The 71,574-nt window shown below is 43.5% G+C and overlaps 6 non-coding genes and 2 pseudogenes across 6 annotated transcripts; all 8 read left to right on the top strand.

Annotated features, from left to right (window-relative positions):
• Window positions 1-4,764: 4,764 nt before the first annotated feature.
• LOC146006055 (U2 spliceosomal RNA) lies at window positions 4,765-4,955 on the top strand. The gene has a single exon (XR_014444098.1). It is a non-coding gene; the product is annotated as a U2 spliceosomal RNA (small nuclear RNA).
• Window positions 4,956-20,705: 15,750 nt separating this feature from the next.
• LOC146006053 (U2 spliceosomal RNA) lies at window positions 20,706-20,896 on the top strand. The gene has a single exon (XR_014444096.1). It is a non-coding gene; the product is annotated as a U2 spliceosomal RNA (small nuclear RNA).
• A 2,552-nt stretch (window positions 20,897-23,448) lies between these two features.
• On the top strand, window positions 23,449-23,637 carry LOC146006061 (U2 spliceosomal RNA). The gene has a single exon (XR_014444103.1). It is a non-coding gene; the product is annotated as a U2 spliceosomal RNA (small nuclear RNA).
• Window positions 23,638-32,991: 9,354 nt separating this feature from the next.
• On the top strand, window positions 32,992-33,180 carry LOC146006047 (U2 spliceosomal RNA). Its single transcript, XR_014444092.1, has one exon. It is a non-coding gene; the product is annotated as a U2 spliceosomal RNA (small nuclear RNA).
• A 2,464-nt stretch (window positions 33,181-35,644) lies between these two features.
• Window positions 35,645-35,787, top strand: LOC146006124 (U2 spliceosomal RNA; annotated as a pseudogene).
• Window positions 35,788-42,677: 6,890 nt separating this feature from the next.
• Window positions 42,678-42,849, top strand: LOC146006052 (U2 spliceosomal RNA; annotated as a pseudogene).
• Window positions 42,850-49,126: 6,277 nt separating this feature from the next.
• Window positions 49,127-49,315, top strand: LOC146006046 (U2 spliceosomal RNA). The gene has a single exon (XR_014444091.1). It is a non-coding gene; the product is annotated as a U2 spliceosomal RNA (small nuclear RNA).
• Window positions 49,316-55,704: 6,389 nt separating this feature from the next.
• LOC146006058 (U2 spliceosomal RNA) lies at window positions 55,705-55,888 on the top strand. Its single transcript, XR_014444100.1, has one exon. It is a non-coding gene; the product is annotated as a U2 spliceosomal RNA (small nuclear RNA).
• Window positions 55,889-71,574: the final 15,686 nt, after the last annotated feature.

Here is a 71,574-nt window from a genome sequence, read left to right as displayed (position 1 = left end):
CTGGGTCAATTTCTTCTTGAGGTTCGTTTTGAAGTCGTGCCACCTGCAATCAAAGTTTACATATTAATACATGTCACTCCTCATGTTTGGTGTAGCACCCATTGCAATCTGCAACATAATACAACATGTGCCTCATGACACCAAACTTAGAATATATTAAATTTGAAAACCAACCCTTAGAAGATACACTCACACTCACCCTACAATAACTATCAATTAAATGACATGGCAAACATGTCTGTGCCTCCAAGCAACGTGACCGCCCATTGACCAACTCCATCTAATATCTAATGTAAACATTACTGGTCTTGTACTGCTCAAATGTAACACACATGAACTTGCCTCTTCTTAACGTGCTCCGTCTCACGAACTTGTGGAGCCACCGCATTAATCTCCGCCGTTATGTCCTCCCAGATCTTTCATCTCCTTGTGTGTGTCAACCGGTCCTGTGGACACTCGATCCAATCCCGTGCCCGGGGCACCAGGATGGCAAGCTCCTGCGCTTCGAATGCCATGTTTCTGGTGGTTGGTTCCTCTGTTGCCCTATTTCGGCCACGGCCACGACCACTGGCACCACCACTGCCACGGCCACCTGTCGCTGTACTTGAAGTGCTGGCCAGGCTACTCTGTTGGGAAGCCACCTGCTGTGTTCCCAATGATTCTGCTGAGGCTGAAGATGGGCCAGCTGCCGATTGGCCTGATGTCGATGGCCCATCTGGCTGCTCTTCCCCCAATGGCTGGTCTGGATTGATGGGCACATAGGTGGTGCTGGAGTCCATGCGTGCAAATAGGTCCTGCCACTCCTGCTCTTCCTCAGATAGAGATGCAGACATGTGTGCAACAACATTGCATTTGTCAAACACACCTTTATATACTATTTCTGTAATTGGCGTACATCAGCGACACCCTGCGTTCCGTACGGCAGCGTCAACCGTGCGGCGCATAGGCTACGCCCCTAGCTGCGGAATTTTTTTTGAAAAAACCTGGGAAACTTAGTAAGTCTGATTTAGTAGGTAAATGCAGATTTGATTTGTACACCAATGACCCAATAAAACTGAGGTCAGACATGAAATGTATATGTGAATGTACATCTGTACTGAGCACTTGTTTGGTATGTAATACAAATGACAATACCCATTCCATATGTAAATCCACTCCACCACTTATGCACAAGTAATCAGTGCTAGCATCCAAATCACATGTGAAAGCTCTCCAAATTCAGCCTTGATGCTAGCTACTTTTCATTCCACCTCTCTAGTATGGCCCAGTAAAAGGTAAGTGTACACATGGCAGCATGGCCTAATTTTGGGAAAAGGTCTGGCACTATTTGCTATGTTTCAGCTGCAAAGCTTTCACTATAAAAAAGCAGTTTAGTACCTTGTGGAGTTAGGTGCAAGTGGCTAGTGATGCAGACTATTTCACCTGTTGCTTATACCCATGTTTGGTTAATGTAATAGATTATATATAATGGGTTACCATCTTATTGTACACTGTCTGTTTAGGAGATAGTAAGTAATGGCATGGTCTGCTAAACTATGCACAGGTACAGCAAGTGTGGGTTTGCGATGCAATGGGTTAGCCGTCTGTCCTGGCGCATACATGCTGTTACTGACAAAATGAACAATAAAGTTAATACCAAATATCACTCTGATCAACCAATGACAGGACATGATTGTTTGAATTGTGCCATTGCTAAGATGGCGGCCTATGGGAGAGCAGCACCCTTCTCTGCCGCGGAGCTGAGGGCACTGGTCTCCGTTATGGAGACCAGGCTGGGGCGTGCGGGGCCCTTCATTAGCAACCGCCAGAAGCGCCAAGCATATGCGGCTGCCCGCAGGCGCATATTCGCGCGCACCCAGGTGCGCAGGACCATCGCCCAGCTGGAGCGGCGATGGTCTGATCTGAGGCGCCGGGAGCCTGAAAAGCTCCAGCAAATAGGGGCCAGCATAGCACAATGTAAGTGTTTACACATTAAATGGCCAATTGTACATTAATGCTTACATGACCTTTTTTGTCCCAATAAGGTAACCTGGTTCATCATGAGTTAACCATGACATACTCTATCTGTGTGGTACCTCATGTTAGACATGCTGTAATTGTGTAATATGTCATTTTTTGGGATGCAGGATGAATGAACAATTCATGTGACTTATTTAACACTCTGCATTTTGATTTCCCTTACAGCACGTGACCGTGCAAGACGGGCCCGTGAAGAGGGCCAGGAGGAGGAGGCCCCCCTGAAGAAGTGGCCGAGGAGGAGGCCACAGAAGTGGCCGAGGAGGAGGCCACAGAAGTGGCAGAGGCGGAGGCCACAGAAGTGGCAGAGGCGGAGGCCACAGAAGTGGCAGAGGAGGAGGCCACAGAAGTGGCAGAGGAGGAGGTGGCCACTGAGTATATGGCCCAGGAGGAGGTGGCCGAGGAGGTTGTGGAAGAGGAGGAGGCATGCGAGGTGGTGGAGGAAGAAGGAATTGGTAGGTAAACATAAGGCATCATTAATAATTGGTGGTAGTACTATTTGTTAGGTACCACTGGTGAATCTAGTGTGTTTTACTCTATTATTAATAAATAAACTAAAGTGGGTTACAACAGACACACTTAGGGGTTATAGGCCCAAGCTGCAAACGTGGAATCTAAAACCACAGGAAGGTGATGCGTTTTTGTTTATGGAGATCCTTTCTATTTGTTTGGTGTAAGGAAGCGGCATAGTGCAGCAGCTTCACCTATCTGGCAATGTGACTATGAATCCGGAAGTAAGGGGTAGAGGGACTAGGCTAGCCTTTAAATGTGGTATCCATCCATCCATCCATCCATCCATGTTTCTATCTATCATGCAGTTTAGCTATTAAGCAGTGACATGCAGGTATATATGTATGGCAAAATGTGGCATGTTGTATTGGATGTAGCTTTTTAGTAGATTGGTGAGTGTTAAGGCAGGAGATTTTTCAGTCACATATTCATTAGTGTAAGCCAGTGTGTGTGTGTGTGTGTGGGCCCATTTTTATTTTTACCATTACAAACAGTATTGGCTATGTAATTGTTTTTATGTATAAATTCTCATGCTGTAGGTACTTAAGATTGACTGTACAAGGTCAACCTGAATAGCATAATTAATGTTGTTCCCCCTTTAACATGCCTACAGATCCACAGAGGCAAGGCGACAGCTTAAGAGGGGCCCTACTCAGGCTGCGGCAGCACCTTCTTGTGATGGCCGCAGAGGTGGAGGCTGTCTGTGACCTGCTGGTTTAATTTTTTATTGTAAATAAATATTTTGTACATTTGTAATACATTTTTGTGTTGACAGTTCGAAGTGGTATGTGTGTTATTATTTTATTTTACAGTATAAATATAACTATAAATATATATCTTTAAATAATGGTGTTTAGTTATGTAAGGTGCAAAAGGTATATACATATTCATAGATAACACATGGGCGTAAAGGGGCAAGAAAAAACGTTGTGCACTTAGCATGATGAAAGGGTTAATGTAAAGTGGTAGTAAAGTGTTTAATGATCAATTAGAGAAATAATAGATGACCATTAAAAACAATCCCTTTTGAATGAGGTTGGCTAATTGCATAAGCGGGTAATGGCACAGATTTGGGTCTTATGAGAATAGTGTTGATTTGTGCGTAAATACTCCGCATCAGTGCGTACGGCCAGCTTCCCGTACGTTCTGACGCGGTAAGACCGTGCTTACGCGGTAAGGCCGTGCAGAATCTGTACGTGTCCACCGCACACGCAAGGTTTATATGTCGTCCGTACACACGCCCTCTTCTTAAACAGTGAGTCCGTCCGAATGCGGAGGACCCGTGGGCGTTTCTACGGACGATGTCCGCACGCCACCGCACAGCGTGGCGTGCGGACCGCACCGTAGGAAATCGGGAAAGTACGCACCGATCAGAATAAGGCCCATGGAGAGGATTAGGATGGATAAAAAAAGATTTGAGAAGCCCAATGGCATTTAGAAGCCCATGGTGGTATACAGTGATAGAAGACTTTATTAGGAAAAATAAGATAGAAGGTATGCCGATGAATGCATTTAAAGGGAAAAAAGAGGTTATAAAAGTAATAAAAGACAGAGAGGTGATGTGTAATATTGAATACTTAAAAAATAAGGAGGCAGAGATGGTATGGAAAAATATTGATACATATGATATGACAAATAAACAGAAAGAGATAGTTTGGTTGCGAATGCATAATGTTTTACCGGTAAGAGATTTCATGAAAAAAAGAGATCTAACGGTAACAGATGTATGTCCTAGATCAGGATGTGGCAGTAGAGAAACAATATTACATATGATGTGGAATTGTCCTTTTGCGAGAGAAGTATGGAAGTGTTTGGGAGAGTTCTGTAAAGAGTTGACAGGAGTAACATTTATGAGCTGGAAAATAGCTTTATTTGGGATTGGTATATGTGGTAGAGGTAAAGACAGAGTATTGTGGCTAATAATGGGATGTACAATGGAGGTGTTGTGGAATATTAGAAACTTATATGTTTATAAAAATGAAGTTTTTACAGTAAATGAGTGTATTAGGATGATCTTGGGGAGATTATATGTCTACTATCTGTATGATAAAAAGAAAGGAGAGAAATTTGATGCAGAAGGGATTTGGAAAATAAAGAAATGGAGACAGATCATTAGATTTTGATTGTTCAAGTATGATATGTGATTGTATATATATTATCTATGTTTTTTTTTGGAATCGTAAAGCCATATATGATGATTGTTTAAACAGTCGAGAATAAGAATGATAGATGACTGTGATAACAATCTGAATGGTAAAAACAAAAGAAAAAAAAAATCTGTTCTTATCAGTTTAATATCTGATATGCCCCCTATCTGGGGGCCATATATTAAATGGATTTTTAGAACCGGGAGATGGAAGAAGAGCTTGCTCTGTCCACTCCATTCATTGACCTGGTATTGCAGTACTTCCAGGACCGGTGCACCTTTCCTAATCTGTCATCCAAAAATAGAATATTACTATCCTTCAAATGTGCCTTTTTGCATCTGTAACGCTCTCTTTTTTTGCAATTGTCATATGTGTCCCTTCTTCAATTGCTTTGGCGCTTTGCAGCACCTCTTTTATTTGCAAATGCATGCATTTTCTATTTTGAACCGTTGTGTATAAATATTTGGAAAGCTGGCCTACAGTGTATCATTTGCGGTCTACTTCTTGTCTCCCTTATTTTTACTTCCAAGTATCAAGCTGATTTCATGGTATGGGGCACTCCACGGCCAAATTCTGCATGTGTGGCCTACCTAAATAAGCTGAAGCCTGCCTAAATTAAATAGCTTAGTGGCCGCAGCGACCTTCCAAAAATAACTGGGAACACTTTCTCACTAACCTGCTAACTTACTAAAGCAAAATCCTACTTAACCCCTTCCCGACATTTGACGTATATATACATCATGGCCGGGATGTACTTCCCGACACATGACGTATATATACGTCATGGCTTCAAACTGTCACTGCGTCTAGAGACGCAGTGACAGAGGGACGATGTCTGCTGTCCCTGTCAGCAGACATGTCCCTGCATGCCCAGGGGGGGCTGCGATGCCGCCCCCCCCGTCGGCAATCGCTGTGATTGGCTGTTCAGTGTGAACAGCCAATTACAGCGTTTTCTGTGTCACCGGCGAATAACGTTCGCCGGTGACACAGGGATCGGAGGTGATTGGTGCTGTAAAGTACAGCACCAATCACCGCGGGGTGTAAGGGTGACACTGGTGTCACCCCACCTCACCCCGCCCGCCCCCAAAGGCCGTGATTGGTTCGTCGGACCGACGAACCAATCACAGCCATGGAGGGGGGTTTAAACTAACGGTGACTGCACTGCAGACGCCATTCCGGTCTGGAATTGCGTGCAGTGCGGTCACCGTGCCTAGCTGCCGCAGTATACTGACCTGAACCTTACAAAATACTTACCTGATCACTGCCTGGATCTTGCTACTTCTTGCTTCTTCCTGTGACTTCCTGTGCTGTGTTGTGCTGCTGCAGTGTCATCGAGTATAGATAGAGAGATAGAGAGAGAGAGAGAGATAGAGAGAGATAGAGAGGGCTAGTGACAGAGAGTGCTATATTTTGTGCTGCTGCAGTGTGATAAAGTTATAGATAGAGAGATAGAGAGAGATAGAGAGAGATAGAGAGATAGTGACAGATTGTGCTATATATTTTTTATATAACTGACTGCTGCCCCCCCTTTTGTGCTGATCAGTATAAATTAACTGATCAGCAACTTTTTGGGGGCGCAGGGTTTTATTTTTATATAAATACCTGTCAGTGCTGCTGCCATAGAGTGATAGATAGTCAGAGATAGAGAGATAGAGAGAGATAGAGAGAGATAGTGACAGAGAGTGCTATATTTTGTGTCTGCTGTCCCCCTTTTGTGCACCCCCAGCAACTTTTTGGGGGTGCAGGGGTTATTTTTTATATATATTACTGTCAGTGCTGCTGCTGCAGTGTCATAGAGTGATAGATAGTGAGAGATAGAGAGAGATAGAGAGAGATAGTGACAGAGAGTGATAGAGAGTGCTATATTTTGTGTCTGCTGCCCCCGCCTTTTGTGCTGATCACTATATCTGAGGTGATCAGCAACTTTTTGGGGGTGCAGAGTTTTTTTTTTATATATATACCTGTCAGTTGCTGCCAGTTGCACTGTCAGTTGCACCAAAGGTTGTGCACCTGCTGCCCCTCACTGGTAATCAGTGTCGCATCAGTGATCACCTTTTTTTTTTTTGAGGGTGCTGTGGGGTCTTTTTTTTACACACACTGTGATTTTGTGGGTGTCCTGTGGCCACTGTGCGCTGATTAGTGACGTACATCACTGATCAGCTTTTTCGGCACAGGGTTGATCTATTTTTTTTTTTTTTTTTTGATCAAATTCCTGTTGCCTTTGAGCGCTGTTCAGTGACGGACGTTACTGACCAACATCTGTGCTCAATTTTTGGCGCAGGACCTTTTTTTTTTTTTTTTTAACCCCTTCAATTTTTTTTTTTTATTGGGATCAAATTCCTGTATAAAGTATTTTTTTTTTCTGCACTACATACACACTACACACTACATACCCCCCTGGGTTGAAATAAAGTTTGTACCCCCCCCCTACACTATACACGTGTTGAAACATTTCACTACCAGAAACACAAAAATAAAAATGGCATCCCAAATGTCATCCCAAATGTCATCCCAGTCATCCAGAAGAATGTATTCAGCGGAGGAGGCATATGCCATGCTTGCCTCTGACTCTGACACAGCCAGTGAGGCAAGCGGGGATTTTGAAGGATTCGTCTTAAGCTCCTCTTCCTCCTCTGGTGATGAGGGACCCCCTCAAAGACGCCCCCGTAGAGCAGCTGAGACCCCCCCCCAATAATTGATCTCGTATGGACCCCACCACCAGACAATTTTGAGCCCCAGGTTCCTGAGTTTTTGGCCATGCCAGGAATCCAATTTGATTCCACAGGTCTCAGAGAAATTGACTTTTTCAAATTATTTTTCTCTGATGATTTTATAAATTTAATGGTGGACCAAACTAATTTATATGCCCAGCAGTTCATTGCTCAAAACCCCACGTCATCATTTGCTAGGTGGACCCCTGTAGATGCAGTAGAGATGATGACGTTTTGGGGTCTGGTGTTTCATATGGGCATAGTAAAAAAGCCAGAAATTAGGCAATATTGGAGTACAGATGTTCTGTACAGCACCCCATTTTACCGTATGGCCATGACTCGGGCACGTTTTGAGATGATCCTTAAATTTTTGCATTACAATGATAATGCACAGTGCCCACCCAGAGATGATCCCACCTTTGACCGGCTATTCAAAGTCAGGCCGGTCATTGATCATTTCAGTGCCAAATTTGAAGAGATGTACATCCCTGAAAAATGTATTTGTATCGACGAGTCCCTTATACATTTTAAAGGAAGGGTTAAATTCCGCCAGTACCTTCCCAGTAAGAGGGCAAGGTATGGCATAAAAATGTATAAGCTGTGTGAAAGCACCTCAGGGTACACCCACAGGTTTAGGGTATATGAAGGGAAGGATTCAAGAATTGAACCGCCAGAATGCCCCCCCTCCCTCGTAGGTGTTAGTGGAAAAATTGTCTGGGATTTAGTGCACCCCTTCCTGGATAAAGGTTATCACCTCTATGTGGATAACTTTTACACTAGCATCCCCCTGTTTAAGGCCCTTGGTTCAAGAGGTACAGCAGCTTGCGGTACTGTGCGTAAGAACCAAAGAGGCCTCCCAAAAATGCACATTGCCCAAGTAATGAGAAGGGGTGAAAGCAGGGGAATATGCACCGAAAATATGTTGTTGGTCAAATATAAGGACAAGAGGGATGTCCTTATACTGACAACAATTCATGGAGACAGTACCACCTCCGTCCCTGTACGAGGTACCAGTACCCACACCTCAAAACCTAATTGTATCCTGGATTACAATAGGTACATGGGCGGAGTGGATCTTTCAGATCAGGTACTGAAGCCGTACAGTGCCCTGCGGAAAACAAAAATCTGGTACAAGAAGCTGGCCGTGTATATCATCCAGATGGCACTGTATAACGCTTACGTGCTATTCCGTTCTACCAGCCAGAGGGGGACATTTATGCACTTTCAAGAGGAAGTCATAAAGGGCCTAATATTTGGGAACCAGCAGGCAGAGGGCCCCAGTACTTCTAGTACTGGCCCCCGTATTGTACCAGGGCAGCATTTTCCTAACGAAATCCCCTCCACTGCAAGAAAGGGCAGGACACAAAAAAGGTGCAAAGTTTGCTATAAAAAGGGAATAAGAAAGGAAACTATTTTCCACTGTGAAACTTGCCCCGACAAACCCGGCCTATGTATAAAGGAGTGTTTTAAAATATACCACACATCTATGGATTATTAGGTTCATCATTTCACCGTGCTTCGGGGGTCTTGCTAATGCCACATAGCACCCACCATTCATTCCACCAGAATCTGAGCTGCAAAATCCAAAAATCACTCCTTCCCTTCTGAGTCCTGCCATGCACCCAACTGGTATTTTTTGGTCACATATGAGGCATTGCCATACTCGGGAGAAATTGGGGCACAGATTTTGGGGTGCTTTTTCTCCTTCATACCTTCTGAAAATGAAAAATTTTGAGCCAGAACTGCATTTTTGTGTAAAAAAATGTAATTTTTCATTTTCACTGCCAAGTTGTATCAAAATTGGTGAAACCCCTGGGGGTTTGAAATGTACACTATACCCCTAGATGAATTCCCTGAGGGGTGTAGTTTGCAAAATGGGGTCACTTGTGGGGGGGTTCCACTGTATTGGTGTTTTGGGGGTCTTGCTAATGCTACATAGCACCCACCAACATTCCACCAGAATCTGTGCTGCAAAATCCAAATATCACTCCTTCCCTTCTGAGTCCTGGCACTTTTTGGTCACACATGAGGCATTGCCGTACTCGGGAGAAATTGGGGCACAGATTTTGGGGTGCTTTTTCTCCTTCATACCTTCTGAAAATGAAAATTTTTGAGCCAGAACTGCATTTTTGTGTAAAAAAATGTAATTTTTCATTTTCACTGCCCAGTTGTATCAAAATTGGTGAAACCCCTGGGGGTTTGAAATGTACACTATACCCCTAGATGAATTCCCTGAGGGGTGTAGTTTGCAAAATGGGGTCACTTGTGGGGGGCTTCCACTGTATTGGTGCTTTGGGGGGTCTTGCTAATGCGACATAGCACCCACCAACATTCCACCAGAATCTGTGCTGCAAAATCCAAAAATCACTCCTTCCCTTCTGAGTCCTGCCATGCACCCAAATGGTATTTTTTGGTCACATATGAGACATTGCCGTACTCGGGAGAAATTGGGGCACAGATTTTAGGGTGCTTTTTCTCCTTCATTCCTTGTGAAAATGAAAAATTTTGAGCCAGAACTGCATTTTTGTGTAAAAAAATGTAATTTTTCATTTGCACAGCCCAGTTGTATCAAAATTGGTGAAACCCCTGGGGGTTTGAAATGTACACTATACCCCTAGATGAATTCCCTGAGGGGTGTAGTTTGCAAAATGGGGTCACTTGTGGGGGGGTTCCACTGTATTGGTGCTTGGGGGGTCTTGCTAATGCGACATAGCACCCACCAACATTCCACCAGAATCTGAGCTGCAAAATCCAAAAATCACTCCTTCCCTTCTGAGTCCTGCCATGCACCCAAATGGTATTTTTTGGTCACATGTGAGACATTGCCGTACTCGGGAGAAATTGGGGCACAGATTTTGGGGTGCTTTTTCTCCTTCATTCCTTGTGAAAATGAAAAATTTTGAGCCAGAACTGCATTTTTGTGTACAAAATGTAATTTTTCATTTGCACAGCCCAGTTGTACCACAATTGGTGAAACCCCTGGGGGTTTGAAATGTACACTATACCCCTAGATGAATTCCCTGAGGGGTGTAGTTTGCAAAATGGGGTCACTTGTGGGGGGGTTCCACTGTATTGGTGCTTGGGGGGTCTTGCTAATGCGACATAGCACCCACCAACATTCCACCAGAATCTGAGCTGCAAAATCCAAAAATCACTCCTTCCCTTCTGAGTCCTGCCATGCACCCAAATGGTATTTTTTGGTCACATGTGAGACATTGCCGTACTCGGGAGAAATTGGGGCACAGATTTTGGGGTGCTTTTTCTCCTTCATTCCTTGTGAAAATGAAAAATTTTGAGCCAGAACTGCATTTTTGTGTAAAAAAATGTAATTTTTCATTTGCACAGCCCAGTTGTATCAAAATTGGTGAAACCCCTGGGGGTTTGAAATGTACAGTATACCCCTAGATGAATTCCCTGAGGGGTGTAGTTTGCAAAATGGGGTCACTTGTGGGGGGGTTCCACTGTATTGGTGCTTGGGGGGTCTTGCTAATGCGACATAGCACCCACCAACATTCCACCAGAATCTGAGCTGCAAAATCCAAAAATCACTCCTTCCCTTCTGAGTCCTGCCATGCACCCAAATGGTATTTTTTGGTCACATATGAGACATTGCCGTACTCGGAAGAAATTGGGGCACAGATTTTGGGGTGCTTTTTCTCCTTCATTCCTTGTGAAAATGAAAAATTTTGAGCCAGAACTGCATTTTTGTGTAAAAAATTTAATTTTTCATTTGCACAGCCCAGTTGTATCAAAATTGGTGAAACCCCTGGGGGTTTGAAATGTACACTATACCCCTAGATGAATTCCCTGAGGGGTGTAGTTTGCAAAATGGGGTCACTTGTGGGGGGGTTCCACTGTATTGGTGCTTGGGGGGTCTTGCTAATGCGACATAGCACCCACCAACATTCCACCAGAATCTGAGCTGCAAAATCCAAAAATCACTCCTTCCCTTCTGAGTCCTGCCATGCACCCAAATGGTATTTTTTGGTCACATGTGAGGCATTGCCGTACTCGGGAGAAATTGGGGCACAGATTTTGGGGTGCTTTGTCTCCTTCATTCCTTGTGAAAATGAAAAATTTTGAGCCAGAACTGCATTTTTGTGTAAAAAATTTAATTTTTCATTTTCACTGCCCAGTTGTACCACAATTGGTGAAACCCCTGGGGGTTTGAAATGTACACTATACCCCTAGATGAATTCCCTGAGGGGTGTAGTTTGCAAAATGGGGTCACTTGTGGGGGGGTTCCTAAATTTTAGCATCTTATAGTGCCTAGAAACCTACATGGTGCCTAAAAAATAATCTCATAAAAAGGAGGCTCCAAAATCAAGTAGGTGCTCCTTCTATTATGAAGCCTGTGGTTTGGTCAACGTGCACACTAGGGCCACATATAGGATATTTATGAAAACAAAAGAATTGGGGGAATCAATTTTTAGTCACATTTCTCTAGTAAAATCTACTGTGTTCCTTTTTTTACATTTTGGTATTTTTCACAAAAAAACACAGACTGTATCGACCAAAATTTACCACTAATTTGAAGTACAATGTGTCACGAAAAAACAATCTCAAAATCACTGGGATAAGTAAAAGCAAAAAAAAGTTATCCCAACTTAAGTGATACATGTCAGATTTGAAAAAAAGGGCTCTGTCAGGAAGGCAAAAACTGGCTCTGTCAGGAAGGGGTTAATCACACCATTTGGAATTTTGGACCCCTTCACAATTTTAAACGGAAACAATTTTTTGAATCTAAAATCAAGCCGCTTTTAAACAGGAGATTTTGAAAATGTTTTACCTTTGCACTTTGGACCACGATTATGCGCGCCACCTCCAAAAAGCAATGTTCACATCCAGGCTGCTAGGCTAGCACAGGAAGTGATGTCACAATGGTCCGCTTGCGATGTCACAATGGTCCGCTTGTGATGTCACAATGGTCCGCTTGTGATGTCACAATGGTCCGCTTGTGATGTCACAATGGGTCGATTGTGATGTCACAATGGGTCGATTGTGATGTCACAATGGGTCGATTGTGACATCACAATCAACCCATTGTGACATCACAATTGCAGCAAAAAGCTCAAAACAAAAGCTGTCTGCCAGGAGGCTAAAATTTTGAGCCAGAACTGCATTTTTGTGTAAAAAAATGTAATTTTTCATTTGCACAGCCCAGTTGTATCAAAATTGGTGAAACCCCTGGGGGTTTGAAATGTACACTATACCCCTAGATGAATTCCCTGAGGGGTGTAGTTTGCAAAATGGGGTCACTTGTGGGGGGGTTCCACTGTATTGGTGCTTGGGGGGTCTTGCTAATGCGACATAGCACCCACCAACATTCCACCAGAATCTGAGCTGCAAAATCCAAAAATCACTCCTTCCCTTCTGAGTCCTGCCATGCACCCAAATGGTATTTTTTGGTCACATGTGAGACATTGCCGTACTCGGGAGAAATTGGGGCACAGATTTTGGGGTGCTTTTTCTCCTTCATTCCTTGTGAAAATGAAAAATTTTGAGCCAGAACTGCATTTTTGTGTACAAAATGTAATTTTTCATTTGCACAGCCCAGTTGTACCACAATTGGTGAAACCCCTGGGGGTTTGAAATGTACACTATACCCCTAGATGAATTCCCTGAGGGGTGTAGTTTGCAAAATGGGGTCACTTGTGGGGGGGTTCCACTGTATTGGTGCTTGGGGGGTCTTGCTAATGCGACATAGCACCCACCAACATTCCACCAGAATCTGAGCTGCAAAATCCAAAAATCACTCCTTCCCTTCTGAGTCCTGCCATGCACCCAAATGGTATTTTTTGGTCACATGTGAGACATTGCCGTACTCGGGAGAAATTGGGGCACAGATTTTGGGGTGCTTTTTCTCCTTCATTCCTTGTGAAAATGAAAAATTTTGAGCCAGAACTGCATTTTTGTGTAAAAAAATGTAATTTTTCATTTGCACAGCCCAGTTGTATCAAAATTGGTGAAACCCCTGGGGGTTTGAAATGTACAGTATACCCCTAGATGAATTCCCTGAGGGGTGTAGTTTGCAAAATGGGGTCACTTGTGGGGGGGTTCCACTGTATTGGTGCTTGGGGGGTCTTGCTAATGCGACATAGCACCCACCAACATTCCACCAGAATCTGAGCTGCAAAATCCAAAAATCACTCCTTCCCTTCTGAGTCCTGCCATGCACCCAAATGGTATTTTTTGGTCACATATGAGACATTGCCGTACTCGGAAGAAATTGGGGCACAGAGTTTGGGGTGCTTTTTCTCCTTCATTCCTTGTGAAAATGAAAAATTTTGAGCCAGAACTGCATTTTTGTGTAAAAAATTTAATTTTTCATTTGCACAGCCCAGTTGTATCAAAATTGGTGAAACCCCTGGGGGTTTGAAATGTACACTATACCCCTAGATGAATTCCCTGAGGGGTGTAGTTTGCAAAATGGGGTCACTTGTGGGGGGGTTCCACTGTATTGGTGCTTGGGGGGTCTTGCTAATGCGACATAGCACCCACCAACATTCCACCAGAATCTGAGCTGCAAAATCCAAAAATCACTCCTTCCCTTCTGAGTCCTGCCATGCACCCAAATGGTATTTTTTGGTCACATGTGAGGCATTGCCGTACTCGGGAGAAATTGGGGCACAGATTTTGGGGTGCTTTGTCTCCTTCATTCCTTGTGAAAATGAATAATTTTGAGCCAGAACTGCATTTTTGTGTAAAAAATTTAATTTTTCATTTTCACTGCCCAGTTGTACCACAATTGGTGAAACCCCTGGGGGTTTGAAATGTACACTATACCCCTAGATGAATTCCCTGAGGGGTGTAGTTTGCAAAATGGGGTCACTTGTGGGGGGGTTCCTAAATTTTAGCATCTTATAGTGCCTAGAAACCTACATGGTGCCTAAAAAATAATCTCATAAAAAGGAGGCTCCAAAATCAAGTAGGTGCTCCTTCTATTATGAAGCCTGTGGTTTGGTCAACGTGCACACTAGGGCCACATATAGGATATTTATGAAAACAAAAGAATTGGGGGAATCAATTTTTAGTCACATTTCTCTAGTAAAATCTACTGTGTTCCTTTTTTTACATTTTGGTATTTTTCACAAAAAAACACAGACTGTATCGACCAAAATTTACCACTAATTTGAAGTACAATGTGTCACGAAAAAACAATCTCAAAATCACTGGGATAAGTAAAAGCAAAAAAAAGTTATCCCCACTTAAGTGATACATGTCAGATTTGAAAAAAAGGGCTCTGTCAGGAAGGCAAAAACTGGCTCTGTCAGGAAGGGGTTAATCACACCATTTGGAATTTTGGACCCCTTCACAATTTTAAACGGAAACAATTTTTTGAATCTAAAATCAAGCCGCTTTTAAACAGGAGATTTTGAAAATGTTTTACCTTTGCACTTTGGACCACGATTATGCGCGCCACCTCCAAAAAGCAATGTTCACATCCAGGCTGCTAGGCTAGCACAGGAAGTGATGTCACAATGGTCCGCTTGCGATGTCACAATGGTCCGCTTGTGATGTCACAATGGTCCGCTTGTGATGTCACAATGGGTCGATTGTGATGTCACAATGGGTCGATTGTGATGTCACAATGGGTCGATTGTGATGTCACAATGGGTCGATTGTGACATCACAATCAACCCATTGTGACATCACAATTGCAGCAAAAAGCTCAAAACAAAAGCTGTCTGCCAGGAGGCTAATGGGTGTGCACACATGCCAACAGCAGAGGCGGAGCTCGTGTTAACAGCAGAGGCGGGGCATATGCAAATTCGAACTAACTCTGCTACCAAGAAATAAAGGCTGCAGTGTGCCCGCTTGTCTCCTAGGCAGGCCCAGGGGTGTGCAAGAGGTCAAGTTTTGGTAGGCCTAGGCCACCTAGCTAACAATCATGCAAGCATGCATACATGCATGCATCCAACAAAGCAGGCAGGCAGGCAGCTAGCTAGATAGCTTTGGGATGCTTATTGTAGAGTTGTGTGGTGTCAATGGTGCTGATCTCCACTACTATGTGTCCCCAAAATTTGGGTGCCGTGCTTTGCTCGGTCCCTATTCGGGTTATCGCTTCTCGGCCTTTTGGCACGATCTAGGTCGTTGTCAGGAGGTAGCGGGGGTCCTTCTTTGGAGGGGCCCCGGGGATTTCGAGGACTGATCGGAGAAAGGAGAGGAGAGGTGCCAGTCGGCTGGGTTTTTTTTGGACGGAAGGAAGGATGGCGGACGCCAAGAATACGATGCGGGTGAAGATGACCAAGAGCTACGGAAATGGGCGTTAAAGGTATTTGGTGGAGTTTCTCCTTGAGGAATTATGTGGGGTGCAGAGAAGAGAAATTTTTTGTGTGCAGGAAGTCCCATCTCAGAATTTCTTTGACGTTTCCTTTGTGGAAAAAGGGGTTTATGAACAGACTTTATGGAGCCTGAAACAGTTGAGGGATGATTCTGCAATGGAGGAGGTCGAGATTATACCTGCCTTAATTGAGGAAAGGCCGTTAACAGTGGATGTTTTCAACCCCTTTACAGAGCTAGAAAGAATTGTAGCCTTTTTAAGGCAGTATTGTTCAGAAATACGTGGAGGGGTAATGCAGAAAAATATCTTGGGCATTTTTAATGGTGGTTGTACCTTTTGGGTTCGATTGAAACCAGATGAGAAGGGTTTGCAGGGCCTGAAACACCCCCCAGGTTTTTTTTCGATTGGAGATTTCAGGGGCTACCTTTCGTACCCTGGACAGCCTGACTATTGCAGGAGATGCAGGAGATTTGGGCACCGCAAAGGAGACTGTAATAATGATCAAGCCTGCAGAAACTGACCCTGGTCATGATGCAAAAGATTGCAGAGTGCCCAGAAAATGTGACATTTGTGGGTTAACGGGCCATGTTGCTCGCAACTGTCCAAAAGTCAGTGAGGAGACAAAAAAAGGAAAGACTCCAGAGGAATATGCTGAGCGCAATGCTCGGGCACATGAGGAAAGAAAGGAGAAAGAAAAAAGGGAGAAGGAAGCAGAAATGAAAGAAAGGGAGGCGTTTGCTGAGTCCCTCCGCAAAACTGCCGATGAGGTTATTCTCATAGTGCAGGAGGACGAGGCAGATAGCACCCCGAAACTCCACCAGAACCCCCCCGGAGAAGAGCCCCAACAGTCCCAAGTGGAGGAGGGAGAGGGGGAGCTTGAGGACAGCGCGCCCGATATAACGGACGAGAGTTATGAACAGCGGGCGGGAGGTGAGGAAGACTGCTCCGTCATCTTCAGCCCCGCTAATTATAGCCCCGGCAACTGCAGTGTTATCAGCGGAGCACGCAGTCCGGCTAGCAGCGTCGGCACAGAGGGTGGTCAGAGTTCGGATCCAGATTTTCTGAACACCCCTGACGCTCTGAAGGGAGAAGAGCAGCAGAGGGCTGCAAAAAAGCCACGGATAGAGGACAGTAATACTGAGCCGGGTATGATGACGCACAGACAGATGCTTGCAAACTTACTGAAGATGGAGATAAAACTTATGTCTCCGGAGGAAATACAGCAAGAAGCCAGACGGAGGCATGAGGCAAATGAACGCTTTTGTGCATATGTGGCAGATGAGATGGCCAGAGGCATGAAGGACGGTGGAGTCTCTGATGAGATGTCCTGACGTGCTTTTGGGAGAAAAGAGTGAAAAATAAAAAATAAAAAGTGCTTAAATTGAGAATCAGAAAGTGGGAATAATTTCCCTAAATGTGAGAGGATGTAAATCAAGGGGGAGGAGGGCGGCAGTTTTTGAGTTTTTGGGAACATTAAGTGCTGATGTTATATCATTAAACATTAAGTGCTATATTTTTGCAGGAGTGTGGAATTTTTGAGGCTCCAAAAAAAGAGGAATGGAGTGGGGGAGATGCTATATGGAGTGGTACAAGAATAAATAAAAATGACGGCATAGGGGTGTTGGTGAAGGGTAGCAGAGTTAGTATAGAGTCTTATGAGGTGACAGAGCCAGGTAGATGTATGCTTGTGAATATAAACTATGATGGATGGTGTTTTAGACTGATAAATGTGTATGCGAGTGCTGATAAAAATGAGAGGAAAGGATTGTTTGAGAAATTGGCTTTGTATGTGGTTGGAAGAAAACCTGTTGTGATTGTGGGTGATATGAATTGTATGATAGATAGAGGGGTGAAAAGAGGAATGGGTGTGGTTAAGAATGATGTCAGGTGTGGTATGTTGAGGAGAATGATTGCAGATTTTGCACTGGTGGATGTGGCGAAAGAATGTTGTGTGGATGGACCAAAGATTACATATAGAGCGGATAGAGGTATGATTGAGTCACGTCTGGATTATATGTTTGCGTCTAAGGACTTCACGTGTGAAAGTTTTGAGCAAATGAATGTGTGTTTTTCAGATCATGAATGTATTAAGGGTGTGCTAGTGTGTAAGGATGGGAAAAAGTATGGAAAGGGGGTGTGGAAATTGAATGTTCAAATGTTAAATGAATAGGAGGTAAGAGATGGTTTTCAGGAATGTTATGTGGAATGGAAGAGGAAAAAAGGGAAGTATGCCAGTATCTTGGAATGGTGGGAATGGGTGAAAGGGGAATGTAAGAAGTTTTTTAAGAAGATTTGATATAAATTGGCTATAGAGAGGAGAGTGAGATATGAAAGGATGAATGAAAGGTTGGATTATTTGTATAGAATGAGAAAGGATGGTGCGGATGTGGCGGATGAAATAATTGAAGCTAGAAAGGAAGTGAGGATGGGAATGGAAGAAAGGGGCCGGCGAATTGTGTATGGTGCAAAAGTTGAATGCATGGAGAAAGATGAACAATGTAGTAGTTTTTTCTTTAAGAAAGTGTGGGGTAAAAGGAAAGATGTGCTTATGAGAGAAAATAGTGAAGAGGTGTTTGGGTGTGAGATGAGAAAAGAGGTGAAAGATTTTTATGAGAGTTTGTATGAAAGGAAGGTATGTGATGAGGATATGGAAAGTGAAGTTTTGAGTGTGATTGAGAAACAGGTGTGTGATAGTGATTGGGGAATGTTGAGTAAAAATGTGATTGAGGATGAGATTAAGGATGCAATGAAAGGTATGGCTAAAAATAAAATGCCAGGAAAGGATGGTTTACCAGTAGAGTTTTATGCAAAAGTGTGGGATGTGATCGGTGTGGATGTGGTCGAATTGCTGAAGTATATGTTTGAGAATGGGAAGGTAAGTGAGTCGATGAAAGAGGGTGAGGTGGTTTTGATTTATAAGAAGGGTGAAAGGAAGTGTGTGAAAAATTGGAGACCAATAACCTTATTGAATGTGGATTATAAAATGTATGCAAAGGTGTTGGCGAATCGAATGAGAGGTGTGATTGATCAAGTAGTGGATGAAGATCAAGTTTGTGCAGTGCCTGAGAGAAGAATACATGACAATCTGATGCTTGTGAGAGATATGATTGGAGACTGTATGAGCAGAAAGAGGAGTATGTATGTGATGGCTTTAGATTTTGAAAAAGCCTTTGATAGGGTGGCCCATGATTTTATGTGGAGAGTGTTGATAAGGATGGGATTTACGAGTGTTTTTGTGAGGAATCTGAGAAGTTTGTATGAGGGTGTGTCAAGTGAAGTGTTGATAAATGGGTTTTTGAGTGAGAGTTTTAGGGTCAGCTCAGGGGTTCGACAGGGGTGCCCGCTGTCACCGATTCTGTTTGTATGTGTGTTAGAGTCTTTGTTGTGTTTGATTAGGAAGGATAAAGTGATGAGAGGTATGATGATTCCGGGGATTGGTGGAAGATGTATGAAAGTGTTAGGTTATATGGATGATGTTGTGGTTGTGGGGGAAAATAAGGCGGCTCTGAACAGGGCAAAATTACTGATTGTTTTTTTTTTGTGGAGCGTCTGCCTTCAAATTAAATTGGGAAAAGTCAAAAATCAAAGTGTTTGGAGGGAAAGGTGTGGATGATGTGGGAAGTCAGTATGTAGAGGGAGGGATAAAAATTTTGGGTGTTGTGTTTGATGAGGATATGAGAGGGAAAGAAAGTTGGAATGATTTGGAGAAGAAAGTGAATGCTAGAGTGAGTTTTTGGAGAATGAGAAAATTGACGATGACTGGGAAAGTTTTGATTGTAAAAGCGATTGTGTTGCCAATGCTGTTGTATGTAGCAAATGTTTTTCTGCCTAATGTGATGTGTTTGAAAAGAATTAATAGAATGGTGTTTATGTTTTTGTGGGGTGGGAAGATGGAAAGACTGAAGAGAGAGCATGTGATGAAAGAGAAAAAGAATGGAGGTTTGAGTTTTCCAAATATTGAATTGTATTTAAAATTGAATGGGTTGGTGAGGGTGTTGAGTATGATAGGTAAAAGTAGTAAGGTGGCATGCATGATGAGATATATGGCTGGTGGAATGTTGTGTAGATGGAAGTGGTATGAAAGGAGAATAAGTGAACCGATTGCATTTGAGAGATGTCAGTGGTATGAGAGAATTAGTGCTTTTGTGAGAAAATGGGATTTAGGGAAGATGTGTAAGAATGAGTTGATGAATAAGAATAGAGTGATGCAAGTGGTGAGAGAGAGGGAAAGTATGTGTAAGATAGAAGGTCTGACTGGGAAAGAATGCGAGGAAGCATGGAAAAAAGTGAGTATGGATGGAATGAATAATAGACAGAGAGATTTAGTATGGATGAGTTTGCATGGGATATTGCCGGTGCGAGTGGTGCAGAAAAGGTGTGACCTTGTGAGAAAGGAGGATTGTCCGAGGAGTGAATGTAGAGGAAGTGAAAGTATTATGCATGTGGTATGGGGATGTAAGTATGCTAGAGATGTGTGGAGAGGAATGGATGGTTTGTGTAAGGAGCTGGGAGGTATTCAGAGGATAACTTGGAAGACTGCGATGTTTGGAATGGGTGCATGTGGGAAGGTGAGAGAGAGAATAATGTGGTTGCTGATGGTATGCGTTTTAGAGTGCTTGTGGGATGTAAGAAATTTGTATGTTTTCAAAAAAGAAGTGATTGAGAAGAATGAATGTATGAGAATGGTTTTGGGGAAATTGTATATGTGTTATGTGTGGGATAAGAGAGATGGGAATAAATGCGATGCAGAGGGTGCATGGAAACATAAAAAGTGGAAGCATCTTGTTAGTTTTAGATAGAGGGTGTGGGTATATGGGTTTAGATAATAGTTTTTTGTGTATAATATTTTGATATATGTGTTTTTTCTGTGTTTGGGTTTTACCCTGTTGTGGGGTATGTGTAAAAATTTGATATTTTTCGAAACATGATAAAGGTGCTTTTGGAAAAACGAAAAAATACAACGGTTGGAAACCATAAATGATGAGAGGAATGGTCTGTCAGAGTGAAGCTAAGGTGATCGCTGCTCTACGGAGTGACAGATCTTTCTAACCTGAATGGTTTAAAAAAAAAAAAAATCTGTTCTTATCAGTGTAATATCTGATATGCCCCCTATCTGGGGGCCATATATTAAATGGATTTTTAGAACCGGGACATGGAAGAAGAGCTTGCTCTGTCCACTCCATGCATTGACCTGGTATTGCAGTACTTCCAGGACCGGTGCACCTTTCCTAATCTGTCATCCAAAAATAGAATATTGCTATCCTTCAAATGTGCCTTTTTGCATCTGTAATGCTCTCTTTTTGTTGCAATTGTCATATGTGTCCCTTCTTCAATTGCTTTGGCGCTTTGCAGCACCTCTTTTATTTGCAAATGCATGCATTTTGTATTTTGAACCGTTGTGTATAAATATTTGGAAAGCTGGCCTACAGTATATCATTTGCTGTCTACTTCTTGTCTCCCTTATTTTTACTTCCAGGTATCAAGCTGATTTCATGGTTTGGGGCACTCCACGGCCAAATTCTGCATGTGTGGCCTACCTAAATAAGCTGAAGCCTGCCTAAATTAAATAGCTTAGTGGCCGCAGCGACCTTCCAAAAATAACTGGGAACACTTCTTCACTAACCTACTAACTTACTAAAGCAAAATCCTACTTAATCACACCATTTGGAATTTTAGACCCCTTCACAATTTTAAATGGAAACAATTTTTTGAATCTAAAAACCAGCCGCTTTTAAACAGGAGATTTTGAAAATGTTTTACCTTTGCACTTTGGACCATGATTATGCGTGCCACCTCCAAAAAACAATGTTCATCCAGGCTGCTAGGCTAGCAAAGGAAGTGATGTCACAATGGTCCGCTTGTGATGTCACAATGGGTCGATTGTGATGTCACAATGGGTCGATTGTGACATCACAATCGACCCATTTTGACATCACGATCGCAGCAAAAAGCTCAAAACAAAAGCTGTCTGCCAGGAGGCTAATGGGTGTGCACACATGCCAACAGCAGAGGCGGAGCTCGTGTTAACAGCAGAGGCGGTGCATATGCAAATTCGGACTAACTCTGCTACCAAGAAATAAAGGCTGCAGTGTGCCCGCTTGTCTCCTAGACAGGCCCAGGGGTGTGCCTAGGCCACCTAGCTAACAATCATGCAAGCATGCATACATGCATGCATCCAACCAAGCAGGCAGAAGGGCAGCTAGCTAGCTAGCTTTGGGCCGCTTATTGTAGAGTTGTGTGGTGTCCATGGTGCTGATCTCCACTACTATGTGTCCCAAAAATTTGGGTGCCGTGCTTTGCTCGGTCCCTATTCGGGTTATCGCTTCTCGGCCTTTTGGCTGTCGATCAAGTGTAGTATCTGCTGCCTTGGTCACAGCTGGAGGCGATTGGGGGTTCTTCATGCTGGAGGTCCCCTGAAAACGGGAAGGCGAGTTGAAGGATTGGAGGTTGATCGTGTCCAAGATGGTGCGCAATACTTTTCGATTGGAAGTCAATTTGGCTCTGAGGAAGAATGTCTGTTTGAAATTTATCATGGAGGAAATTTTGGTGAAGGTAGCTGGAATTGAAAAGAATGAAATTTTTTGTCTGCAAGATTTTCAGAAAGTCGGTATGTACGATATTACCTTGTACAAGATGAATCGTTGTCTTGATGCCTGCGGGAAATTAAAAGACTACATTAAGGGGGCCTACCTAAATAAGCTGAAGCCTGCCTAAATTAAATAGCTTAGTGGCCGTCATGGAGGGAATTAAGCTCACTGAACTGTTTTTTGCTCTACAAAGGCCTATGTATGTGCATCTTTATGATCCATATACAGATGTGAATTTGGTCATATCCTTTTTGCTGCAATATTGTACTGCGATAAAAGGAGGAGAGCGTATGAAAAATTCCTTTGGGATTTTTAATGGCAAGATTAAGTTCTTTGTCAAGTTTAAGCCAGAGCCCGGTGGGATAGGAGGGGTTAAACATCCTCCAGCAAGTTTCAACATAGGAGGGAAACGTGGTTTTTTGTACTATCCAGGCCAGCCTACATATTGTAGGAAGTGTTTTTCTTATGGACATGTTCAGAGCGAGTGTTCAGCAGAAAATGTAGGAAGTGCAAAAAAACAGGGCATATGGCTAGTGAATGTCCAGAAATATGCAAATGTGATATATGTGGAGCTGCAGATCATATGGCAAGGAGCTGCCCTGTCTTTAAAAAGCAACAGGAAACGTACACAGAAGGTAATGATTCAGAGAAGGAACAGGTTGTTTCAGAAGTAGAAAAGAGTGAACCTGTTGAGAAAGAAAATAAAGTGGAAGTGGTTGAGGAGGAGATGTGTATGCCAGTGGACTTATCTTATTGTTCTAAGGAGGAGGGCATGGGAAAGTCAGCTAAGATTAAACCGGAAAAAAAGGAGAAGAAAGTTGAGAGTTGGTCTGAGAGTGAATATGCGAGTACCTCAGAGGGATCAGAAACAGAAAAGACACCGTATGATGGAAGGAAAATTGCAGTTATTCCGAGGTCTGTGCTTAAGGCAGTAAAGACAGAGATTTTGGAGAAACTGGGATTTGTACCATGGTCCCTTCGGAGAGATCATTGGGTGATCCCAGAAGGTTTTAAGCCTGCAAAAGAGTGGGTTCCAGATTTTTCAGAAAGAAGTGTCTTTTGTGGATAAACGTTGATAAATTTGGGTATATTGTTTTGGAAATATTGTTTAAAATGGCCCCCAGGCTTAGTGTTTGGGGTGTGACTGTTTGGGGAGGTGCATTGGAATGGAGGTGTGTTTAATGCAAATTATGTTAGTCTCTGTAAGTTAAAAGGTAAAAAAAAAAAAATCTGTTCTTATCCGTTTAATATCTGATATGCCCCCTATCTGGGGGCCATATATTAAATGGATTTTTAGAACCGGGAGATGGAAGAAGAGCTTGCTCTGTCCACTCCATGCATTGACCTGGTATTGCAGTACTTCCATGACCGGTGCACCTTTCCTAATCTGTCATCCAAAAATAGTATATTGCTATCCTTCAAATGTGCCTTTTTGCATCTGTAACGCTCTCTTTTTGTTGCAATTGTCATATGTGTCCCTTCTTCAATTGCTTTGGGGCTTTGCAGCACCTCTTTTATTTGCAAATGCATGCATTTTCTATTTTGAACCGTTGTGTATAAATATTTGGAAAGCTGGCCTACAGTGTATCATTTGCTGTCTACTTCTTGTCTCCCTTATTTTTACTTCCAGGTATCAAACTGATTTCATGGTTTGGGGTACTCCACGGCCAAATTCTGCATGTGTGGCCTACCTAAATAAGCTGAAGCCTGCCTAAATTAAATAGCTTAGTGGCCGCAGCGACCTTCCAAAAATAACTGGGAACACTTCCTCACTAACCTGCTAACTTACTAAAGCAAAATCCTACTTAATCACACCATTTGGAATTTTGGACCCCTTCACAATTTTAAACAGAAACAATTTTTTGAATCTAAAAACCAGCCGCTTTTAAACAGGAGATTTTGAAACTGTTTTACACTTGCACTTTGGACCACGATTATGCACGCCACCTCCAAAAAGCAATGTTCATCCAGGATGCTAGGCTAGCACAGGAAGTGATGTCACAATGGTCCGCTTGTGATGTCACAATGGACCGCTTTTGATGTCACAATGGGTCGATTGTGATGTCACAATGGTCCGCTTGTGATGTCACAATGGGCCGATTGTGATGTCACAATGGTCCGCTTGTGATGTCACAATGGGTCGATTGTGACATCACAATCGCAGCAAAAAGCTCAAAACAAAAGCTGTCTGCCAGGAGGCTAATGGGTGTGCACAAATGCCAACAGTAGAGGTGGAGCTCGTGTTAACAGCAGAGGCGGAGCATATGCAAATTCGGACTTACCCTGCTACCAAGAAATAAAGGCTGCAGTGTGCCCGCTTGTCTCCTAGGCAGGCCCAGGGGTGTGCAGGAGTGCAAGTTTTGGTAGGCCTAGGCCACCTAGCTAACAATCATGCAAGCATGCATACATGCATGCATCCAACCAAGCAGGCAGCTAGCTAGCTAGCTTTGGGCCGCTTATTGTAGAGTTGTGTGGTGTCCATGGTGCTGATCTCCACTACTATGTGTCCCCAAAATTTGGGTGCCGTGCTTTGCTCGGTCCCTATTCGGGTTATCGCTTCTCGGCCTTTTGGCTGCGATCCGAGTTTAAAGCTCGGCGTAGCCAGGTGGTTTGAGTTTGGGGGTCCTTCGGCGGGACCCCCAGGACGTCGAGGAGGGACCGTTTTTTGGACCGAGGAAGGAGCAGGCGAGAGGAGGATCTCAGGATGTCGTCCGTGCAGAATACCATCAGAGTGCAGATCGGGAGAGAAGTGCAGAACGGTCATTTAAGGTACTTGGTAGAAGAAATCTTGGAGGGTCTAATGAAGGTACAGAGAAGAGAAATTTTTTGTATACAACAGGTTACAAAGGAGGGTGTTTTGGATGTGACTTTTGCACAAAATGGAGTCTACCATGATGTGCTGACAAGGTATAAGCAGGAAGAAGCGAAAGGGAACCCTGTTTTACAGGGGGTTACTTTAATTCCTGAATTGAGTGAGGAAATTCCCCTTACAATACACTTATATGACCCCTTTGTAAAGTTGGAGAAAATCTTTACCTTCTTAAGACAGTATGCAAGCTCAGTAAAAGGTGGTGTGATGTAAAAAAATATCTGCAGCATTTTTAATGGAAAGTGTAAATTCTGGATAAGGCTTAAAACAGATGAGGGGGGCAACACTTGCCATCCACCAGCTATGTTTGCTTTTGGGGATTTCCGTGGGTTTTTTTTTTTACCCAGGGCAGAGTTTTGCCGAAGGTGTAAAAAGTATGGACATAAAAATGATGACTGCAGAGGTGAAAAAACCTGTAGAAATTGTGGCACAGCAGGGCATGAGGCTAATGAATGCCATGTGCCCAAGAAATGTGATCTCTGTGGAGGTCAGGGCCATGTGGCAAAAGACTGCATGAAGGATGTGTATGAGAAAAAGAAAGGTAAAAATCCGGAAGAGTATGCAGAAGAAAATGCAGAAAAATATGAAAAAATCAAAAAATCAAAAGAAGAGTGGGACAGAATGCAGGAGGAAGAAAGAAGAGCTGCAGAAGTGCATATGGAGGAGCAAGTGGCTGTTAAGGCTGAATTAAGTGATAATAGATCCCCTCCAAGCTGCCAAGTACCGGAAGACCGCATGGAAAGGGATGGAGAATCCCCGCCTTCTCCAGTGGTCACACCGTTTGAATCCCCAATGAGTGAAGAGCAGGATGAGGTTAATTTCAGCCCGTACAATCTGGACACAAGTCCAGTGAGCTCAGAGCAATCTATGGACACGGTAACTAGCGGGGACGTGGATGAGCAGCCTCCCGCTCGGAGAATGGATAGTCCGGACACAGACTATATGGACACACCACTAGATTTGAGAGATGTGAAGTCGGGAGGCAAAGCAAAGAAGCCAAGGACGGAGTGGGTGCCGTACAGACAGGAGGAAAGTGGGCCTGAGGAGGTGGCGCATAGACAAGCATCCAATGATGACTCCCTCTTCAGAGAGTTGGAGAGGCAGATGGGACCTTATACCTCAGAGTCGCGAGGCTCAGAGAAAGGAGACAAGACGTGATTGTTTTCCTTATTGACATGATTGCTAAAGGAGGGAAAAAATAAATCTCCTAAGCAGTGTGGGGGGGAAAATAATGTGGGGATAGTTTCCATGAATGTTAGGAGCTGCAAAGCTCTGAGTAAAAGAGCAGCAGTATTAGAGTATGTGGAAAAATTGGAAGGGGAGATAATATGTCTTCAAGAATGTGGCATAATAGAGGCCCCTAGAGCTTCTGAATGGAAATGGGGTTATAGTGTGTGGAGTGGTTCAAACGAAAATAAAAATGATGGGGTGGGGATTTTGGTGAAAGGGAATGTAATTAAAATAGAATCATATACAATCATTGAGAGAGGGAGATGTATCTTAGCTGAGATAGATTATAGAGGGTGGAAGTTCAATTTAATCAATGTATATGCACACGTAGATAAGAATAAAAGGAAAGCACTGTTTGAGAATTTAAAATATTATTTGTTAAGGAAAAAACCGGTGGTGATAGTGGGGGATTTTAATTGTGTGTTAGATAGAGGCATGAAGAGGGGTATGAATGAGGTAAAGAATGATGTTACGAGTGGAATGTTGCATGGTATGATTGGAGATTTTTCACTTACGGATATGGGGAAAGAATGTGGTGGAGGGAGTGCGAATGTGACATACAGAGCTGACAGGGATGATTGAGTCACGTCTGGATTATGTGTTTGTATCGAGTGAGTTTAAGAGTGAAAGTTTTGTACAAATGAGGGTGCCTTTCTCGGATCACGATTGCATAGTGTGTAAGGTGATATGTGAGGAGAGTGGAAGATATGGAAAAGGCATATGGAAGTTGAATGTAAAGTTGTTAGATAATGAAGAGGTTAGGAATTTGTGGTGTGTTATGAAAAGTGGAGGAATGAAAAGAAAAATGATGTATGTTTGTTAGAATGGTGGGATTGGGTGAAACGTGAGATTGGGAGATTTTTTAGAAAATATGGATATAAAATGGAAAGAATGAGGAGAGAGAAAGACGTGTGGATGGAAAAAAGAATGGATTATTTATATTGGATGCGGGAGTGTGGGATGGATGTTAAGGATGAAATAATGGAGATGAGGAATGAATGTAAAAATAGAATGAAAGAAAGGGGCCGGCAGATTGTATATAGAGCGAAAGTGGAATGTATGGAGAAGGATGAGAAGTGCAGTCGGTTTTTCTTTAAAAAGGTGAGTGGTGGTAGAAAGGATATGGATGTGGTTGTGGATGGAAATGGTGTTGAATTGAGAGGGGAGAGAATGAGAAAGGAAGTTGAAAGTTTTTATGGCAGTTTGTATGAGGAAAAAAGGTGTGATGTAAGTATGGAGAGTGATGTATTGAGTGCTATGGAGAAAAAGGTGGATGAATATGAGTATGATAGTTTGTGTAAAGGTGTGACAGAAGAAGAAGTTAAGAATGTGGTGGAAAGTATGTGTAGGAATAAAACGCCAGGAAAGGATGGTTTGCCGATAGAATTTTATAGTATGATGTGGGATGTGATAGGGGTGGATGTTGTGAGAGTGATGCAATATATGTTTGAGAAGGAAAGAATGAGTTGCACTATGAAAGAAGGAGTGGTTGTGTTAATATATAAAAAGGGTGAAAGGAAGGATGTAAGGAATTGGCGACCGATTACACTTTTGAATCTTGACTATAAGATGTATGCGAAGATTGTGGCTAATAGAATAAGAGGTGTGATTGACCAGGTGATTGAAGAGGAACAAGTGTGTGCAGTGCCTGAAAGGAGAATAAATGAGAACCTGATGTTGCTGAGAGATTTGATAGGTGATTGTATGGGGCGAAAGAAAAGTATGTATGTGATGTCATTAGATTTTGAGAAGGCGTTTGATAGAGTGGCGCATGGTTTTTTGATGAAAGTATTGATATGTATGGGTTTTCCGGCTGATTTTGTGAGAAAGATTAGAAGTATGTATGATGGTGTGAGTAGTAAAGTATTGTTGAATCGATTCCTGAGTTAAAGTTTTTATATTAGATCCGGAGTGAGGCAAGGGTGTCCTTTATCCCCAATTATTTTTATTTGTGCGATTGAGCCCCTGTTATGTATGTTGAGGAAAGATAAGGTGATGAGAGGTTATATGGTTCCGGGTAGTAATGGAAGGAGTGCAGTGGTGCAAGTAGAAAAAATGACTTAGTGGTACTGTGCTGCGCGCCGAAGGCGCGCGCCAAAAAATGGGCGTGGTCATATGACACAAGGGGGAGTGGCTACATGACAAAACTTTATGCACCCAGTGCCAGATATGCCCCCACAGTGCTAGGTATGCCCCCAGTGCCACACATATGCCCCACAGTGCCACACATATGCCCCCACAGTGCTAGTTATGCCCCCAGTGCCAGATATGCCCCCACAATGCCACACATATGCCCCCACAGTGCAAAGTATGCCCCCAATGCCAGATATGCCCCCACAGTGCCACACATATGCCCCCACAGTGCGAAGTATGCCCCCAATGCCAGATATGCCCCCACAGTGCCACACATATACCCCCAGTCTTTTTACGGTATGTTTAGCAAAGCTGCAAAGAAGGAGCGAACTGGTGCAAGAAAACTGCACAACATCCATATTAACTAAAGCAAGTGGAAATAACTGCATGTCATTAGCTGTGTAGTTTGTGGTTACTGCATCGAATGAGTTCTGCAATGCACACATGTTATCCCAGTTACTTACACCCAAGGTGCTGAGATAATGATGTCACTTGCTTAATGTGATCATGGGAACTACTCCGAAATCACAAGGACTCCCCTTTGCTAAAACTGGCACTTTTATGGCTTTTCTTCTGGAAAGTCCCTGTCCGTCCAGAGCACACCGCCGAGCCTCTTCCATGAGAATAGCAAATACTCCCACTGGCAGCTATTGGTCTTCTAACTCTCCTAATCCACCTCTTAGCAGATGCTCACCCTGACCACAGGCGAGGAAAGCATCCCCTCAAGTTAGCTGGCAACAATAGGGAATGAGAGTCTACTTTTGAAAATCAGTTTCAGGGAGATTGCAGGTGTTAGATGAATGCTGCGCACATTTGCAGGAGTATCAAGCTCTGCCCAAGGGGCCACCTTTTTATTGCCACTCAGGTGTGCATCCTGCAATGGCAGGTAAAATCTATCTGTCTTTGTCTAATGCAAAAACAAATCTATATGCATTGGTGTGGGATTCTGTGTTTGTATGTCCCCTAATACCCCATTCACACCAGCCTAAATTCCCAGGTTGAGTCCGGGAACAACCCGGTACTAGCGCTGGTGAGAAAGGTTCCCGGGACAAAATCCCAGGCAAATTTTAACCCAGCTAGGTACCAGGGTTGTTCCCGGGTTCAACCCGGGGACCTGGCTGGTGTGAAAGGTACAGGGTATACTTACACGGGTCGCCATGTCCTCTGTGTCCTGTCCGACGGGAATTAATGCAGGCGGCGGGCGCAAATGACGGGACAGCCGGTGGATGATTATGACGCAGCTCTCCGGTGGCAGTGAGGACGCCGGAGAGCTGCGTCATCTTCATCCGCAGCCTGTCCCGTCATTTGCGCCGCCGCCTGTGTGGATCCCTGGCCTAAACGGAGGACCAGCAACCGGGGTGAGTATTCTCCCCACCTCCGCCGCCATCCCGCCGCCATCCCACCGACTGCCCGCCTCCTCCCCACCTCCTGCCGGACTCCTTCCCGCCCCCTTCTCACACCAGAAAATGCAGGGACATTTCTGGTGTGAATGGGTTCAAACCCGGGAATGTCCCTGCTTGTCCCGTGAACTGAATTCCCGGGTTTGTCCCTGCATTTCTGGTGTGAATGGGGTATTATGAAGGGGAGCACATCCCCGAAACATTGAATAAATAGGAGTGTATTTTTTTGTTGCCGTTACACCTAATATACATAGCACCAAACAACATTATACACAGCCCCTGCATATTACAGCTAGTATACACAGCACAATACTACATTATACACAGCCCCAAAATTACACATAGTATACATAGCACCAAACAACATTATACACAGCCCCTGCATATTACACCTAGTATACACAGCACAATACTACATTATACACAGCCCCTGCATATTACACCTAGTATACACAGCACAATACTACATTATACACTGCCCCTGCATATTACACCTAGTATACACAGCACAATACTACATTATACACTGCCCCTGCATATTACACCTAGTATACACAGCACAATACTACATTATACACAGCCCCTGCATATTACACCTAGTATACACAGCACAATACTACATAATGCACAGCCCCTGCATATTACAGCTAGTATACACAGCACAATACTACATTATACACAGCCCCAAAATTACACATAGTATACATAGCACCAAACAACATTATACCCAGCCCCAAAATTACACATCGTATACATAGCACCAAACAACATTATACACAGCCCCTGCATATTACACCTAGTATACACAGCACCAAACAACACAACCCCCCCCCCTATAACACCTAGTAGTACACACAGCACTATAAAACAATATACACAGCAAACACCCCCCCCCCCCTAACCCTATTACATTACACACACATCTGCTCTCCCAGTACACAACACTCACCCATATTTTTGGATCCTTCCTGGGAAGAACATGGAACAGGCCCCGGGCAGTGTGGTGGAGGGAGGCTGTCCCTCAGCAGGCAGAGGAGCAGGAAGTGAAACTGCAGAGCTGGGCAGGGCTGAAGCACAGAGACCACACTGACAGTGTGGCTGCCTCAGCAGGCAGAGGGCTGGCCAGGCAAGGCTAAAGCACGGAGCAGGCAGAGGAGCAGGAACTTTGAACAGCAGACGGCAGGTAGGGCTGATAGCACGGAGACCGGTGGGCGGAGTCAGCTTCACAGAAGCTGAACTCCTGGCAGCTGAGCCGGGTCACTCTCTCATTAACTGCTATAGCTGACGAACAACCCCGCGGTGCCTATCTGCGACGTATCCCCGGCAGGCCCCGCCCCCAGCTTTACTTACCACACTGTGGCCGGGCGGCAGAGGCCACGCCCCCCGACAATTACATATGCGCGCATGCGCAGTAAGCAGTTCAGGGGGTATTTGTTATGGCGGTACGGGGTACCGGCACAATATGTTTTACTGGTACGCCGTACCACCCCGTACCGCCATACTTGCACCACTGAAGGAGTGTGAAAGTGTAAGTTATATGGATGATGTTGTGATTGTTGGGGAAAATAAGAGAGCTATTAGTAGGGCCAAATTATTAATTGAATTATTTTGTGTAGCTTCTGCATTTAAACTAAATTGGGAAAAGACAAAAATTTAAGTGTTTGGGATTAGAGGTGTGGATGATGAGGGGAGTGAGTATGTGGAGGGTGGGATAAAAATGTTAGGTGTTATTTTTGATAAAGACATGCGTGGGAAAGAAAGTTGGCGTGAGTTGGAGAAAAAGGTGAATGGAAGATTGAATTTTTGGAGATTGAGACATTTGACGATGACTGGGAGAGTGTTAGTTGTGAAAGCTATTATTTTACCTATGTTATTGTATGTTGCATGCGTGTTTATGCCGAATGTGTTGTGTATGAAAAGAATTAATAGAATGTTATTTTTGTTTCTTTGGAATAGGAAAGTGGAGTGTTTGAAGAGAGAATGGGTTATGAGAGATAAGAAAAATGGAGGTGTGTGTTTTCCGAATGTCGAAGTGTATTTGAATGTAAATGTAATTTCGTGTGTGGTTCGTATGATACATAAGGATAGTAAGGCAGCATGTATGTTGAGGTATATGGCTGGGTGGATGTTGGTTCGTTTAAAGTGGTATGAAAGAAATTTGAATGAACCAGTTGCGGATGAGACATGTATGTAGTATAAAAGGATTAGCATCTTTGTAAGGAAGTGGGAATTGTTGAGTGTAAGTAAGGAAGATTGGTTGAAAAGAAAGAATGTGATGTGTTTGTTGAAAAAAAGGGAAAGTATGTGCAATGTGGAAGGATTAAAATCATTGGAGTGTACTGTGGTATGGAGAAATGTGAGTATAGATGGAATGAATAATAAGCAGAGAGATATTGTTTGGATGAGGTTACATGGGATATTGCCGGTTTAAATGGTGCAGAAAAAAAGAGATCTGGTGAGAACGGAAGAGTGTCCGAGGAGTGAATGTATTGGGAATGAAAGTATAATGCATATGATGTGGGTAGGTACGCACAAAAAGTATGGAAGGGTATGGAGAGTATGTGTAGAGAGTTGACTGGAGTACAAAAGGTGATGTGGAAGGTAGCATGTTTTGGATTGGGTGCGAGTGATAAAGTAAAAGAGAGAGTGTTATGGCTAATAATGGTTTGTTGGAATGTTTGTGGGATGTGAGGAATGTGTATGTGTTTAAGAGAGAAAAGATTGAGGTGAATGAATGTTTAATGATGATTTTGTGTAAAATGTATGTATGTTATGAATGGGACAAAAGAAAAGGGGATGATTGTGATGCAGAGGGAATTTGGAAAAGATTGAAATGGAAATATTTAGTTAAAGTGCAGCTTAGTAGGTGGGTGAAAGGATAGTGTTTAGTTTTTAGTTTTCTTCTGGGATGGGTTATCTTGTATTAATTTGTGCTTGGAAAAAAAAAGAGACCCTGATAAGGGTTGGCTGTTTATTTTTTGGATGAGGGAAAAGGAAAACTTGTAAGAATTGGAAAAAAGAAAAGAAAAATATGATAACCATGAATGATGTTTTTTGAAATACGTCTTAAGAAGTCAAGGTGTTTATTGCTCTTCGGAGCATAGACGGTTTTTAAAACCTGAATGGTTTAAAAAAAAAAATCTGTTCTTATCAGTTTAATATCTGATATGCCCCCTATCTGGGGGCCATATATTAAATGGATTTTTAGAACCGGGAGATGGAAGAAGAGCTTGCTCTGTCCACTCCATGCATTGACCTGGTATTGCAGAACTTCCAGGAGCGGTGCACCTTTTCTAATCTGTCATCCAAAAATAGAATATTGCTATCCTTCAAATGTGCCTTTTTGCATCTGTAACGCTCTCTTTTTGTTGCAATTGTCATATGTGTCCCTTCTTCAATTGCTTTGGCGCTTTACAGCACCTCTTTTATTTGCAAATGCATGCATTTTCTATTTTGATCCGTTGTGTATAAAGATTTGGAAAGCTGTCCTACAGTGTATCATTTGCTGTCTACTTCTTGTCTCCCTTATTTTTACTTCCAGGTATCAAGCGGATTTCATGGTTTGGGGCACTCCATGTCCAAATTCTGTGTGGCCTACCTAAATAAGCTGAAGCCTGCCTAAATTAAATAGCTTAGTGGCCGCAGCAACCTTCCAAAAATAACTGGGAACACTTCCTCACTAACCTGCTAACTTACTAAAGCAAAATCCTACTTAATCACACCATTTGGAATTTTGGACCCCTTCACAATTTTAAAAGGAAATAATTTTTTGAATCTAAAAACCAGCCGATTTTGAAAATGTTTTACCTTTGCACTTTGGACCACGATTTTGCGCGCCACCACCAAAAACCAATGTTCAACCAGGCTGCTAGGCTAGCACAGGAAGTGATGTCACAATGGTCCGCTTGTGACGTCACAATGGGTCGATTGTGACGTCACAATGGGTCGATTGTGACGTCACAATGGGTCGATTGTGACGTCACAATGGGTCGATTGTGACGTCACAATGGGTGGATTGTGACGTCACAATGGGTCGATTGTGACGTCACAATGGGTCGATTGTGACGTCACAATGGGTCGATTGTGACGTCACAATGGGTGGATTGTGACGTCACAATGGGTCGATTGTGACGTCACAATCGACCCATTGTGACATCACAATCGCAGCAAAAAGCTCAAAACAAAAGCTGTCTGCCAGGAGGCTAATGGGTGTGCACACATGCCGACAGCAGAGGCGGAGCTCGTGTTAACAGCAGAGGCGGGGCATATGCAAATTCGGACTAACTCTGCTACCAAGAAATAAAGGCTGCAGTGTGCCCGCTTGTCTCCTAGGCAGGTCCAGTGGTGTGCAGGAGTGCAAGTTTTGGTAGGCCTAGGCCACCTAGCTAACAATCATGCGAGCATGCATACATGCATGCATCCAACCAAGCAGGCAGGCAGCTAGCTAGCTAGCTTTGGGCCGCTTATTGTAGAGTTGTGTGCTGTCCATGGTGCTAATCTCCACTACTATGTGTCCCCAAAATTTGGGTGCCGTGCTTTGCTCGGTCCCCATTCGGGTTATCGCTTCTCGGCCTTTTGGCTAGCGATCAAGTGTAGTATCTGCTGCCTTGGTCCTAGCCGGAGGCATTCGGGGGTCCTTCCTGTTGGGGGGCCCCTAGGATAACGAGAGGGCGAGGTAGTGCCTGTATCCTGTGCAACCATGGTTGGGATTCAAAATACTTTCCGGCTTCAGGTCGATTTACAAAAGAAAGACAGCAACAGCTTGGCGTTTGTTATGAAGGAGATTTTGTTTGGAGCAGCTAATTTGAAGATGGAGGATATATTCTGTGTTCAAGATTTTCCGACTACTGGGATTTATGATGTGACTTTGGACGATGACCATTTGTGCCTGCCTGTGTATGAGATATTGCGTGAGTACAAATCCAAACCAGTGATGGATGAAATAGAAGTGATTCCTCTCTTCCTGACTAATGAGCGACCAGTAATAGTACATGTGTACAACCCATACACACCCCTGGATCTGGTAAGATCTTTTCTTGCAAGATATTGTGTTTCTGTGAGGAGGAGGTATACCGCAGAAAAATGCATTTGAGATTTTTAATGGAAAATATAAATTTTGGGTTCAATTAAGGGCAGATTCAGGAGGAATCAGAGGGGTAACACACCCACCATCAAATTTCTCAGTGGGGGGATACAGAGGCTTTCTGTATTACCCAGGACAGCCGAGATATTGTAGATTATGCCTAATGTATGGACATGTACGAGAGGAGTGTCCGAAAGGGAAATGCTGCAGAAACTGCAGACAGGCAGGTCATGAGGCAGGGGACTGTCTTCAGCCAAGGACTTGTGATGTCTGTGGCAAGAGTGGTCATTCGGCTAGAGGGTGCCCAGGTATGGGAAAGGAGGAAGCCCCAAAAGAAAAGGGGAGCAGTCTTTTAAGTACTGTCAGAGCCCCAAAAGAAATAAAGAAGAGATCAGAAAAGAGTACTGCTGGTGCCGTTCCTGCTGGGATTGTGTCAGATTTGGAAGGCATTGATATGTCTAATTCCAGAAGAAGCTAGTATGGAAACTGTTAGTGAAACCATTCTGTCGGAAATGAGTGAGCAGGAAAGTTCTATAATGGAGGAGGAGATGGAAAAGAAAAAACCCAGAAGAGAAGACAGTGAAAATCTGGCAGGGGGGAGTGCTAAAGTTAAGAGAGCTAAAGTAAAGGAGGAGGTGAAAAAGAAGAAAAAGAGAGTTGTGTCTGCAATAAGATTTGCTGATTATACAGAAGAGAAAAAAGGTGGCTTTTGCGTGCTCACTATATTTTTAGAACCGGGAGATGGAAGAAGAGCTTGCTCTGTCCACTCCATGCATTGACCTGGTATTGCAGTACTTCCAGGACCGGTGCACCTTTCCTAATCTGTCATCCAAAAATAGAATATTGCTATCCTTCAAATGTGCCTTTTTGCATCTGTAACACTCTCTTTTTGTTGCAATTGTCATATTCTTCAATGTTCAATGAGTGCAAGTTTTGGTAGGCCTAGGCCACCTAGCTAACAATCATGCAAGCATGCATACATGCATGCATCCAACCAAGCAGGCAGGCAGGCAGCTAGATAGCTTTGGGCCGCTTATTGTAGAGTTGTGTGCTGTCCATGGTGCTAATCTCCACTACTATGTGTCCCCAAAATTTGGGTGCCGTGCTTTGCTTGGTCCCCATTCGGGTTATCGCTTCTCGGCCTTTTGGCTGCGATCCAGGTTTATAGCCTGGCGTGGCTGAAGGGTAGAGTGTGTGGGGCCCTTTGCCTGGACTCTGGCTGTAGAGGAGCGATCTGTGCGGTTATTCTTTTCAACGGAGGAGTGGAGAAGCTATCCTGCATTATGGCAGCTCAAGGATTGAAGAACACCATTCGTTTTCATGTTGATGTGGAGAGAAGATCTTCTAAAGGTTTGGTGTTCATTGTGAGAGATCTGTTGCAAGATTATGTGGGAGTAAGCATTATAGGTTGCATTTATTGCATCCAAGACTTTCCCAAGCAAGGAATTCATGACGTCACCTTTTATGACAATGGTATATGCCTGAATATATTTGAAAAACTGAAGATTATGGCTGAAACTTTTGATCCCATTTTGTTGGGGATGACTGTTATCCAATTATTTTCCATGCATGAACTACCATTGACTGTTCATTTGTATAATCCTTTCCAGGACATTGAGCAGATTAAAGCTTTCCTTTTTTGGTACTGCTCCCATGTGAGAGGGGGTACAAAGTTGAAAAACTGTGTGGGTACCTTTAATAGTAAGGTGAAGTTTTTTGTCAAACTTAAAAAACATGAGGAGGGGATTGGTGGCGTGCTCCATCCCCCTGCCAATTTCACTGTGGCTGGGAATAGGGGATACCTGTTTTACCCCGGTCAGCCTACATACTGTCGCAGGTGCTTTGAGTATGGACACAAAGCAGAGGAGTGTTCCAAAAAAGCGGGGGTGTGCAGAAATTGTAAATGTGAAGGACACATGGCTGGAGAGTGTCCTGAGCCGAGGACCTGTGACCTGTGTGGCTTACCCGGGCACTCCAGCACGAGTTGTAAGGGGACCCCTGAGTACATGGCGCATAAGGTGCAATAAAGGTCTGAAGCTATGGAGCGGATGGAGCAGCTTACCCGTGAGCTTGTACGGGGAGAGGGGGGCGCGGCTGCTCAGCGCACGGAGGAGTCTGACAATCAGGCGAATGCTGCTGCAGCTGAGCAGGGTTCGTTGGTGTCCGTGCAGCAGGAGCTGAGCCGGGTGCTGGCGGGTGTGCAGCCTGCTGTTCAGCAGGAGCGGAGCCCTGTGGTGGCGGATGTGCTGCCAGCTGGGCAGCGGGTGAGCCCAATGTGTGCCGCAGCAAATGACAGTCGGGACAGTAATGTAAGTGGAAGCGCTGTGTGCACTATGGGAGGCAGCGCTTGGAAAGAGTTAGTGCCCCGACAGTTGGTGGAGGGAGAGGTCTCTGATGGCTCGGAGGTGTTGAGCCCGGGACCCTGGTAATTGATAATGCAGAGGTGTTGCCTGAATCTGCCATCTCTGAGAGTTTTGTGTGGCAGGATGTACCAGAAGAAGTGTCATCTGTAGTGTCTGAAGACTCTGGGTCTGTACAGTTGGCCCGCAGGCATGAGTCCCAGGTGTTGGCAGGTTCTAGGAAGAAGCCTAGGATTGCGGGTCCTGAGTTTGGGGGTGATGAGGCCCAGCCTTTTGCAATGGACTTGAGTGTGAGCCCTGCAGGAGGGTCTGTGTCCCCTCATGGTGGGCGAGTCGATGGTGGTATCCCACTCGCATGGAAATGGGTGAGAGGGACTTTAAGATTTAGGGTGCGATATGGCAAGTGGCTCATGTCCTTTAGCCAACCCTACATTGGCTATCGCATCTTTAAATTCCAGACCTATTAAGAATACAGCAAGAAGAGCTGTAGTTCTGGATGAACTTGAGACTCTTGGGGTGATATTTTGTGCCTTCAGGAATGTGGTTTTGTGGGTACTCTAAGTAAAAAAGAGGGTTGTTTTTCAAATTGTTTTTGGTCCGGATCTAGTTTGAATAAAAATGATGGGGTGGGCATTCTTATTAGAAATAATGAAATTTATGGAAATTGAGGTAGGACGTTGTATTTTATTATGTTTAGAATATAGGAGGTGGAGTTCAGAGTTATGAATATCTATGCCCCGGCAGATAAAAATGAAAGGAAAGTTTTTATTGATAAAATTAAATTCTTTATTGCTGGGAGGATTCCCATTATTTTAGTTGGGGACTTTAATTGTACGATTAATAAGGGGGTGGGTTTTGGGGTGGGGATATCTAAGTTAGATGTTACGGGAAATTTGTTAAAACAGATTGTGGATGATTTTTCTTTATCTGATGCTGTTGATATGTGTAGAGTGAGACCACTGCCAGTGACTTACTGGGCAGATAGTGGTAGGTCAGCTTCAAGGCTGGATTTTTTGTTTGTGGCTAAGGGGTTAATGGCTGCTAATTATAGGCAATGTAAGGTCAGCTTTTCTGATCATGAGTGTATTGTGTGTGACGTGAGTGGAGCATCTGGTGTGAAGTATGGAAGAGGAGTGTGGAAATTAAATAGTAAATTGTTGGAAGTGGATGAAGTGAAGTGTGATTTTAAAGTGATGTATGAAAGGTGTGTATATAGGAAGAATGAGTTTGGGAATGTTTTAATTTGGTGGGATTGGGTTAAAGATAGGATCAGAGCTTTCTTCAAAAAATGGGGTTATAGATTAGCTCAAAGGAGAAGGAGGGAGTATGCAAATGAAAATAAGAGACTGCAGTTTTTGTTTCAGTTAAGAGAAATGGGTGTGGATGTGAGGGAGGAAATTAGGTGTGAAAGAGAAGTATCTTTAATACTTCTCTTTCACACCTAATTTCCTCCCTCACATCCACACCCATTTCTCTTAACTGAAACAAAAACTGCAGTCTCTTATTTTCATTTGCATACTCCCTCCTTCTCCTTTGAGCTAATCTATAACTCCATTTTTTGGAGAAAGCTCTGATCCTATCTTTAACCCAAATGTATGTATGCTAAAGGAAGAGAGATTGTTTTCAGAGCAAAAGTTGAGAAAATGGAAAAAGATGAAATGTGTTCAAGATTTTTCTTTAAAAAAGTGTGTCAAGGGAAGAAAGATATGGAGGTGGTGTTTGGCAAAGATGAGAATGAAGTGAATGGGAGTGAGATGATGGGTGTAATTGAGGATTTTTATAGAGAGTTGTATAAAAGGAAGGAATTTGATGCAAGCATGGTGAGTGAAGTGTTAAGTGTGCTGGAGAAGAAAGTGAGTGAGAATAAAAGGAATGTCTGATGGGTGAAGTTAGTATGGATGAAGGTAAGAAAGTGTTAATGGCTTCTGGGAGAAATAAGACTCCTGGTATGGATGGATTATCAGCGGAGTTCTATATTTGTTTTTGGGAGATTATTAAGGAACAATTATTGGAAGTTTTTAAGTATATGTGGGAGAATGGATGTGTGAGTGAATCTATGCATGAAGGTTTGGTTGTTTTGATCCATAAAAAGGGTGATAAGAGAAGGTTGGGCAATTGGAGGCCAATAACTATTAAACATTGATTATAAGTTATACGCAAAGTTGATTACGGATAGAATGAGGTATGTTGTGAATGAAGTGATTGGAGAAGAGCAGGTGTGTGCTGTGCCTGGGAGAAGAATGGTTGATAATTTGATTTTACTGAGGGATGTGATTGATGATTGTATGGGGCGAAAGAAGAGATGTATGGTATTGGCGATTGATTTTGAGAAAGCGTATGATAGGGTTTCGCATGAGTTTATGTTTAATGTGTTAGTGCGGATGGGGTTTCCAAGTATGTTTGTGGAAAGGATTAGGAGTTTGTATGTGGGTGCTGAATGTAGTGTGTTAGTGAATGGAAGTGGGTCTGAGAGGATTAGGGTTGAATCAGGTGTGCGACAGGGATGTCCATTGTCGCCTGTTTTTTTTATTTGTGTGATTGAGCCGTTGTTGCGAATGATTGTGTGTGATAAAGTTGTGAAAGGGTTTTTAATTCCTGGTAGTGGGGGGAAGGTTTTTAAAGTTATGGGATATATGGATGATGTGACTGTGGTGTGTGAGAATACAGCTTCTTTGGATAGGGTAAAGTTATTAATGAGTTTTTTTTGTAGTGCATCTGCATTTAAAGTGAATTGGGATAAGAGCAAATTTAAGTGTTTTGGGGATAGTAGTGTGGAGGTTAGGGGAGTTGAATGTGTGAGTGGGGGTTTAAGACTGCTTGGAATTAAGTTTGAGGAGGATTTGAAAGGGACTGACAGTTGGGATGAGTGTGGGGAGAAAATTGTAAAGAAATAAAATTTCTGGAAATTGCGCGAGTTGTCTATGACTGGGAAGGTGTGTGTGATTAAGAGTGTTATTTTACCTTTGTTGCTTTTTGTATCATGTGTGTTTCCTGTGAGTGCTAGGAATTTAATGAAAGTAAAGAGATTGTTGTTTTTGTTTCTTTGGGGGTGCAAGATGGAGAGGTTGAAAAGGGAGAGTGTGATGAAAGAAAGGAGTAAGGGTGGTGATAATTTTCCAAATATTGAAGTGTTTCTGGGTGTGAATGAGGTTGTGTCTTTGATAAGATTAGAAGAAAAAGAAGGTTTTTTGAATTAACCTTGCGCTATGATCGCTGCTCTGGATTATTATCAGATAGTATGTATCACCTTACATACAAGAAACAATTTGTGAAGAAGGGGGTACCGACAATGTTCCTGAGCACTGATCCTATGTGTGTCTTTTAGCAGGTAGGTACCCAAAACACAAAAATAAAACCACAATAGTGCATTATCGTTCGGTATATAAAACACAGAATTATCCTTTTCTAAATGAGATGCAGGAGGACTCGTACCCTATATTCAGGTCTACTATTATGTAGACTTCACAGGCTTTGGGGGGGAGCGGTTCTTTTTACCGACAGATCCACAGGTGTTCAATTTCGTTCCCACATGCAAAACAATTAATACACTGGCATGGTGTGATATTGCTTTGATACAATGTATTAATTTTTTTATATACACAATAACAAGCAGCCTCGTACCGTATATTTTGGTCTACTTTTCACGGCAGACCTCAATTGCTTTGGGGGGGGAGCGGTTAGTCACCGTCGGACCTCATCCTGCCTTGAAAAAGAGACCATTGTGGTCTTGAAACGCGTTGGCCATTGGAGCTAGAGGGGGACACTCACAAGACCTTCACCAGGAAAGGCTACAGGGACGCCTGGTTCAAACCATCTGCCTACTTTGTCTGCATGCTTTGTGGACATTTGGAATTGCTTTTCTTCTCTTTTTATATACACCACTGGTTGTGAAATTCGGATGAGGTCCGACGGTGACTAACCGCTCCCCCCCCAAAGCAATTGAGGTCTGCCGTGAAAAGTAGACCAAAATATACGGTACGAGGCTGCTTGTTATTGTGTATATAAAAAAATTAATACATTGTATCAAAGCAATATCACACCATGCCAGTGTATTAATTGTTTTGCATGTGGGAACGAAATTGAACACCTGTGGATCTGTCGGTAAAAAGAACCGCTACCCCCCAAAGCCTGTGAAGTCTACATAATAGTAGACCTGAATATAGGGTACAAGTCCTCCTGCATCTCATTTAGAAAAGGATAATTCTGTGTTTTATATACCTAACGATAATGCATCTTTGATAAGATTGTATGAGAGTGAGAGTAAGGCAGCGTGCATGATGAAGTATATGGCAGGGTGGATGTCGTACGGTCTGGGGTGGTGTAAGAGAGATTTGGGGAAGCCTGTGGCCTCCAATTGTCCAATCTGGTATTGTAAGGTTGAGAAGTTTATTAGAGATTTTGGTTTGAGTGGGTTAAGGGTGGATGAATTGAAAGAAAAGCAGAAAGTGATGAGAATGCTGAAGGATAAAGAGAGTGTATGTAGAATTGATTGTTTGAATGCAAGTGAAGAGAACTTGGTGTGGAAGAGTATGAGTATGAAAGGGATGTCCAATAGACAAAAAGATATCGTATGGATGGGTGTACATGGGATTTTGCCTGTTAGAGAGGTGAAGAAAAAAACGTGATTTAGTACGGGTGGATGTGTGTCCGAGGGAGGGGTGTGGTGCAAGTGAGACTGTTCTACATTTCTTTAGCTATTGTGGGTTTGCAAGGAAAGTATGGAAGGGTGTGGGTGGTTTATGTAAGGAAGTGTGTGGTATTAATGATATGACGTGGAAGGTAGTTATGTTTGGATTGGCTGGATGTGGAAGTGTGAAAGCAAGATTGTTATGGTTGATTGTGTCATGTGTGAAGGAGGTGTTGTGGGATGCTAGGAATTTGAGTGTGTTTAGGAAAGATGAGCTGGATGTAAAAGATTGTGTAAGGATGGTGCTTGGGAAATTGTATTTGTGTTATTTGTTTGATTGCAAGACTGGTGGTGGGTGTGCGGATGTGGAAGGATATTGGAAGACAAAAAAATGGAAGCATGTTGTGAAAATGTAAGAGGGGCTGGTGGGTATAGAGGTTTAAAGGCAAGAATTTAGTATTTTTTTGGTTGTGTTTTCTTGTTTATGTAATAATATTTCTATCCTGAGAGTTTAAAAAGGAAAGAGAAAATAACATGTACTGTATGATGAGCAGAAGTCATGTAAGTTATGCTTTGTTTTTCTTGTCAATATTTGTGATATGTAATTTTTCTGTTTTATGCAAGAGGAAACCAGATATGATGAGTAGATACCAAGTATGTGGGTTTGGTTGAGTTATGTTTATGTCTTTCTAGACAGAGTATGCTTGGTATCTAACCTGAATGGTTTAAAAAACAAAAATCTGTTCTTATCAGTTTAATATCTGATATGCCCCCTATCTGGGGGCCATATATTAAATGGATTTTTAGAACTGGGAGATGGAAGAAGAGCTTGCTCTGTCCACTCCATGCATTGACCTGGTATTGCAGTACTTCCAGGACCGGTGCACCTTTCCTAATCTGTCATCCAAAAATAGAATATTGCTATCCTTCAAATGTGCATTTTTGCATCTGTAACGCTCTCTTTTTGTTGCAATTGTCATATGTGTCCCTTCTTCAATTGCTTTGGCGCTTTGCAGCACCTCTTTTATTTGCAAATGCATGCATTTTCTATTTTGATCCATTGTGTATAAATATTTGGAAAGCTGGCCTACAGTGTATCATTTGATGTTTACTTCTTGTCTCCCTTATTTTTACTTCCAGGTATCAAGCTGATTTCATGGTTTGGGGCACTCCATGTCCAAATTCTGCATGTGTGGCCTACCTAAATAAGCTGAAGCCTTCCTAAATTAAAAAGCTTAGTGGCCGCAGCGACCTTCCAAAAATAACTGGGAACACTTCCACACTAACCTGCTAACTTACTAAAGCAAAATCCTACTTAATCACACCATTTGGAATTTTGGACCCCTTCACAATTTTAAAAGGAAACAATTTTTGAATCTAAAAACCAGCCGCTTTTAAACAGGAGATTTTGAAAATGTTTTACCTTTGCACTTTGGACCACGATTTTGCGCGCCACCTCCAAAAAGCAATGTTCATCCAGGCTGCTAGGCTAGCACAGGAAGTGATGTCACAATGGTCCGCTTGTGATGTCACAATGGGTCGATTGTGATGTCACAATGGGTCGATTGTGACGTCACAATCGACCCATTGTGACATCACAATCGCAGCAAAAAGCTCAAAACAAAAGCTGTCTGCCAGGAGGCTAATGGGTGTGCACACATGCCGACAGCAGAGGCGGAGCTCATGTTAACAGCAGAGGCGGGGCATATGCAAATTCGGACTAACTCTGCTACCAAGAAATAAAGGCTGCAGTGTGCCCTCTTGTCTCCTAGGCAGGTCCAGTGGTGTGCAGGAGTGCAAGTTTTGGTAGGCCTAGGCCACCTAGCTAACAATCATGCATACATGCATGCATCCAACCAACCAAGCAGGCAGGCAGCTAGCTAGCTAGCTTTGGGCCGCTTATTGTAGAGTTGTGTGCTGTCCATGGTGCTAATTTCCACTACTATGTGTCCCCAAAATTTGGGTGCCGTGCTTTGCTCGGTCCCCATTCGGGTTATCGTTTCTCGGCCTTTTGGCTGCGATCCGAGTTTATAGCTCGGCGTAGCCGGGAGGTTTGAGTTTGGGGGGTCCTTCGGCGGGACCCCCGGGACGTCGAGGAGGGATCTTTGGAGTCCGGATTTCCTTTGTTGGAGTGATTGGTGGACTACACCACAATGTCCAGAGTAAGGAACACTCTGAGAGTCAAGATCGGAAGGGCAACGGGGAACGGTCCCCTAAGGTATTTGGTGGAGGAGGTCTTGGAGAAGATGTTTTGTGTGCAGCGGAGGAAGATATTTTGTATACAGCAAATATTGGCTTTGAACTTTTTTTACGTTACTTTTGTTCAGAGAGCTATTTACCAGGAGGTACTGGGGAAATTTGAGGAAGAAAAAGATAATCCGGCTTTGGAGGGTGTGGAAGCCTTCCTGGCATTGGGAGAGGAGTTACCTCTCATTGTGCACGTGTTTGATCCTTTTATCCCAGTAGAAACAATCTGTGCTTTTTTGAGGCAGTTTTGTACCTCAGTACGTGGGGGATTCATGCAAAAGAATATTTGCAGTATTTTTAATGGGGGTTGGAAATTCTGGATTCGGTTGAAAACTGATGAGAGGGGTTCCCCCATACACCCCCCGGGTTCCTTTTCTGTGGGGGAGTTTAGGGGATACCTTCAGTATCCTGGTCAGCCGGATTTTTGCCGTAAGTGCAAACAATTTGGGCATAGGAAGGAGGATTGCAGAGGAGAGAGGTTCTGCAGGAACTGCAAGAAACCCGGCCATGAGGCGTTTGAGTGCCCCTGTGCAAAAAGATGTGATTTTTGCGGTGATTTGAGCCATGTGGCGAAGGACTGCAAGAGGGCTTTCTTTGAAAGGCGTAGAGGAAAAGACCCTGAAGAGTACGCAGCCCAGAACGCAGAAGCCTACGAAAGAAAAAGGCAGGAGGAAGAAGCGAGGAAAGCTGCTAAGGAGGACTCAGAACGTATGGAGGAGGAGAGAGGTGCGGAGGATGAGCCCCCGTGTACTGCGCAGGGACCCCCAGAAACCCACCAAATACTGAGCGCCCACGTGGAGGGAGGAGGGGACGCGGTGTCTGATGTACCGACGTCGATGCTCGAGTCCCCCCACAGTGATGTGTCGGATACCCCAATCTGTTACAGTCCAGGAGCTGGTGGTGTGAGTCCGGAGAGCTCAGAGGCGTCAATGAACACTGTGACGAGCGGTGACGCTGAAGGGTCTTGGTTGGATGAGATGGTCAGTACCCCGGGAGGAGAGAGCCCGAGTACAGATTACACTGTAACGCCGAAAGTCCTGAGGGAAAGAGAGTTGGACAGAACGGCTAAAAATGCCCGCATCGAGGTGCCGCAGGAAGGAGTGCTTATGACGGCCAGTGAAGCCCTAATGGCACTGCCATTAATGGGCATTACCAGGATGTCTCCGGAGGAAATTGCCCAGGACTGTAGTAGGAGACAGGCAGAAGGAGATTTGTTTATCCAGAGAAAGTTGGAGGAAATGAGGCGCGCTGGGCCTCATACCTCAAAATCGGATGAGCCATCTTGACTTTCTGCAGGCTGTGGGAAGTTTTAATGCCAAGCCCCAAGCAATAAAAAGTGTGTAGGGATAATATCCCTAAATGTGAGGGGATGTAGATCTCGATATAAAAGGGCAGCAGTCCTGAAATATGTGGAGGGTTTGGGGGAAAATATTATTTGCTTACAAGAGTGTGGTTTGGTGGAGGCACCGAGGAGGGAGGAGTGGAAGTGGGGTTTTTCTTTTTGGAGTGGGTCTAGGGAGAATAAAAATGATGGGGTGGGGTGCTAGTGAAGGAGAATAAATATAAAGTAGATTCACATAAAGTAATAGAATAAGGTAGATGTGTGTTGATTGGTTTTGACTATGGTGGGTGGAAATTTAATCTATTGAATATTTATGCTCATGTCGATAAAAATAAGCGGAATGCATTATTTGAAAAATTAAGTTATTATTTAATTGGTAGAAAGCCTGTTGTGATTGTTGGGGATTTAAATTGTGTGATTGATAGAGGAGTGAAAAGAGGAGTGGATGAGGTTAAGAATGATGTTACGAGTGGGATTTTGCGTGGTATGATTGCTGATTTCTCACTGGTGGATGTGGCGAGAGAATGTGGTGGTGGAGTAGCGAATGTGACATACAGAGCAGACAGAGGGATGATAGAATCTAGGCTGGATTATGTGTTAGTTTCAAAAGATTTCATGGGTGAAAGGTTTGAGCAAGTGAGAGTGTGTTTTTCGGATCACAAGTGTATTAAATGTAGCTTGGTATGCAAGGAGAGTGGAAGTTATGGGAATGGGATATAGAAGTTGAATATTGGTATGCTAGGGAATGATGAGGTAAGAGTGAAATTTGCTGAGTGTTATGAGAAGTGGAAGGGGGAGAAAGGAAAGTATGGATGTTTGTTAGAATGGTGGGATTGGGTGAAAGGGGAGATTAGGAAATTTTTTAGGAAGAATGGGTACAGAATGGCGAGACTGAAGCGAGAAGAAGATGTATGGATGGGAAAAAGATTGGAATATTTGTATAGGATGAGAGAGGATGGTGCGGATGTTGAAGATGAGATACGTGAGACCAAGAATGTGTGTAAAGAGAGAATGAAGGAGAAAGGAAGTCAGATTGTGTACAGTGCGAAAGTGGAATGCATGGAGAAGGATGAAAAATGTAGCAGATATTTTTTTAAGAAAGTTTGTGGTGGAAGGAAAGATATGGATGTAGTAAAAGGTGAGAATGGTGAGGATTTGTATGGTGAAAGTATGAGGAATGAGGTTGAGAGGTTCTACAGTGTTTTGTTTGATGTTAAGGGATGTGATGAGAGTATGGAGTGTGAGGTCTTGAGTGGGGTTGAAAGAAGAGTGGAAGAGAGTGACTTGGGGTTGTTGTGCGAAAATTTGAAAGAGAAAGAGATTAAGGATGCGATTGAGAGTTTGAGTAGAAATAAGACACCTGGAAGTGATGGGTTGCCTGTTGAGTTTTATAGTATGATGTGGGATGTGATTGGAATGGATGTTGTGAGTGTGATGGACTATATGTTTAAGAATGAGAAAATTAGTGTGAGTATCAAAGAGGGTGTGGTTGTATAGATACATAAGAAAGGTGAAAGAAAGGATGTGCGAAATTGGCGGCCAATTACGTTATTAAACGTTGATTACAAAATATATGCTAAAGTGGTGGCCAATCGTATGAGAGGTGTGATTGAGCAGGTGATTGAGGAAGAACAAGTGTGTGCGGTGCCTGAAAGGAGAATAAGTGAGAATTTGATGCTGTTACGGGATATGATTGGTGATTGTATGAAGCGTGAGCGGAGGATGTATGTGATGGGATTAGATTTTGAGGGAAGCGTTTGATAGGGTTGCGCATGAGTTTTTGTTGAAAGTTTTGTTGCGAATGGGATTCCCGAGTGAATTTGTGTGCAAGATTAGAAGTATGTATGATGGTGTGAGTAGTAAGATTCTAGTGAATGGGTTTTTGAGTGAAAGCTTTTATGTAAAGTCGGGTGTAAGGCAAGGATGTCCGTTATCCCCTATTATTTTTGTGTGTGCGTTGGAATCCTTGTTGTGCATGTCGAGGCGTGATAAAGTTATGAAAGGTTATTTGATACCTGGGAGTGATGGAAGGAGTGTGAAAGTTTTAAGTTATATGGATGATGTGGTGATTGTGAGTGAAAGTTAGAGAGGGCTAAATTGTTGATTGGGTTTTTTTGTGGGGCTTCTGCTTTCAAATTGAATTGGGAGAAAACAAAAATAAAAGTTTTTGGGTGTAAGGGTGTGGATGATGTTGGAAGTGAGTATGTGGAGGGTGGGATTAAAATTTTGGGTGTAGTGTTTGATGATGATATGCGTGGGAAAGAGAGTTGGTGTGGGTTGGAACAAAAGGTGAAAGGGAGATTGAATTTTTGGAAGTTGAGACGATTGACGATGACTGGGAGAGTGTTAGTGGTGAAAATGGTCATATTACCTATTTTGTTGTATGTTGCGTGTGTGTTTATGCCAAATGTTTTGTGTTTGAAAAGGATTAAAAGGGTGTTGTTTTTGTTTTTGTGGAATAGGAGAACAGAATGTTTGAAAAGAGAATGGGTAGTGAAAGAAAGAGCGAAAGGTGGTGTGGATTTTCCGAATGTGGATGTGTATCTGAATTTGAATGTTATTGCAAGAGTGGTGAGTATGATTGAGAGAGATAATAAGGCGGCGTGTATGATGAGGTATATGGCTGGGTGGATGTTTGTTAAATTGAAATGGTACGAAAAGAAGCTGAATGAACCGGTTGCGGATGATGTGTGTATATGGTATAAAAGGATTAGTGTGTTTGTGAGGAAATGGGAGTTGTCTGAGGTGAGTAAGGAGGACTTTAAGCAGAAAAAGAATGTTGTGAGGAAGTTGAGAGATAAAGAAAGTGTATGTAAGGTAGAAGGGTTGAATGATGGGGAATGCTTAGAAGTGTGGAAGAATGTATGTGTGGATGGTTTGGATAATAGGCAAAGGGATATTGTTTGGATGAGGATGCATGGGATATTGCCGGTACGAGTGGTGCAAAAGAGGCCTGGTTTGACTAGTGTGGAAAAGTGTCCAAGGAGTGAGTGTTGTGGGGATGAGTCTATAAGGCATTTGGTATGGGAGTATGAATTTGCAAGGAAGGTATGGAAGGGTTTGGAAGGTGTATGCAAGGAGTTGACTGGGATTGAGAGTGTGACATGGAAGATTGCTTTGTTTGGGATGGGTGTAAGAGGAGGGAAGAAAGGAAGAATTTTATGGTTAATAATGATATGCGTGCTGGAATGCTTGTGGGATGTAAGGAACATATATGTGTTTAAGAAAGAAGAGATTGGAGTGAATGAATGTTTAAGGATGGTGTTAGAGAAGTTGTATGTGTGTTATGAATGGGATAAAAAGAAAAAGAATGAGTGTGATGCGGAGGGTGTGTGGAAATACAAAAAGTGGAAACATTGGGTAAAATATAGCTAGGTTTTTAGGTGGTGGGTATAGTGAGATTTGTTCAGTATGAAGGAGGAGTTGTGGAAAGTCTATTTTTGGATAATAAGATCAATGGAGATGTCTTTCATTTTGGAATACAAATTTGATTTAAAAGGAACCAAGTATGATGAGAAGATGTGTTTTCGTTAAAATGAAGTCACGGTGAGTGCTGCTCCAAGGAGTGGCAACGAAAAAACTTGTAATCTGATTGGTTTTAATAAGAAAAAAAAAATCTGTTCTTATCAGTTTAATATCTGATATGCCCCCTATCTGGGGGCCATATATTAAATGGATTTTTAGAACCGGGAGATGGAAGAAGAGCTTGCTCTGTCCACTCCATGCATTGACCTGGTATTGCAGTACTTCCAGGACCAGTGCACCTTTCCTAATCTGTCATCCAAAAATAGAATATTGCTATCCTTCAAATGTGCCTTTTTGCATCTGTAACGCTCTCTTTTTGTTGCAATTGTCATATGTGTCCCTTCTTCAATTGCTTTGGCGCTTTGCAGCACCTCTTTTATTTGCAAATGCATGCATTTTCTATTTTGATCCGTTGTGTATAAATATTTGGAAAGCTGGCCTACAGTGTATCATTTGCTGTCTACTTCTTGTCTCCCTTATTTTTACTTCCAGGTATCAAGCTGATTTCATGGTTTGGGGCACTCCACGTCCAAATTCTGCATGTGTGGCCTACCTAAATAAGCTGAAGCCTGCCTAAATTAAATAGCTTAGTGGCCGCAGCGACCTTCCAAAAATAACTGGGAACACTTCCTCACTAACCTGCAAACTTACTAAAGCAAAATCCTACTTAATCACACCATTTGGAATTTTGGACCCCTTCACAATTTTAAAAGGAAACAATTTTTTGAATCTAAAAACCAGCCGCTTTTAAACAGGAGATTTTGAAAATGTTTTACCTTTGCACTTTGCGCGCCACCTCCAAAAAGCAATGTTCATCCAGGCTGCTAGGCTAGCACAGGAAGTGATGTCACAATGGTCCGCTTGTGATGTCACAATGGATCGATTGTGATGTCACAATGGGTCGATTGTGACGTCACAATCGACCCATTGTGACATCACAATCGCAGCAAAAAGCTCAAAACAAAAGCTGTCTGCCAGGAGGCTAATGGGTGTGCACACATGCCGACAGCAGAGGCGGAGCTCGTGTTAACAGCAGAGTTGGGGCATATGCAAATTCGGACTAACTCTGCTACCAAGAAATAAAGGCTGCAGTGTGCCCGCTTGTCTCCTAGGCAGGTCCAGTGGTGTGCAGGAGTGCAAGTTTTGGTAGGCCTAGGCCACCTAGCTAACCATCATGCAAGCATGCATACATGCATGCATCCAACCAACCAAGCAGGCAGGCAGCTAGCTAGATAGCTTTGGGCCGGTTATTGTAGAGTTGTGTGCTGTCCATGGTGCTAATCTCCACTACTATGTGTCGCCAAAATTTGGGTGCCGTGCTTTGCTCGGTCCCCATTCGGGTTATCGCTTCTCGGCCTTTTGGCACGATCATGGTCGTTGTCAAAATGTAGCGGGGGTCTTTTCTTCGGAGGGGCCTCAAGGTTCGTGGAGTGATCGGAGAATCGGAAGGAGGAAGAGTGTCAGGATGTTGGCAGTAAAGAACACAATATGGGTGAAACTCACAAGGCGTTGCGGGAATGGATCTTTGAGATACTTGGTGGAAGACCTTTTGGAGAAAGTATGTGGAGTCCAGAGACGGGAAATCTTTTGCGTGCAAGAAATACGATCCCAAAATCTGTTGGATGTCTCCTTTGTAGAAGAAGGTCAGTACAAGCAAACCCTGTGGCAATTGCAGCAACATGAGGCAGACCCAATGTTTGAGGGTGTGGAGGTTTTCCCAGCATTGATTGAGGAGAGGCCAATTACGGTCCACCTATATAACCCTTATGTGGAAATGGAAAAAATTGTGGCCTTTCTCAGACAGTATTGCAGCCAGATCAGAGGTGGGGTGATGCAAAAAAATATTTTGGGAATATTCAATGGAGAATGATGTTTCTGGGTGAGGCTCAGGGAGGATAGAACAAGTGAGGATGGCTTGAAACATCCCCCTGCTACCTTCTCTATTGGTGACCTGAGGTGTTACCTTTACTACATTGGCCAACCAGATTTCTGCAGGAGGTGCAGAAGGTTTGGGCACCAAAAAGAAGATGTGACACTGGCAAAACATGCAGAAATTGTAATGCAACTGGTCATGAGGCAAAGGACTGCAATGAGGAAAAGCAATGTGCCATTTGTGGGTCCCGGGATCATGTGGCACGTAAATGTCCTAAAGTAGCCCAAGAGACCAAGAAAAGTAAAACTCCCCAAGAAATTGCTGAGCGGAATGCACAGTTATATGAAGAGAGGAAAAGGGAGAGGGAGGAGAGAGAGAAAAAGTCAGAGGAGGAAGCTGCCGTCTTCCATGCAAATCTGAGGAAAATGGCAGATGAGGTGATTCAAATGGTGCAAGAGGAATCTGTTGAGGAGGAACAGCAAGCTGCGGCGAATCCGCAGAGGAAGAAACCTCGCCAGACCCACGAGGCAGTGGGGGAGGAAATATCGGAAGAGGAGATGCCTGATGCAACGGCTCCGTTGCTGGAGCAGCGGGCGGGTGACACGGAAGCCGGGGACGTGGTGAGTGACAGCTCCGTCACCTTTAGCCCCGTGAATTATGGACCGGAGAACTGCAGCGCCTTGTACGGAGGACAAAGCCCCGTGAGTAGTGACGATTCTTTGCTGACGGTAGAAAGTGTGGAGGGAGGGGAGGGAAGGTGCCTTGACGAGCTGAGACAGGAGGTGCAGGGAAGCTCTGACACTGACTTCTCCAGGACGCCGCGGCTCCTGAGAAAACAGTCAGAACAGAGCTCTGCAAAAAAAGCCAAAATTGAGGAGAGTGGTGAATCGAGTGGCATGATGACAAATAAGGAAGCCTTGGGAAAGCTTGCCAGTATGGACATCAAGAGAATGTCAAAACAAGAGATTTTTGATGACGCAAAAAAACGTGAACATTTTTAAAAAGAACAAGATGACCGCTGCAGGTGGTTTTTATTGGGCACTGATGATCCAGGTCTCTCCGATACTTTGGAGGAAATAACCTGAGGGGGGTGATACCAAAATAAGTTAAAATAAGCGAGAATAGAAATCTTGGGGTGATATCCCTAAATGTAAGAAGCTGTAAATCAAAATATAGGCGTGCTGCAATTTTAGATTATGTTGGTGGTTTGGAGGGCGACATAATATGTTTGAAAGAATGTGGCATTGAGGAAACTCCAAAAAAGGAGCAGTGGAAATATGGGGCATCTCTGTGGAGGGGGTCGAAGGAAAATAGAAATAGTGGTGTTGGGGTTCTAATTAAAGGTAACAAGTTTAGTATAATTTCACATGTAATAATAGAAGCAGGAGGTGTATTTTAGTTAATTAACGTTATGGGGGATGGGATTTTAAGTTAATTAATGTGTATGCAAGTGCGGACAAGAATGAAAGGAAAGATTTGTTTAAAAGGATGGCTTTGTATGTGGTTGGGAGAAAGCCGGTTGTGATTGTTGGCGACATGAATTGTGTGATTGACAGAGGAGTGAAAAGAGGTATGAATGTGGTTAAAAATGACGTCACAAGTGGTGTTCTGAGGAGGATGAATGATGATTTTTCACTAATGGATGTGGCGAGAGAATGTTGTGTGGGTGATCCCAAGAATTCTTACAAGGCTGATAGGGGTGTGATTGAGTCACGGTTGGATTATGTGTTGGTTTCGAGAGATTTCACGTGTGAAAGTTTTGTGCAAAAGTGTGTGGGGTTCTCAGATCATGAATGTATAGTGTGTAAGTTGGGATGTAAGGAGAGTGGTAAGTATGGCAATTGAATGTTGAAATGTTGAAGAATGACGATGTAAAACAGTGTTTCAGAGTGCAGTATGAGGAATGGGTGAAAAAGAAGTGGAAGTTTGATAATATACTAGAATGGTGGGATTGGGTGAAAGGTGAGTGTAAGAGATTTTTCAGGAAATTTGGCTTCAAATTGGCAAGAAAGAAGAGAGAGAGATGGGAAAGAATAAATGAGAGATTGGATTATTTGTATAGAATGAGAAAGGATGGAGCGGATGTGGCGGATGAGATCATGGAGGCAAGAGATGAGGTGAGGAAAAGTATGGAAGAAAGGGGCTGGCAAATTGTGTATGGGGCAAAAGTTGAATGTATGGAAGAAGATGAACAATGTAGTCGGTTTGTTTTCAAGAGAGTGTGCGGAAAAATAAAAGATATGGATGGGTTGGTGAAAGAGAATGGTGAAGAAGGGGTGGGGGGCGGTGAGATGAGAGAAGAAGTTAGAGAGTTTTATGAGAAGTTGTATGAAAGGAAGATATGTGATGAAAATTTGGAGAGTGAAGTGTTGGGTGTAATTGAGAAACATGTGGACAAGAGTGATTGGGAGACGTTAGGTAAGAATGTGACAGAAGAAGAGATTAAAGAGGCAATGAATGGCATGGCAAAGAATAAAACGCCAGGTAAGGATGGGTTGTCGGTTGAATTTTATAGTGTGATGTGGGAATGTATAGGTAAGGATGTGGTTGAGATGATGGAATATGTTTATGAATGGGAAAGTGAGTAAGTCTATGAAAGAAGGTGTTGTTGTTTTGATACATAAGAAGGGTGAAAGGAGGTGTGTGAAAAATTGGAGACCTATAACGTTGCTGAATGTAGATTATAAGATGTATGCTAAACTTTTGGTTAATAGAATGAGGTGTGTGATTGATCAAGTAGTGGATGAAGAACAGGTGTGTGCGATACCAGAGAGAAGAATAAATGAGAATTTGATGTTGCTGCGTGATTTGATTGGTGACTGTATGAGTAGAAAGAAGAGAATGTATGTGATGGCTCTGGATTTCGAGAAAGCTTTTGATAGGGTGGCGCATGATTTTATGTGGAGAGTGTTGATAAAAATGGGGTTTGTGAGTGTTTTGGTGAATAATTTGAGAAGTCTGTATGAGGGCGTTTCAATGAGGTGTTGATAAATGGATTTTTGAGTGATAGTTTTAGGGTCAGTTCAGGAGTGAGACAGGGATGCCCGCTGTCACCGATTTTGTTTGTATGTGTGTTGGAGCCATTGTTGTGTTTGATTAGAAAGGATAAGGTGATGAGAGGTATGTTGATTCCGGGTAGTAGTGGAAGGAGTGTGAAAGTGTTAGGGTATATGGATGATGTAGTGATTGTGGGGGAAAATAGGGCGGCTCTGGACAGGGCAAAATTACTAATTGTTTTTTTTTGTGGAGCGTCTGCCTTTAAACTAAATTGGGAGAAATCAAAAATCAAAGTGTTTGGAGGGAAAGGTGTGGATGATGTTGGAAGTCAGTATGTGGAGGATGGTATAAAAGTTTTGGGAGTTGTGTTTGATGAAGATATGATAGGGAAAGAAAGCTGGAATGATTTGGAAAAGAAAGTGAGTGCGAGAGTGAGATTTTGGAGAATGAGAAGATTAACGATGACTGGCAGAGTGTTGATTGTGAAATCGATTGTTTTACCGATGTTGTTGTATGTAGCAAATGTTTTTTTGCCGAATGTGATGTGTTTGAAAAGAATAAATAGGATGGTGTTTGTTTTTTTGTGGGGTGGAAGAATGGAAAGATTGAAAAGAGAGCATGTGATGAAAGAGAGGATGAATGGAGGTTTGGACTTTCCTAACATTGAAGTATATTTGAATTTGAATGTAATGGTGAGAGTGTTAAGTATGATTGAAAAAGGGAGTAAGGCTGCGTGCATGATGAGATATATGGCAGGTGGGATGTTGTGTAGGTTGAAGTGGTATGAAAGGAAAATAATGGAACCGATTGCTTTTGGAGGATGTCAGTGGTATGAGCGGATAAATGCATTTGTGAGAAAGTGGGATTTGTGGAAGACTAGTAAGAATGAATTGATTAATAAGAAAAGGGTGATGCAGATATTGAGGAAGCATGAAACTATGTGCAAGATAGAGGGTTTGAATGATAAAGATTGTGGGGATGCTTGGAAAAAGGTGTGCATGGATGGGGTTAATAATAGACAGAGAGATTTGGTATGGATGAGTTTACATGGAAAACTGGCGGTGCCAGAGGTGCAAAAAAAAGTGTGATTTGACTAGGTTTGAAGTGTGTCCGAGAGAAGAATGTAGAGTGGTTGAAAGTATTATGCACATGGTATGGGGATGTACGTATGCTAGAAAGGTATGGTTGGGATTAAGAGATGTATGTAAAGAAATGACTGGAGTACAAAGGGTGTCTTGGAGGACGGCTTTGTTTGGGATGGGGGCCTGTGGTAAAGTGAGAGAGAGAATTATGTGGTTGATGATGGTGTGTGTTAGAATGTCTGTGCGATGTTAGGAATTTGTATGTGTTTAAAAGGAGAGTGATTAAAAGGAATGAATGTATTAGAATGATTTTGGGAAAAATGTATATATTCTATGTATGGGATATGAGAGATGGAAGTATGTGTGATGCGGAAGGAATATGGAGGCATAAAAAATGGAAACACCTGGTGAGAGTAGTTAGTTAGTGATGTGATAAGGGGTTGGTGGTGGTTGGGCAAGGGCTTTGCTAGGTTTTATTATGATCTTTTTTTTCTTTAAATATGTTATGTATATTGTTTTTCACCTTGTTGTGAGGTATCTGTCAATTTTTGGTTCATGACAAAAGATTAATGGGAATTTGGAATATTTGGAAAAAATATTATAATAACCATGTGTGATGAGAGGAATTTGTCCATTAATGGTGAAGTCAAGGTGATTGCTTTTCCACGGAGAAGCGACGGTAATTCTAATCTGAATGGTTTAAAAAAAAAAATCTGTTCTTATCAGTTTAATATCTGATATGCCCCCTATCTGGGGGCCATATATTAAATGGATTTTTAGAACCGGGAGATGGAAGAAGAGCTTGCTCTGTCCACTCCATGCATTGACCTGGTATTGCAGTACTTCGAGGACCGGTGCACCTTTCCTAATCTGTCATCCAAAAATAGAATATTGCTATCCTTCAAATGTGCCTTTTTGCATCTGTAACGCTCTCTTTTTGTTGCAATTGTCATATGTGTCCCTTCTTCAATTGCTTTGGCGCTTTGCAGCACCTCTTTTATTTGCAAATGCATGCATTTTCTATTTTGATCCGTTGTGTATAAATATTTGGAAAGCTGGCCTACAGTGTATCATTTGCTGTCTACTTCTTGTCTCCCTTATTTTTACTTCCAGGTATCAAGCTGATTTCAAGGTTTGGGGCAATCCACGGCTAAATTCTGCATGTGTGGCCTACCTAAATAAGCTGAAGCCTGCCTAAATTAAATAGCTTAGTGGCCGCAGCGACCTTCCAAAAATAACGGGGAACACTTCCTCACTAACCTGCTAACTTACTAAAGCAAAATCCTACTTAATCACACCATTTGGAATTTTGGACCCCTTCACAATTTTGGACCCCTTCACAATTTTAAAAGGAAAACAGGAGATTTTGAAAATGTTTTACCTTTGCACTTTGGACCACGATTTTGCGCGCCACCTCCAAAAAGCAATGTTCATCCAGCCTGCTAGGCTAGCACAGGAAGGGATGTCACAATGGTCCGCTTGTGATGTCACAATGGTCCACTTGTGATGTCACAATGGGTCGATTGTGATGTCACAATGGGTCGATTGTGATGTCACAATGGGTCGATTGTGATGTCACAATGGGTCGATTGTGACTTCACAATCGACCCATTGTGACATCACAATCGCAGCAAAAAGCTCAAAACAAAAGCTGTCTGCCAGGAGGCTAATGGGTGTGCACACATGCCAACAGCAGAGGCGGAGCTCGTGTTAACAGCAGAGGCGGGGCATATGCAAATTCGGACTAACTCTGCTACCAAGAAATAAAGGCTGCAGTGTGCCCGCTTGTCTCCTAGGCAGGCCCAGGGGTGTGCAGGAGTGCAAGTTTTGGTAGGCCTAGGCCACCTAGCTAACAATCATGCAAGTATGCATACATGCATGCATCCAACCAACCAAGCAGGCAGGCAGGCAGCTAGCTAGCTTTGGGCCGCTTATTGTAGAGTTGTGTGGTGTCCATGGTGCTGATCTCCACTACTATGTGTCCCCAAAATTTGGGTGCCGTGCTTTGCTCGGTCCCCATTCGGGTTATCGCTTTTCGGCCTTTTGGCTGCGATCCGAGTTTATAGCTTGGCGTAGTCAGGAGGTTTGAGTTTGGGGGTCCTTCGGCGGGACCCTCAGGACGTCGAGGAGGGATCGTGGTTACGTTGCTCGTGATTGGAGGTTGGGTGTGGAGCAGGGCTGGGCAATTGCGGCCCTCCAGATGTTAAGGAACTTCACATCCCAGCATGCCTCGCATCAGTTTCAGCATGGCCACATAGCCAAACTAATGCAAAGCATCCTGGGATGTGTAGTTCCTCAACATCTGGAGGGCCGCAATTGCCCAGCCCTGGTGTGGAGGAATCCCGGAAACTTACAGCACCATGGCTGGCTTGAAGAATACCATACGCTTTTCTGTGTCGGAAGAACAAAGAGAGATAAGTAACCTGAAATTTATTGTTGAGGAAGTGCTTTTTGGCTTAATGTGGTCTTGAAAAAGAAGACATTTGTTGTATACAAGACTTTGCACGGCAAGGGAAGTATGATGTTTCATTTTTCAATCATGCTAAATGTATGAATATTTTTGAGACTGTGAGAAGCAATGTCTTGCACCCCTGTATGGAAGGGATTACCTTATTACCACTGTTTGCTGTGAACGAAATACCAGTAACAGTACATTTGTATAATCCTTGGATGGATTTTGACCTGGTGAAAGGTTTTCTGTTCAAGTATTGTTTCTCGGTAAGAGGGGGTGACATGCAGTATAACTCACTGGGCATTTTCAATGGCAAATTAAAGTATTGGGTAAGGTTGAAACCGTATAGCAGATTTATTGGTGGGGTAACCTATCCTCCAGCAAACTTTTCAATTGGAGGGAATTGTGGATATTTGTTTTATCCCAAAAAAATTTGCCGTCAGTGCCATCAATATGGTCATACAAAAGAGGTTTGCCGGAGTGCCAAGGTGTGCAGGAATTGTGGAAAGGAGGGACATGAGGCAGGTGCATGCCCAAAAGAGAGGGCTTGTGATATTTGTGGGGAAAGAGGCCATTCATGTAAGGCCTGCCCCAATTGGTCTAACCTCAAGAGATATGAGAAGATGAAAAATTAAATGAGGGAACATGAAAAAGAGGAAGCCAAAAAGCTGCATATGGAGGAGGAATGCAGAGGTTCTGCTTCTTCAGATCTCTCTATTGTTTATGGCACTGAAGGGGTTAGTGGTCAAGTGAAGCCTGCTGTCAGTGGGCGGAGGGCAGCTGTGGAAGTTCATGGGACTGCGGACATTCTTGTGGATGTGAGCTCTGAGGAGTCGGAGGAGGAGACGGTGGAGTGTGTGATTGAATGGAAAGACACTCCAGAGGAGGAGGAGCCTGGTGACGGGGAAAATAAGAACAAGAGAGCAGATGAAAGCAAAAGAGCTGTTAAAAAGCCACGTGTGGAAAGCATTAGTAGCCCTGAGGGTGTTCCTACACTCTGCTTGTTGGATGAAATGGATGTGAGCAGTAGTCCTGGTGGTGCTGGCGCGCTGTTCACTCCTGCTACTGACTTAAACGTGGACAGTCTGTTTTCAGATGAAGGAGCAGCCAGGCTTGGAGGGTTGTCTGAATATGATCATGGTTGAAGTTGCCAGTGTTTGTGCTCTCGGACTCTATAAAAAATAATTAATGAGTTCTGCTAAAGGCAGTTTAGAAATTGTATCATGTAATTGTAAGATCAATTAGGAATGTGGCCAGAAGAGCTGCTATACTGAGTGATATTTGGGATAATGGTGGTGATGTATTTTGCCTACAAGAGTGCGGGATTGTTGATGAGTTAAAGAAAAAGGAAGAAAAGTTTGAACAATGTTATTGGTCTGGGTCGGAGGAAAACAGAAATGATGGGGTGGGGATATTAGTTAAAAATAAGGAGATAGTGATAGAGAAATTTATAGTGATAGAGGCAGGTAGGTGTGTCATGTTGTATGCAAGTTATAGGGGATGGAGGGTTAGGATTATGAATATTTATGCATATGCTGAGAAAAGCAAAAGGCTAGACTTGTTTCAGAGAATTAAGTTGTATTTACCAGGGAGAATTCCAATTATTTTGGCAGGAGATTTTAACTGTAATATGGATAAGGGTGTTGGTGGTGGTGTAGGGAGTAAGAAAATTGATGTGACAGGAAACACATTAAGTCAAATAGTCAGTGATTTTTCCTTAGTTGATGTTGCAGGTGAATGCTTAAAAAGGCCACCGCCGGTTACATATTGGGCAGATAGTGGGAGAACGGCTTCCTGGATAGATTATTTGTTTGTATCAAAAGGGGTGGTATGTAGGAAGTATGAGCAAAGAAAGACTGCATACTTGGATCATGAGTGTATTAACGGTGTGATTGAAGGAGAGTGTGATGTGGGGTATGGGAAAGGGTATTGGAAATTAAATGTTTTACTTCTGGAGAATGAGGAAGTTAAAAAAGATTTTAGTAAATTGCGTAAGGTATGGGTGAAGAGGAAAGGTGATTTTCTGAATATATTTGAGTGGTGGGATTGGGTAAAGAAGCAATTTAAACAATTCTTTAGGAGGTGGGGTTATACTGTAGGTTGGCTGAAAGGAAAAGGAGTTGGTTCGAATAAAAGGCTAGTATATCTGTATAAAATGAGATGATTGGGTGTGGATGTAGAGAATGAGATTGTGAGTGAGAGAGAAGTTTTGAAGAGAATGTTGTATGGGAAGGGTAGGGAGATTGTGTTTAGGGCTAAAGTGGAAAGAATGGAAAAGGATGAAAGGTGTTCCAGGTTTTTCTTTAAAAAGATGTGTGATAGTAAGAAAGATATGGATGGGATGTTTGATAAAAATGGGTGTGTGAGGAAAGGTGCAAGCATGATGGGTGTGATTGAGGACTTTTATAGGGATCTATATAGGAAAAAATTGTGTGATGATAGTATGGAAAGTGAGGTGCTGAGTGCATTGTGTGACAGAGTGAGTGAAGGTGAGTATGAAAGTTTGGTGAGTGATACTGATGAAGGTGAGGTTAAGAGAGTTTTGATGAGTGCTGGGAAAAACAAAAAACCAGGTATGGATGGTTTGGCTGTTGAATTTTATTTGGTTATGTGGGATGTGATTGGGAATGAGATGCTGGAGGTGTTGAAGTACGTGTGGAAGAATGGGTGTGTGTGTGAATCGATGAAAGAGGGTGTTGTGGTGCTTATTCATAAGAAGGGTGAGAGGAGAGAAATAAAAAATTGGAGGCCAATAACATTGCTTAACTCTGATTACAAGATCTATGCTAAATTAATAGCAAATAGAATGCGTGATGTTGTAGATCAGGTTGTATGTGAGGAACAAGTATGTGCGGTACCGGGGAGACGAATGGGTGATAATTTATGTTTGTTAAGAGATGTGATTGAAGATTGTATGAGGAGAGAAAGGGGATGTATGGAGCTTGCCTTAGATTTTGAGAAGGCATACGATCGTGTGGCGCATGATTTTATGTTTCGTGTGTTGGTAAGGATGGGTTTTCCGGTTATGTTTGTGGAGAGAATCAGGAGTTTGTATCTGGGTGCAACAAGTAAAGTGTTGGTGAATGGTAATGTGAGTTTGGATATCACGGTTGAGTCTGGTGTGAGACAGGGGTGCCCGCTATCCCCAATTTTGTTCATATGTGTGATTGAGCCACTGTTGCGAATGATTATTAGGGATAAGGTGGTGAGGTTTTTTTTTAGTTCCTGGTAGTGGTGGAAGATACTTAAAGGTGATGGGTTATATGGATGACGTGACACTGGTATGCAAGTCTAAAGCGGCACTGGCTAGGGCACGATTACTGATTGCCATTTTTTGCGGTGCGTCAGCTTTCAGAGTAAATTGGGACAAGAGTAAATTTAAGTGTTTTGGGGATAGTGAGGTTGAAATTGAGGGGGTGGAATGTGTGAAAGGGGGTCTTAGAGTGCTTGGAGTCACGTTTGAAAGGGATTTAAAAGGTAGGGAGAGTTGGAATGAATGTGGTAAGAAAGTGGCGAGAAAGTTGAATTTTTGGCGGTTGAGAGATTTGTCTATGTCCGGGAAAGTGTTGATTATTAAGAGTGTGATTTTACCGTTATTATTATTTGTGGCAAATGGTTTTCCTATGAATGCAAGGTGTATGCAAAAAATGAATAGAATGTTATTTTTATTTTTTTGGGGATGTAAGATGGAGCGATTGAAGAGAGTGTATGTGATGAGAGATAGGTGTAATGGTGGTGTTGGTTTTCCAAACCTCGAAGTGTATTTGGGGGTGAATGGTGTGGCTGGTTTGGTAAGATTGATTGGTAAAGATTGTAAGGCTGCTTGTATAGCAAAGTTTTTGGCTGGGTGGAGTTTGATGGGTATGGAGTGGTATAAAAGGGAGCTACGTAAGCCTATGGCAAATGTATGTCCGCATTGGTATAAATCGGTGGAGAATTTTGTGAGAAGGTTTGATTTAATAGGGTTAGGGATGAGTGAGTTTAATGCTAAAAAGAAAATTGTGAGGATGTTGAAAGTGAATGAAGGGATGTGTATGATTGGAGGTTTGAATGTTGCAGAAACTAAAGAAGTATGGAAGAAGATTAGTATGAAAGGAGTAACGAATAAACAAAGGGATATTGTATGGATGAGTATGCATGAGATTTTACCTGTACGTGTGGTTCAGAAGAAGAGAGATCTAGTGAGAGTTGAGGTGTGTCCAAGAGAGGGTTGTTGTATGAATGAGACGGTGTTGCATGTGTTTTGGAATTGTGAGTTTGGTAGGAAAGTGTGGAAAAGGATGGGTGGATTGGTGAAAGAATTAGTAGGTGTGAATGTGTTGACGTGGAAAATGGCGTTGTTTGGAGTAGGTGTGATTGGAGATGTTGAGAAAAGACTGTTATGGTTAACGATGGTATGTATTAGAGAAGCCTTATGGGATGTGAGAAATCTGTATGTCTATAAAAAAGAAGATTTATCAGTTAGGGACTGTATAAGGATGATCTTGTTACCTTTTTGATTGTAAAACCGGCAGTGATGCTGAGGGCATTTGGAAAAGTAAAAAGTGGCAACATGTTGTAAACTTATAGTTTATTTAGGTAGAGAGTATATTTAAGAGTTAGTATATTTATGCTGTGAGTGCTGTAAGTTTTCTGTTGTGTGATGAGAATCGTTTTTGATTCGAAAAGAGGTGGAACCAGAAATGATGAACGTTTTGGTACTTAAGTCAAGATGATGACTGTCTTCGTAAGAAGTGCGTTATCAAAACAATCTGAATGGTTTAAAAAAAAAACAGAAAAAGAAAAGAAGAAAAAAAATCTGTTCTTATCAGTGGGTATGGACTGGCGTCTGGCAGAGAATAGAGAAAGGCTGGACTGAGTAGCTGCTCTGATGGGCGGAGGGTGTGGGACCCCTCTTTTTTGCCTGGGAGTGGTAAAAAGTCTGGCTGGGTACCTTCACCTCTGCCTTTGGTAGGAGGTATTGTTTCCGTAAATCCACTGGTAAGAGGGGGGGATAGTAGTTTGGGCCTACTACTACTACTGGGCCTAGTAGTTTGACTCTCTTGACGGGGTTCGTAGCCCCCGAAGGATGAGACAGCGAAAGGCTCAGTCTAGTATCCATTCCCAAGGAGCGGAGAAAGGCTGGACTGAGTAGATGGCTCCTGTTCCAGAGGTTCGTAGCCTCTAATGGGGAGACCGCGAAAGGCCCAGCCGAGTACCTTAACCTTGGGATCGGAGAAACACTGAGACTAGATTGCTCTTCTGAGGGGGTCGCAGCCCCTAAGGGAGTCAGTCGAAAAGCCCAGTGAAGTACCCATTCCCATGCCAGGGGCTGGAAAGTGCCCTACGATGGGAGCAGAGAAACATGTTTTACCTTTGCACTTTGGACCACAATTTTGAGCACCACCTCCAAAAAGCAATGTTCATCCAGGCTGCTAGGCTAGCACAGGAAGTGATGTCACAATGGTCCGCTTGTGATGTCACAATGGTCCGTTTGTGATGTCACAATGGGTCGATTGTGATGTCACAATGGGTCGATTGTGATGTCTCAATGGGTCGATTGTGATGTCACAATGGGTCGATTGTGATGTCACAATCGACCCATTGTGACATCACAATCGCAGCAAAAAGCTCAAAACAAAAGCTGTCTGCCAGGAGGCTAATGGGTGTGCACACATGCCAACAGCAGAGGCGGAGCTCGTGTTAACAGCAGAGGCGGGGCATATGCAAATTCGGACTAACTCTGCTACCAAGAAATAAAGGCTGCAGTGTGCCCGCTTGTCTCCTAGGCAGGCCCAGTGGTGTGCAGGAGTGCAAATTTTGGTAGGCCTAGGCCACCTAGCTAACAATCATTCAAGCATGCATACATGCATGCATCCAACCAACCAAGCAGGCAGGCAGCTAGCTAGCTAGCTTTGGGCCGCTTATTGTAGAGTTGTGTGGTGTTCATGGTGCTGATCTCCACTACTATGTGTCCCCAAAATTTGGGTGCTGTGCTTTGCTCGGTCTCAATTCAGGTTAACGCTTCTCGGCCTTTTGGCTGCGATCCAGGTTCATAGCCTGGCGTGGTCGGAGGTCTGAGTGCGGGGGTCTTCCCGTGGGACCCCTGGGACGGAGAAGGGATTGGTGCTTTTTGGAGGAGGTGATTCAGATTCGGAAAAAAGAAAGATGTTTTACGTGAAGAACACGCTGCGAGTCTTCTTGGACCGAGAAGTACCAAACAGTAGGTTGCTCTACCTGGTGGTGGATGTGCTGGAGGGGCTTTTTCATGTGCAGAAGAGAGAAATATTCTTTATTCAAGAGGTGCCTATAACAGGGTTTTTCGATGTAACATTCGTGGAGAATGCAGTGTACAGTAGGAGCAAGTTTCATCTTTGCTCCTTTGGGCGTGGCTAGCCATGGCTAGCCATGGCTATTCTATTGTTCTCAGCTGCAATACAATACGTATTGCAGCTGAGAACAATAGAATAGCCATGGCTGGCCATGGCTAGCCATGGCCAAAGGAGCAAAGATGAAACTTGCTCCTACTGTATCATGAAGTTTTAAGGCTGTCGGAAGAGCAGAAAGAAAACCCTGTGTTGGAGGGACTGAAATTTATTCCAGCTTTGGGGGATGAAATCCCATTAACTGTGCACCTCTTTGACCCATTCGTAAGGGTAGAGAGGATATTTGCTTTTCTCAGGCAATATTGCTCCTCAATCAGGGGAGGAGTTATGCAGAAAAACATCTGTGGCATTTTTAATGGGGCCTGGAGATTCTGGGTTCGTCTAAAGGACGTTGAGGGTTCCCATGACAAAAAAATGCACCCCCCTGCTTCCTTTGCAGTGGGGGATTTCAGAGGTTATATGCATTACCCAGGCCAGCCTGAATTTTGCAGGTTGTGCAAACAGTTTGGGCACAATGACTGCAAGAGAGAGACAGTGTGCAGAAATTGTAAAGTGCCGGGTCATGAGGCCCGAGACTGTACCAAACCCAGAAGGTGTGATTTCTGCGGGGAGCCCGGGCATACTGCTCGGAGCTGTCCTAAAACTGCTTTTGAGAAAACTCGTGGGATGGAGCCTCATGAGTATGCCCGGCAGAATGCCGAGGCGTTCGCGCACGAGAGAGAAGAGAGGAGGAAGGCGGAGCAGCAGGACGCCGCTGAGAATGCGTTAATGGAGGAGGACGCCGAGAGAGGAGGAGGCTGAAGACTGCCCAGCACCCCACCAGGTACAGGGCGCGGGGGGAGAGGTGTCTGGGGAAGCACCACCGGCGCCTACATCCTCCCCGTTCTTAGAGGCGCATAATGACGGAAGTGGCATCGGTTACAGTCCGTGCTATGGCGGGTTTAGCTCTGAGAGCTCGCCGGGTACGGCGGACTTGGGGGAAGGCAGCAGGGACTGGAGCGAGGTCTGCTGGGCTACACCTGGAGGTGAAAGTCCGCAGACGGATTACATGGACACGCCAGATTGTTTAAAAGAGCCAAAGAGGGCAGCAAAGAAGCCGCGCAGGGAAGAATTAATCCCAATGCCGCAGGCTTTGCTACAGATGAAGGGGTTCAGTGGAGTAACTGTGCCTGAGGGACATCTGCAGACCCTTATTGAAAGGGCGAATGAGCTGGACAGAAAACAGAGGTTGGCTGGGAGGCTTGAGGTGCCTCATACCTCTGACTCTGATGATATGGGTTGAGGGTATATGTGTCTTGTGTGTGTCATGTGATATATACCTGCAAATGGTTTAAATGTTCAAAAAAGATGTAGGGACTGTGTCCCTGAATATAAGTGGTTACAAGTCTCTAGTTAATAGAATAGCTTTCTTTAGTTATGTTAAGGTTTTTTTGTTTTACATGTGTTCTGTCCCTTTAAATGGCTAAAAACCAGATAGGGATTGTATCACTGAATGTGAGAGGGTGCAAGTCTCTGATTAGGAGAACAGCTATCTTAAATTATGTTAAGGGTTTGAGGGGGGAGGTTATTTGTTTGCAGGAGTGTGGGATAATAGATTCACCAAAAAGTACGGAGTGGAGGGAGGGATTTTCATTATGGAGTGGGTCCAGTGAAAATAGGAATGATGGTATAGGGGCTTTGGTAAAGGGTAATAAAATTAAAGTGGATTCTTATACCGTAATAGAGAGGGGTAGATGTGTGCTCGTTGAGATGGATCATGGTGGATTTAAATTTAATTTGATAAACATATATGCTTATGCAGATAATAATATGCTCAAGAAGTTGTTTGAGAGATTGGGTTATTTTTTTGTGTGGAAGGAAGCCCGTGGTGTTGGTGGGGGATTTTAATTGTGTGATAGATAGAGGTATGAAGAGAGGTATGGGTGAAGTGAGGAATGATGTGACGAGTGGTTTGTTGCGTGGTTTGATTTGTGATTTTTCATTTATGGATGTGGCGAGAGAATGTGGTGGTGGGGTAGCGAATGTGACATATAAAGCTAATAGGGGAATGATTGAGTCACGGTTAGATTACATTTTTGTTGCTAGAGATTTTGAGTGTAAGAGTTTTGTGCAAATGAGGGTTGGGTTTTCTGACCATGATTATGTGGAAAGTGAGTTGGTGTGTAAGGATAGTGGAAAGTATGGAAGAGGTGTGTGGAAGTTAAATGTGAGTATGCTTGGTAAGGAAGAGGTTGTGAATGAGTTTGTGAAATGTTATGAGGTATGGAAGAGTAAGAAAGAAAGGTATAAATGTGTGTTGGAATGGTGGGATTGGGTGAAAGGAGAGATTGCTAAATTTTTTAGAGTGAATGGGTGTAAATTGGCAAGAACAAAAAGAGAGGAAATTGAATGGTGGGGTAAGAGATTGGACTATTTGTATAGATTGCGTGAGGAGGGTGTGGATGTGTCTGATGAAATATATGAGACGAGGAATGAGTGTAAGAATAGAATGGAAGAGAAAGTTCGACAGTTAGTATATTGAGCAAAAGTGGAATGCATGGAGAAGGATGAAAAATGTAGTAGATATTTTTTAAGAAAGTTTGTGGCGGAAGGAAAGATATTGATGTAATAAAAGGTGAGAATGGTGAGGATTTGTGTGGTGAGAGTATGAGGAATGAGGTTGAAAGGTTTCACAGTGTGTTGTTTGATGTTAAGGGATGTGATGAGAGTATGGAGAGTGAGGTCTTGAGTGCAATTGAAAGAAGAGTGGAAGACAGTGATTTGGGGTGTTTGTGTGGAAATTTGAAAGAGAAAGAGATTAAGGATGCGATTGAAAGTTTGAGTAGTAATAAGACGCCTGGAAGTGATGGGTTGCCTGTTGAGTTTTATTGTGTGATGTGGGATGTGATTGGAATGGATGTTGTGGAAGTGATGGATTATATGTTTAAGAATGAGAAAATGAGTGAGAGTATGAAAGAGGGGGTGGTTGTGTTGATATATAAGAAGGGTGAAAGAAAGGATGTGCGAAATTGGAGGCCAATTACGTTGTTAATCGTAGATTATAAAATATACGCAATAGTGGTGGCTAATCGTATGAGAGGTGTGATTGAGCAGGTGATTGAGGAAGAGCAAGTGTGTGCGGTGCCTGAAAGGAGGATAAGTGAGAATCTGATGCTGTTACGGGATATGATTGGGGATTGTATGAAGCGTGAGCAGAGGATGTATGTTATGGCATTAGATTTTGAGAAGGCGTTTGATAGGGTTGCGCATGAGTTTTTGTTGAGAGTTTTGTTGCGAATGGGATTTCCGAGTGATTTTGTGTGTAAGATTAGAAGTACTGTATGTATGATGGTGTGAGTAGTAAGATTTTAGTGAATGGTTTTTTGAGTGAAAGTTTTTATGTAAGGTCGGGTGTAAGGCAAGGATGTCCGTTATCCCCTATTATTTTTGTGTGTGCTTTAGAACCCTTGTTGTGTATGTTGAGGCGTGATAAAGTTATGAAAGGTTTTTTGATCCCTGGGAGTGGTGGAAGAAGTGTGAAGGTTTTAAGTTATATGGATGATGTGGTGATTGTGGGTGAGAGTAAGAGAGAGCTAAGTTGTTGATTGGGTTTTTTTGTGGGGCTTCGGCTTTTAAGCTGAATTGGGAGAAAACAAAAATAAAGGTATTTGGGCGTAAGGGTGTGGATGATGATATGCGTGGAAAAGAGAGTTGGTGTGAATTGGAACAAAAGGTGAAAGGGAGATTGGATTTTTGGAAGTTGCGACGATTGACGATGACTGGGAGAGTGTTAGTGGTGAAAATGGTCATATTACCTATGTTGTTGTATGTTGCGTGTGTGTTTATGCCAAATGTTTTGTGTTTGAAAAGAATTAAGAGTGTTGTTTTTGTTTTTGTGGAATAGGAGAACAGAGTGTTTGAAGAGAGAATGGGTAGTGAAAGAAAGAGCGAAAGGTGGTGTTGAGTTTCTGAATGTTGATGTGTATCTGAATCTGAATGTTATTGCAAGAGTGGTGGGTATGATTGAGAAAGATAATAAGGTGGCGTGCATGATGAGGTACATGGCGGGGTGGATGTTAGTTAAGTTGAAATGGTATGAAAGAAAGTTGAACGAACCAGTTGCGGAAGAGGTGTGTATATGGTATGAAAGGATTAGTGTGTTTGTGAGAAAATGGGAGTTGTCTGAGGTGAGTAAGGAAGATTTTAAGCAGAAAAAGAATGTTGTGAAAAAATTGAGAGATAAGGAAAGTGTATGTAAGGTAGAAGGGTTGAATGATGGAGAATGCTTAGAAGTGTGGAAGAATGTATATGTGGATGGTTTGGATAATAGACAAAGAGACATTGTATGGATGAGGTTGCATGGGATATTGCCGGTACAAATGGTGCAAAAGAGATGTGGTTTGACTAGCGTGGAAAAGTGTCCAAGGAGTGAGTGTTGTGGGGATGAGTCTATAAGGCATTTGGTATGGGAGTGTGATTTTGCAAGAAAGGTGTGGAAGGGTTTGGAAGTTTTATGTAAGGAGTTGACTGGGATAGAGAGTGTGACATGGAAGATTGCTTTGTTCGGGATGAGTGTGAGAGGTGGAAAGAAAGGAAGAATTCTATGGTTAATAATGGTATGCGTGTTGGAATGTTTGTGGGATGTAAGGAATATATATGTGTTTAAGAGAGAAAAGATTGAAGTGAATGAATGTTTAAGGATGGTGTTAGGGAAGTTGTATGTGTGTTATGAATGGGACAAAAAGAGAAGGAATGAGTGTGATGCGGAGGGTGTGTGGAAATACAAAAAAGTGGAAGCATTGGGTAAAATATAGCTAGGGTTCTTAGGTGATGGGTATAGGTCTTATAGGGCTTTGGTCCATATGGTATGTGGTAGTTTTGTTTAATATAAAATTTGATGTGATGGAGAGTTTATCTTTGGATGATAATTTAATGAAGGTGAACTTTTAATTTGGAATATGCGTTGGATTTAAATGAAACCAAGAATGATGAGAAGATGTATTTTCGTTAAAAAGCAATGAAGTCCCCGTGATTGCTGCTCCTCGGAGTGGCGACGAAAAAATGTCTAATCTGATCATGGGGAGCCTCTTCACGCTGGATTCTGTTCAGGAGCTTGTCTGCGGCAGATTGTCGTAGACGGCTCCTGGGCAGGTGAGCCTATCAGGCTTATCTGCGTGTACGCTTCACCTATCAAGAATGAGCGTTTGGAACTATTCCAGACCCTGCGGACCCAGCTCGCCACCACCAGGGCTGTAGTGATGGCTGGAGACTTCAACTGCCCAATCGAAGGGGATGGACGAAGCACCTGCAACTCTGCGAAGCTGGACGTCACGTCCAATCTGCTCCGGGAAATGGTGGCCGAAGCATCACTGCGGGACGTTGTGGGCTCCATGGGGGCCGGCTCCGTGAATTTTACATGGAGCCGCCCCGATGGCTCTGTGCGTTCCCGCATTGACTTTGTGTTCACCTCCCGGGCAGTGCAGCAGGTTAGGCATTCTATGGTTCCCTGCTTCTTCTCTGACCACAGGGCCATTCTCTTCCAAGGAATTCTGGGCCATGGTTTTCCATCTGGAAATTGAATTGTGCCCTACTGAAAACAGAGGAAGTACTGGCTGAGCTTAAGGATGCCTACATCACATGGAAGAATGACAAATGCTATTTTGACTGTATGTCTGATTGGTGGGAATATACCAAATCTAACATCCGCAGTTTCTTTCAGGCTAAAGGGCGTATCCAGGCAGGCGACCGTAAGAGGAACCTCAGAAAACTGCAGTGTGAGCTCCAGTCCCTGGTGGACCTCCAGCGGTGCGGCTGGGACGTGAAGGACGACCTGGACGAGACCAAAAAGAGCCTGAAAAGGCACTTTGAGGAGGAGTCCAGACGTATCGTCTTCCATTCCAAGGTGGAGAATATGGAGAAGGGTGAGAAGTATTCTTCTTTCTTTTTCAGGAAACTCCACTCTGGCCATACGCCCCTGACAGAGCTGCGTGATGAGAATGGCATCCCCAGACAGGGGAAGGAGGGCGTGATGAAGGTCGTTCGCGACTACTACAGCGACCTCTACTCCCCTAAGACTACAGACACCGATGAGGCGGATAAGTTCCTGTCAGGTATCACTAACACTATTGATCCTGCAGGTAAATCAGCCATGGACGCTCCCTTGGCGTTGGAGGAGGTGCTCTCTGCCGCTTAATCCTTTAGGCAGGGCAGGACTCCGGGAAGTGATGGTCTCCCAGCAGAGCTCTATGTTGCGCTGTGGGATCTCATTGGCCCGGACCTGCTTGAGCTGTACGAGGAGATGGTGGTGGAGGGCAAAATGCCTCCTTCGCTGAGGGAAGGAATGATCACGATCTTGTATAAGCGTAAGGGGGAGAGATGTGACCTGAAAAATTGGCGCCCCATATCTCTTCTGAACGTGGACTACAAAATCCTCGCCAAGGTACTGGCCAACCGGCTGAAGGCTGTCATTGGGCAGATCGTTCATCCAGACCAAACCTGCGCCATTCTAGGCCACAGAATCGCAGACAGCCTTGCCCTCCTCAGAGACACGGTACATTACGTGAAAGACCGTAATGTGTGCACGGCCCTGATCAGTCTTGATCAGGAAAAGGCCTTTGACTGTGTCTCCCATGAGCTGATGGGCAAGGTACTGCATAAATTTGGTCTTGGTGAGCTATTCTGTTCGTATGTTAACCTGATGTACCTTGACATTTACAGCTCGGTGTTGGTGAACAGCTGGAAGACTGACCCCTCCTCGGTTATGTCTGGGGTCAGACAAGGCTGCCCTCTTTCACCTCTTCTTTTTGTTTGTGTTATAGAGCTCTTCGCTGTATCCATCAGGCAAAATCAAGAGATCAGAGGGATCACCGCACCGGGTCCAGAGCACCCAGAGGCCAAGTGTTCACTGTACATGGATGACGTCACTGTGTTCTGCGCAGACCAGAGATCGGTAACGGCCCTTGTCCAGACCTGCGAAGACTTCGGCCGTGCTTCAGAAGCAAGGGTCAACCTTGGGAAGTCAGAGGCTATGCTCTTCGGAAAGTGGCATCTGTCGTCCTCCGCCCCATTTCCTTTCACGGTAAAGCCAGACCTCATCAAGATCCTTGGTGTCTGGTTCAGGGGAGATGGAGCGGCCCTGAAGTGCTGGGATGAAAAACTTGCAACAATGCGTCAGAAACTCGGACTGTGGAGTCTCAGAGACCTTACCATCGAAGGGAAAACCATTGTGCTGCGGAATGAGATTCTTCCTGTTCTTCAGTACACTGCCCAGGCCTGGCCACGATCTGCAAGGCCATCACACGGGCCGTTTTCCAATTCATCTGGGGCTCCAAAATGGACAGAGTTAAGCTGATTGTTATGTACAAAGATCCCCTCAAAAGGTGACAAAGGCATTCCAGACATTCCAACTATGCTGAGAGCCTTCTTTGCATGTATCTGTATCCGCAGAACTTTGATTGACAATTGTGCCGGCTCTGCGGGGAACTCCATGTCCCGCTTCTTCCTCCTACCAATGTGGAGGACCCTTAAATGGGACAAGTGGGACAGCTCCATCCCTTACAACTGGACTACTCCATGGTTCTACCTGGATGTGTCCAAGTTTGTGAGGGAGCATCAACTGGAGGGATTGAAACCCGACTTGTGGAAACCTAAAACTGTCCACAAGCTCATCAGAGCCAAAGACGTCATGGAACCGATTTCAGGGCTTCCTTCAGCAACTGCCAAGTTTGTCTGGGAGTATGTGGCCTCCAAAAGTCT

This window comes from Crinia signifera, chromosome 5, assembly GCF_055691185.1.
Source record: "Crinia signifera chromosome 5, ASM5569118v1, whole genome shotgun sequence".
Taxonomy (NCBI): Eukaryota; Metazoa; Chordata; class Amphibia; order Anura; family Myobatrachidae; genus Crinia; species Crinia signifera.
The sequence above is the reverse complement of the archived record's forward strand: the minus strand, read 5'-3'. Positions and strand labels throughout refer to the sequence as shown.